This window comes from Pyrgilauda ruficollis, unplaced genomic scaffold, assembly GCF_017590135.1.
Source record: "Pyrgilauda ruficollis isolate IOZ18807 unplaced genomic scaffold, ASM1759013v1 scaffold2, whole genome shotgun sequence".
Taxonomy (NCBI): domain Eukaryota; kingdom Metazoa; phylum Chordata; class Aves; order Passeriformes; family Passeridae; genus Pyrgilauda; species Pyrgilauda ruficollis.
The window spans coordinates 20,079,322-20,151,001 of NW_024519206.1; the positions used below are offsets into that span (position 1 = coordinate 20,079,322).

General features: G+C 40.7%; 3 protein-coding genes across 4 annotated transcripts in view; all 3 read left to right on the forward strand.

Annotated features, from left to right (window-relative positions):
* GPD1L (glycerol-3-phosphate dehydrogenase 1 like) overlaps positions 1 to 4,994 on the forward strand; it is a 26,168-nt gene extending 21,174 nt beyond the window's left edge. Inside the window, exon 8 of the mRNA XM_041466373.1 lies at positions 2,035 to 4,994. Coding sequence (XP_041322307.1) covers positions 2,035 to 2,131 — 97 coding nt within the window. The 3' untranslated portion in view covers positions 2,132 to 4,994. The remainder of the gene's footprint in view (positions 1 to 2,034) is intronic.
* Positions 4,995 to 20,529: 15,535 nt separating this feature from the next.
* CMTM8 (CKLF like MARVEL transmembrane domain containing 8) lies at positions 20,530 to 55,564 on the forward strand. 2 transcript variants are annotated; one of them, XM_041466837.1, is made up of 4 exons: positions 20,530 to 20,781; positions 48,322 to 48,495; positions 52,340 to 52,456; positions 55,029 to 55,564. In XM_041466837.1, exons 1-4 carry the CDS (start codon positions 20,614 to 20,616, stop codon positions 55,110 to 55,112), a joined length of 543 nt encoding a protein of 180 aa, XP_041322771.1. In that variant the 5' UTR covers positions 20,530 to 20,613; the 3' UTR covers positions 55,113 to 55,564. The 2 variants fall into 2 exon arrangements, with proteins under 2 accessions (XP_041322771.1, XP_041322772.1); XM_041466838.1 differs by having other exon boundaries at positions 48,322 to 48,477.
* A 3,736-nt stretch (positions 55,565 to 59,300) lies between these two features.
* The window catches only part of CMTM7 (CKLF like MARVEL transmembrane domain containing 7), a 26,506-nt gene continuing 14,126 nt past the window's right edge, over positions 59,301 to 71,680 (forward strand). Inside the window, exon 1 of the mRNA XM_041466734.1 lies at positions 59,301 to 59,509. Within this exon, the coding sequence (XP_041322668.1) occupies positions 59,348 to 59,509 (162 nt within the window). The 5' untranslated portion in view covers positions 59,301 to 59,347. The remainder of the gene's footprint in view (positions 59,510 to 71,680) is intronic.

A 71,680-nucleotide genomic window follows, 5' to 3' on the forward strand; every position in this document is an offset into this window, starting at 1 on the left:
GTTATTAAGCTAACTGCAGAAAAAATTAATTAAAACGTTGGCTTCATTCTTTACTGTTTATGATTCCCTAAATGAAACAGGATGCTGTGTTTGAGTGTTGTTTTGTATCCTGTTCTATCTTACAACAAATTAAGTGCATTATAGATGATTTTGGGTTGTGTTTTTAATAAAAAACATGAAAACAGTGTTGCTAGTTTCCTTTTGGAATGCCAACATATATATGTCAGTTCTTCATAAAAGGTCTCATTCAACAAGACTTTTGAAAGTAACTTTCAAAGTATTTTTCAGAAACTACTGCTTTAAAACATATAACACAGTGGAGCAGCCATGGTTTCAAAGTGAAGAGGAAAGAGTCTCATAAGGGTAGAATTTCATACTCTGGTCCTACAAAACTATTCCCAAGGCTATGTAGAAGTGTGCAAAGTCAAAGTTCAGAAGAGCCTTGGTAGCAGTGTTGATGCCTGTTGATACTCGTGGTGCCATTACTTTTTTCAATAGTTGTAGTCCTTGCTCTCTTGATGTGCTCAGGCCTAAGATGCATTTGGTGTTTGCTGGCCCTGAGCCTGCAATCAGCCTTGGTACAGGTTTCTCCACGTCAAGTGTGGCAGAGCGCTGCACAGTGATGTTCTCTGGGATAAGCAGCAGGACTTAGGTTGTGATTTGTAGCAGTGGTGCTTCTTCACTGAGAGGTCACTGCCAGTACTGTACCTAATGCTGTGGGAAACCTGCTTTCTCTTCCTAAGGTTCACCTGTTTTGTGGCCACCTCTCATAGTCATAGGAAATTTTGTTAGTGCCTACACATGAGCTTTTATGGCAACAGCAAATGTAACCCCCCTTCAGCCCAGTACATCGTACAGAGTGATAAGTGAGGTTTCTAAGAAATGCAGATGTCATTGTGTTAATTTTTTTCTGCAGATTTCCTAGTAAGGGTTTTGCAATCTGTTTAGCATTGGATTTGAGAGAGCAGCTGTGTGTCTGTGTGATAATTTTTTTCGCACCAATCAAGTACAAACAAAACTCAAGTCGGTCTAGTTCAGGGCGATGTGCTGATAGCAGCATTACTGCAACGTAATACCTGACAGCAGAATGTATAGGCCATCATACATCGTGCTCAGTACTGCTCAACACTGAAATGGGCATTACAGATAAAGCTTTAGAGTGACTGCTGGGACACATTTCCTAAGGAGAAAGTCCTAATCCAGATGTGTTCTGATTCACTCAGAAATTAACTATTTCACCGTCTCCAATGACCCGTGTTTTTTATTTCCATTGGTCAGTATAAATATTTCCATTCATCAGTATAAAGCCATGCTGAAATGTTAAATGTACTTGATAAACAGATCAACCCCTAAAATTTACCAGGCTTTGTATGAAAATTGAACTTGTCTGGCTGTTACTGTCTGGGATGGACAGAAAGCAAATACAAATTTCTGTAAAGCATCTTGGCTGTAACAAACCTTCAGATTATCAGAGAAGCCTGAATAATTTGGAGGTTGTTGGAGATGTGGCCAATCTGGAAAAAAAAAAAAAGAAAAGTAGGTGTGGAATTTTGTATTTCAGAATCCAGGTTTAATTCTCAGTTCTTATTGAAAACTTTACCTTCAGTGGCTTCCTGGTTCTTTTTTTGTCATATTCTGTATTATCAGGTTATTGCTGAGAACTACTGCATAACATGTGTCAGTCAACCTTTTTAACCACAGATGGGTACTGCTGTAAGAACAGCCAGGAAAAATGTTTTAAATTTATTTTTTAGATCACTTTATGGTTGTGCCATACATAATGAATGTCTCAGGCTTCATTATAGCTAGCGAGGCTTCTGAGAGTCACTCTGTTTCAGAGATGTGTGCAGGTTCTGTAGTTACACCCTGCTTTTCAGCCCAGCATTTGCACCTGACAAATAGAAAAAAGAAATAATTTGTTCCACCTCTCCCTTTTCCCCCTCTCTCTCCTCACTCCTTTATGTTTTTTCATTTAAGAAAATATTACAGAATAAAATTTACACTGTGTTCACTTTCCCCACCCTCTTTCCTCAGGTTTCCACTCTTCACAGCTGTGTATCAAATCTGCTATGAAGGGAGACCTGTTCAAGAGATAATATCCTGCCTTCAAAATCATCCAGAGCACATGTAACATCCATCAGGCTGTTGTACTAATGCAGCTTTCTGCCTTTCGAATTCATGTCTGGGTTCATGTGGATGTAGCTGTCATTAAGCTTTGTTCAAAGCTGCTCTTGGGCAACAGGAACAACAAGAATGTCTGTGAGCGGGTGTCGGTGTTGGTCCCCCAGCCTGGTTTGACACAGCACGCGGTGTTGGCTTGGTGATTGTCCTTTTGCTGGCTAACATGCAGCTCTTCTGAGATACGCAATACAAAAGTTGCACTACATGCCTGGTATACATACACACAAAGTGTACTCTGAGTTTGCTCCTACACCATAAAACACAGTGCTTTTTTGTCTCCTATTAAAGCCTGGTCCAAAATCCGCTGGCACTCTGGGAAGAATCCCAGTGGTTTTGATCAGAGGCTGAATCAAGCGTGTAACCTTGAAATATTCGGAATCTGTTAGAACTTTGTTTTATTCTGTATACACAATTAAATGTTAACATTTTGCATGCTTATGACTATATTAATTTAAGCGATGTTAATGCAAAACAAGTTGTAGCAGTTATTCAGGGGGCTACAGGGATATTTCAATGAAGAATATTTTGATTTTTGAAAGTTGTTGAAATTGTCAAGCTACTTTGAAACCAATTTCTAAGTGAATTTAAAGTTTTTAATTACACTGTTTTAAAGGGAATATTCTAGAGGGGGATCATTGCCTCCCCTTCTGTTTTTTAATCCTTGCATTTTTGTATTTCTCCATTTCTCCCTTACTATTCCTTTGTGTTAGGCTCTTCTAGAATCCCATTCCCCAAAGCAAGCCAGAGGTGTTGGTTGACCTGGGGGTTCTGAACCCTAGAGCCTACAGTTCATTTTATTGTTTTACCAGTGGTTGTTCTTCACTGCTACTGTTGGTTGGGTGATGAAGAATAGCCTTGGGTATCCACTGCTCCAAGTTGTTCTGCTGTGTTTTTAGCTTAGCTGCAAAGGGTTGGGCTCCACACAGCACTCCAGGGACTGTCAGGGAATTCCCTGGTACAGCACGCGCTTGTGTCGTCAGGGTTGTGTGCCGGTACGATGACTGCATTTATTTCAGTGCCTGCCAGTCACTGGCACGTCCACTGGGCTGTACTCCTGATCCAGCCTTCCCAGTTCTGGAGTTACTCTTTCACTGGACAAAACTTTTACGGGTGCTGAATCAAATCCTTTACAACTAATCTCCCAGAAAGCTTCTCAAAGGCATCCATCTCTTTTATTCCCCAGGGATCTCAACTAGGTTTTTTTCAGGAACCTTTGTTTTATCAGGGAGGTTAATTTTATTTGTTATTGGAAAATTTGTGATTTTATGAGTTTTAGGGGTGGGGGGGTTGGTTTGGTTGGTCTTTTTAGATTTTTTTTAAGATTGATGCAAGAGAAGATAGATAAGTAAAATCTGTTTTGCTTTTCTTGTATACTTAAGTGTGGGGTTTTTTTTTGTGAAATATATGCACATTAAGAATGGACTCCTTTTTCCAACTAGGAGACAAGGGTTAGCATTAGAATTTCTAGAACAAGACTGCCCAGCTGCTCTGAATATCCATGCCTAACATCTGAGCAGTATCAGAAGTGGTGTTCACTGTTCTCAGTGGTGGTTTTAGACCAGGAATCATGAGCACACACCCATCCTGAAACTTCAGGTTGTAATTCAACATTTGCTAAAACAAAGAGGATGCCTGGGAATAATTGTCATACTTACATAACCTGGATTACTATGAAATAGGGAAGCTTAGGGGCAACTTTGTATAGACAGGAAGACCATTCCCCTTAGGGGTACCATTTTTTTGTGCTCCTGTATTGTTTTGAATTAATATTTGGAGGATCTCATGAATGTCCTCAGATATTCAGGGATATGAAGAGTTATTTTGCCTTACTTCTGATTTAGTGCTAAACGTAAGAGATGGCCGGAAGTTAAGTGACATCAGACATTTGTGGCAGTTGGGAACATCACTGGTAGAGCTGACTTGGAGCAAGCACTCTGCTTAGACGTTTAAGAGGATGTTTTAAGGTTGGAAGCACTGTTATGCTAACGCACACATGGAGCATACACTCCTCATTACTGCATAACTTTCAGTGGATTTGCTTATGCTTTGTTTTGTTTTGTTTTTCTTTAATACCAAATTGGTGGCTTTTGCTTTGTATATGTACATATACATTCATTATATATATAAACTTTTTTTTTTACATGCAGTATGTAGGACAGTAGCATTTTGTAACATACATAAAGGGCTATATGAGCTAAATGTGGTAAATTAATATATATTTTTAAATTATTTCTTTATTATTCCAATACTACTTCTACCACTGAAAGTCTCAAATCTTAATTGTTCTTGTTTTGTAGAAAAGCTTGTATTCTAAGGCAAATCCAGAGAAAAGGTTTTTATGGAATTCTTTCCTCCAGTCTGTTACAATATTCTTTTTTTCAGACAAAAATTGAGGTTTCAGTAACTAAAATAACTAAAAGAGTTTATTTAAATTTCTGTTGATAGTTCACTATTTGCATTTGCTTTTTAGTGCTGGAGAACATTCAGCTTGGCACTCTGTATTTTTTCCCCCACTAATATTTACTGGTCATTCAAAGACTGTGACATGGTACTGGAATTGAATGAGACTGCTCTGCAAACACTCTGTTTTGCCTAGTACTGGGATAGTCTTACTGAAATCATTAACCCTTGTGTAAGGGGGTCATAAATTTGTAACTAATTCTTGGGTTATGAACTTCAATTGCTAAGGAAGGCATTACATTCTAATGATACTTACTCAACTTGCCCTCATCATATGTACTGATTTTGTTTAGAGATGTTGAATGTATACCTGTTTGAAGAGTTAGTACAAATAAACATTTTTGTCTTGGGAATCAGTTCGGTTTCTGTTGTCTCATTTTACAAGGCTTGCAATTAATATTTTATTCTCTTGATGGAATGTAGGTTTTTGTGGTTGTGGCATGTAATGATAGCAGATCATTACATTACATTACATACATCATGGCAGGCTGCCATGCAATAACATAAATTTTAAAAAGAGCTATTCAGTGTCCAGATGTCAGCATTTGCTTTCTTTCCATTAGTGATACAATTGTGTTGTCTGTGACCTGTCTGAAAACAGGTTCTTGTCTTCAGTTCCTTCATTTGCTCTGGGAGCCACTGGAGGGCACTGGTCGGTAAGTGGCTGATTCCACCCGTTCTGGAGTTACTCTGCTGACCACTTCTGAGTTTCCCGAGGCTCCTGTATGACTGCACCTGTGTTCCTTGTGTGTTCCTTGTATTTAGGAGATGGTTATAGTTAGCACCAGATGCATGTGTTGTAGATCCACTGGAATTGAGGGAAGGAGCTTGATATAAAATGCCCAACATATTATAACCTCCACCCAAGGCACTGCCTTACCTGTCATCGGAGACCCTCCCGAGTACAGGGCGACAGCCACTACCTCAGCTGCTGGACACCATGGTCAGTGAGATCTTTCAGTGTCACTGGGATTTCTGAGCTGTGTACCCAACAATGTTTGTTTCTGTTGGGTGTTGAAGTTGAAAGACTTTAGGAAGTAACAAGAGCCCATTGTGCTCAGTTTTGTCAGTTTGTCCGTCAGCCAAAGGGGTGGGAGGTGTCACAAGTGTTTTTCCAGAAAAAGGAAGGTTTGCCTCTTAGTGTGGGACATCACACTGTAAAACAAGTATGGTTTTCTTGGTGACCAGAATAATGCATTGTCTACTGAAAGCCTCAGAGCAGTTAATGAAATGAGAGCAATGTCTTAATCCATCATTCATACATAGGGATACTGAGAGGAGTAAAGACTGTTGCCCAGTAAATCTGTGCCTGGTTTCATTTTATTCCTAATTTTAAGACGGAATTTTAGCCATTAGGTCATTTCTTGTTGTACGTTTACCTCAAAATTGTATTTATTTTAAGAACGCATGAAATCAGTCAATAGAATAAATATGTAAGTATCTCACACATACCATCCAAAAGGGCTTAAATTCTAATTAGCTTGAGTCAACAGCAAAGTAAAAAGCCATCACAAGAGAATTAGGATGGACACCCTTGTTTTATGTATCTTCTTAAGGGGGTGGTGCTTTCTCACTAAGTCAAAGTGCAAGCAGGCTGGGTGTCTCTCATTGTCTGACTGCAAATAGCAGCCAGGCTGTACAAGAAACACGGCAGACAAGTCAGTGTCCAATGGCCTCTGCTGATAGTTCTTCATAATGCTCCCAGCCTGGACTTGCAAGCCTGGAGTCATATGAATGAATTACATAGATTTCACAGCAGTGAAATTGGATAGTGCTGAAATAAAATGTCCTGGAACACATGGCACATCATATTATTAGAAAGCATAAAACTTTAGTTTCTGCCTGGCTCCTGGCTGCATGGATTTTTCTCCTGTGATTTGGCATGAGCTGATAGAAATCTGAGCACTAAAAGGTAACACTTCCATTTTGAATAATGGATGTGAAGAGCATCTGCCTTCAATCCCAGCATGTGCAAAGGAGAGGTGTTTGGCATTCAGGTTAAATGAAATATGGTTCTCTCTCAGTCTGTTCTGACTTGATTTTAGGTCTCTGCTTTGAGTAAGGACTTTTAGATACTCTTGATCTGTCAGTCTAATCCTGCTCTTACTGAAAACAATTGCAGAACTTGATTTTAAGAGGAGAACAATAATGTGACACCCAGCATAATGTTTTCTTTGTCAAGAGCTCCCCATGTCGAAATTGAATCTACCTATTTGTTACATTTACCTGTTACTTACAGTATCTCTTTTAGGTTTAGTGAAGGGTAATTGTAGGAACATTGGGAACCATTTGTTGATTTTTTCTGTAAATTACTATGTGAATTTCTGATTTTCTGTGTGAATTACTGATTTTAAAAGTATGCTCTTCCTGTAAGTTATGCTGAAGGAATCAGTGAATGATAAATAAAGTACTGCTCTGACCTGAGCAGTCCTGATTGTTTGGGTGGATGTAGCTGCCGCAGTCTGCTCAGTCTAATCCACACTGCCCTCTGATGTTAGCATTGCTGTTTGTTGCTACAGTGCACCTTTCCTTTTCTCACCTGGATGAGAGTCATGTAGTGTCCTTCACCCTACAGCTTTTCTTCATGCCTGTTCCAGCTTCCTTCTCATCTTTGTGTAGCTGTGCCTGTGTGTGCTGTTTTGTAGTGACCCTTAAGAAGAGTTCTTCATATCAGAAGGTGGTGGATGTGTGTACATGCTCACACATGCTCATTTACACAGGTAAACCCCTACTTACCTCGCTTTTGAATGTTTGTGTGCACAAATAAGCCTTGCAAGGTGCTGGGAATTTTGCACAGGATTTTAGCAAGGCTACCAAGAGGATTAATGTTCAGCTGCCTTTGTACTAGCTAATGTCTGTCTATCCATTTAAAGCTGTATGGCTGTGAAGCTAGACACAGATTTCTTACAGCCTGTCCTCAGTGCCTGTGATGGCAATAAGTCAGGTTGGGGTAATTGAAAACATTGCTACTGTTTCAGGGGAGCAGTATCACATCCATACTGCCAGTCCCTGAAGCTCTGAAATGCCATGTTTGTAAAGAATAGTACATATTTCACATTCAGGTGAAAGTAATAGTGACATTAATTGAAACTAGTTTGCCCTTTCTTTCTCCAAATCTGGGTTTACTATAAACCGAATTCTTGTCATAGGACCATACTTCAGCTCTCAGCGTGATAGATTTTTTCTGTATGATTTGTGTTTTTGAGGACTTGGTGAGTATGTTTCAGTTTGATGATTACTGAGCACAGGTATGTGGTAGGCTCAGAAAGTACAGCCTTGGGGATTTTCAGTTTGCTCTTTTGCTATTTAAAGGCTGGAGAGAGCTGGAAATCAAGCCAAATCTGTTAGCAAGCACTGGCTGAGTTCCTGATTTACATCATTTTAAATACTAGTATTTGAAATGCAAAGTCAAACACAAGCACTTGCATCACAGCTGCTCAGGACTGTGAGGCTTTTTTTTTTTTTTTTTAACATGCTGTTCTTTTTTTATGGTACCCACTTCCTGTATTGTTGCATCAAGAAATAAACCTCCATGTATTGTGATCTATGCTTTAGGAAGCTCTAAATACTTGAAAGCAAAGTGAGCACAAAGCAAGCTGCTCTGTACTGTGATTACTGAGCAGAGCCAGCCTTGGCTGTGCTTGTGCTTTGGATTAAAGCCCAGGTTTTATAGAAGTAGTTTTAGTGGTATTTTTAAACCAAATTTATATTTTTTTTCTAATTCCCACTTACTGTGCAGATTTGCAGTGGAATGTGACAGAGATGCTTTGGGTATTTTGTTGTTTCTGGGCTTTTATAAAATTTAATGTAGATGTCATCAACATCATTTTCTTCAAGCTAGGTGGTAATTGCAGCAGCACTGGGTCGTGCCACTGTTCCCTTGTCTTTGTTTAGTCTTACTCTCCTGTTTTCTTTATCTGCATTTTTTCAGTCTGTAGGCTACTACAGATAAGGAATACCTTTCATTACTCCAGAGCTTTAGCCAACATGGAAGAAAAGGATCAGCATGCTGCCATGTGCATTTAGCCTTGTCTTACATTTGATGCCCAGCAGGGAGGTTAAATAGAATAAGGTCTTCCAAGCTTTCATACTCTTGGGTTTAATCCTTATGCCACTCCCATCTTTATTCATATGTTGACTGTTTTAAAATAGCAGAAGCTGAAGCTGTTTCTTAGTGGTATTTACTGGTGCAGTTGCTCAGTCTGCTTTAAGTCTCTAGAGTAGGTGATCACACCAAGATCTTGGTAGCTAGCAGTGATCTTTAACCCATCACTGCTTAAGCTTTGTGACAAAAGCTGCTTATGTTGATTCTAATGTATTCCTGCTCTGGAGCCAAAGTATCCTACACTTAGGTGTAGTCTACCTAGTTAAAATACTCACATAATTTTTCCCCCTCAGAAATTTTATCTCCATTATGAATGACTATACATTATTCACAGATGCATTAAAAAACTGGTAATTCAGCTCCTTGAAACCAGAGGAATGTGCAGTTTCCAGGTATGACAATTTCCAGGTGTGGCTCTTCTTCCAAAATACAATGTGGTTGCCTTGACAAGGCTGGACAAGGCTAGAGCAGCAGAGGTGTTTGCTAGCAGGCACAATTAGCTTTCTGAAAACAATCAGATTAGAGTGAAATGGGATTGCACTGCAAACCCTACAGGTAAGTTGTTTTAAGTGTTAACTTGTATGTACTACGTGTGGAGAAGAGAGGGGACAGAATGCAAAGCATTGCATTTGTTGGAACATAAGGAATGAGCCTAAGTCAGTTTTAACCAGTGCAAGAGATGGTAATACTGGAACATGCCCTGCAATACAGAAAGAGTGAAGACAAAGGTGTTGAGAGTTGACTGAAGCCCCTTTTGGCCTGTCAGTCTGTACTTCATGGTAACAGTGCAGCAGCATTCCTTTCAAAGCTAAAACCTGGAAAATGTCTCCTCAGAGAACTTTACCAGTTGCTGAAGCAGAAGAGAGATTTCACAAGCACACTTGGTATTATCAAAATGCATAGAGATAAAACCATTGCTATTGAAGTTCACTTTCCATTCCTTGTATTGTTTCTACAAGCAAGAAATGGAAAACTAAGATGAGAGAAATATGCTGTTCATGCGCTATAGACAACTTATACAGAGGAAATATGCACTTCACTCACTTTGCTGTGGGATCATGAGAGTTCATGAAAATGTGATGATGGTCCTGAGAAAGGCTGGCAGAGAAAAAGCTGCAATTTCCTTGGGGTTGCACATGCTGTATTTAACAAGTGAGAAGTAATCAGAAGTGTTGGTTACCTCCTCATCAGTTTGTGATTTTTCTCAGAGCTAAGCTAAGCAGGATTAGGTCTGACTAAGTAGTTAAAGATAAGCCCTCAAAGCAAAGCTCCTCAAAATGCTCTTCCTGAATTTCTGAGGGAATTATCTTCCTTGTCTTTTGCAATTGCAAATTCAGAGCTAGAAGTGGGAGCCCTAGGTAATAGGCAAGTTAGCCATAACCCTGGCTATTAACATTCTTCTGTAATCTTAAAACCAAATAAGTATAGTGCTGCCAGCAGCTCTGCCCTGTCATCACCAGAGGCTGAGGTTAAATGAAAATAATTGAGCAAGAACACCCCAGGTACCCTCCTGACTCCAGATGTAATTTTATTCATCTAATATAGGTGGGCTGGAAATCTTCCTGCTTGCTTCCATCTGAGAACGTGCATGTGGTACCCAAGCTCTCTTCCCTAGCACAAAGCCAGCATCACTGTTTTGGGCTATTTTTTTATATTGCTACTGTAATCAATCCTAAAGTGAAGAGTAGTGGATGTGGTTACATGACTTTTGAAGAGACATTAGTGTGAAATGACCACATTTAGCTGGAACCTGTCTCGTCAGCATGTGGGCTGGATCAGGGGATCAGGAGAGCATCCAAGGAGCAGTGAGCAAATATTGGGAGGTATGAACATCTCTGTTCTTGTAATGTTGGGACAATAATTAGGCCCGGAGTGCATGGACAGACAGATTTTGGGAAACAGGATGGAAACACTTGAGAAGCTCAGTTCAAGGTACCTTGTGTTAATTACTGAATTAGACTAGGCTGATTTAAAACTCATTGTGTTGTAATGACTAGGAACTCTGCACCAGGTAACCAGGATTCACAGGAGTCCTCCTTGAATGCCTCACTAAAAATGAGAATGTGGTTTATTGTTACAGAAGTTACATGGTGAATATAACTAGTTAGGGAACCTAAACTATTCAAGGCAGCCTGCTTGAGTCAGGATAAAAGCATTTCAAGTGGACTGTTAGAAGGCAGTTCCTCGGACTGCTGACCTTGCTGGACATACCTTAAGGAACCAGTGACATCATTCCCTGGGACTGCTTGCTGTCTACCTGCTTTTGTGTGTTAAATTCACATTTTCAAAAAGGAAATGGATGCACAGACAAAACTTGAACAGAAGAAAATGTTTAATATTCAAGTCTGCTTTCAGTTCTGAAGTATTAGTCTTATCATATGATTTATCTCTATTCAATGCAGTTTTCTTGGGCATACCTATTTCCAAGTATTTGTGTAGCTACACAGAGCTTTGGAAAGATTATTTTGCTTTCAAAAGAATTATCTGTTTTGAGATAATTAGTAAAATGTCTTGAAATCCAGTAGGCAAATCTCAAGAAATAGCTGATCTTCAATTTAATACGGATTCAGAGTGTTTGGGGTTGGTGGTGATTTGGGTTGGGAGTTTTTTTATGTTCTGTGCTGCCTTTGAATGAACACAACTTACTGCATCTGCTTTAGTCCAGTATTCTTGACTGATTATAATGAATTGGTGGCTTTTTTTTGGAACATCTTAAGTCAGGGGATTCACTACCACACACACAGGGTAAAGGTAGTTTCTCTGTGTAGTGATCATGGAGAGTCTATGCCTCCCTTTGTCATTCATCTTAAAAAAATTATTTTTAATTGCATTAATGAAGAACTGAAAATTAATGGTTTCTTTAATTAATGGCAGGAATCCACAGAGAGCAAGTACGGAGGGTGTAGTCCTTCAAGTCCTGCCTCTTCCTCACTTCCCCAAATTTGGAGGTGGACTTGAGCTGTATCACTCACACTCAGATGAGGGAGACTGAGGAGCTGCAATCTCTCCCTTCCCCTCTCCTAGAGAGGCCCCCCTTTCGTAGCTCCCTTTCTGTGCTCTTATAAAAACACTGTGGAATACTTGTCCTTTTAGTAGAGGTGTCTTTACCAGCATTTTTTTTTCCTTTTCTATGTGTATTTTTTTCTTATCACTGGTTGCCTTACACTGGGTTGCTTTATATATTGGAGTATTTTTACAGGCTGGAGGATGTCACCTATAAATCAGCAGCTGGTTAGATAGATACCTTGAAATACCCATTGAGGTATCCCAGTGTTGTTCATTGTTCATTGATGAAAATAATTTGTTAAATCCTGCATTTCAGCACTGATGAACTGATGTAATCCACTTACTCATATTTCTCTTACTTGTGAATTACAGGAAGAAAACCTTCACTAGTAATGTCAGACAGCCCATAAAAGAAGTATTCTAGCACCAGAAGGATACTTGCACGCAAGAAATCATAGAGTCATAGTTTTGACAAGACCTCTAAGATCATTGAGACCACCTGTTAACCCACCACTGCCATCTTCACGATGAAACTGTGCCCCAAGTGCCACACCCATATGTTTTTTGGAACATTTCCAAGGATGGTGATTCCACCATTTCTGTGGGCAGCTTGTTCCAATGCCTGACCACTCTTTCAGTGAAGAAGTGTTTTCTAATATCAAATCTAAACTTCCCTTGGAGCAAATGAGATTTCATCAAAGTAATACCTGGTTTAAATATATCATTGCTAGCTTCAATATTTTTCATTGCACTGCCTGCTGGAACAATGAATCATGAAATTATGACCTCCCTGATTATTCCTTCACTGAAATAGCAATCATAGCATCACTTAAAAAGAAAGCCCAGCAGTTTGAAGCATGATTTTGCACACACTGATACAGTTTGTTTCCTGGGCCTCTGATTGAATCCTTGTGAGGATGGCAAGTGAGTGATTATTTGATTGGTATATTCAGAGAATAACACTGCTTTTGTAACATCATAGATTTGATCTATTTAGTGACCGCTGTTGTTTTTTTTCTAATAATTTTCTGGATCTGTGAGACATGCTTTTGTATGCCTCTGTGTATATATATATATATATATTTATAAAAAAATCAGATTTTTGATGTTCTGAGGAGATGAAGCTGTCACATCCTCATCTTCATCGTCTCAACTGATTGGTCAATTCCAGGTGAACAGAGGAAGGTTACCAGAAGATATCAAGTTCTTGTAAATGCCAAGAACGTGCTAACTGAGGATATGCTCTCTGTAGAAAGATCTACATGGAACAGATTGCTCTTACAAATACCCCCACTGCAGCCAGCACAACCAATGGAGTCTGGACTTTTCTTGATCATTAAGGTGAGCCAACCTCAAAGTTTATAGGAAAAGAAGCTTTTTCATTGTAGGGACATCTGTATAATTAAAAACCTCACATCATAATTGGCTCATAGTTAGCATTAAGCCAGACATTTGCAAATATATGATGGACTTAATTCACCTCAATATCAGTAATTAGAGCCACATCCATCACAGAGCATCCTCTACTTACTCCAAATCTAGTACTGCAAACCACAGGGCTGTGCCAGTTCACATAGTTTAAATACCAGGGATGCCCTCAGCAGAAAGACTATTTTAGCTGCACTATGAGCTGTTACAAAAATCCTTCCTGGTATGTTTTTCTCATCGTTCAAAGAGCTTAGCCTAACTCCTATCGGCTCTTCTCCCAATCTCCTAAAATCCCCAAATGAAAACCTTCCTTTCTTCTAAAATTCTCTTTTCCTCACTGATCTAGGGAAGAAGCATTATCCATGCTCAGTAGCTAGTTAGCAGGGTGATAAATGACTTGACAGGATAAGCTTTCTGAAGACATGGCATAAATGGAATAAGCCTTTGTTCTGAGGAAATCCCAATCCCTCCAAAAGGCAGCCCACCATCCACCCCCTGAGTCCTACAGTCTCACACCATGCACTGTTCTCACACAGCCCAAAGCCTGCATTTTTCATAGAAAACGAAGTGAATTGAGAAATTTAACTAAATTTGTCTGATTCATTTAAAAATCCCAGCAGGTTTTACTAGGCCAGCAGCAGAAAACACACTCTGTTCCACATAAATACATGCAGTCAAAACAGAAACATATTTCTCTCTCCCCTGTTTCTTCAAACTCCCACTTCTCTTGCAAAGGATGTTTTTGGGAAGCTAGAACTGGAGGATTCATTAAGTGCCTTGCATCACTGCAGGTATTTTTTCATGCACTGACACAAGACCTACCAGGTATCAGGAGCTTTGTATGCTGGCTCTTTGCATATCTGTAACACTAATGCTCTGAAAATGTCCAATGATTTATAGTCACGAGCAGTATTCTGTATATCCTAAAACACTGGTGCCTGCACCTCTGTGTCCTGCTTTGAGTTGAACTTAACTGTGTTTGGTACTAGGGAGAATTGTTTATTTGCTTTTGTTTTGTTTCAGGGCTAAGACTGCTCTGTGAATACAAACATCAGGGTCATTTTGTTCTTTGTTGCACAGAAGTCTTTTGGCACTTGTCTAAATGCAGAGATAAAGTGCTGATTTGAAAATACCAATGCTGTATTGCTCAGCTGCTTGCAGATTTCAGGCCACTATGTGGTGTAGTGTGTCCTCTGTTAACATTTTCCTCTCCTGTTAATGGATAGATGTCAAATGCCTGTACTCCATTCTAACAGAAAGGCTGTGTCAACCAGCATGAGGAGCAGTAAAACATCTGCCTGCACTTCTCTGCCTTCTCCTTCCACTGCTGTGTTCCCCAAGATTTAGGTCAGTGCCCTGCCAGGCTCAGTTCTCTTCTCCTGCACTTCAGCCCTCTATGACACTCTGGCACCTCACCCCAGTCAGCTGGCCCCTTTCCCTGAAGGTCCTGCAGTCAGCCCACTCGCTTTTTAACTTTCTCTGGATGAGAATTTTTCCATCCTTAAACCTTGCAGTCCATCTGCATAAAATTGATTCTCCCTGTACAGCAGTTTCATCACCAGTTTTCATTGTCCAGACAGAGAAAGATTCATGAGATCCTTTATTCTGCTGCCACTCCAGGAGATGTGTCAGGCATTGGTACTGCATGTGTACTGTACAGCTGGGTGACTAGAGTGTTAACAAGACTGACATTTTATGGAAATAATTGGAATTAATTTCTGTGGTTTCTCAAATCATTTGGGTCATCTCTTATCGTGTTCTGTATAAAAAAGACCACCAAATTTGTCAATGTAAGTCTGGTAAAGAACACATTTAAAATAAACCTATAGGTTGGAATTATAGATATAAAATGTTGGAGAGTTTAATGTTTTATTTAATAAATCCTTCAAATAGCTAATCATGCTATGTGAAAAGAAATACATTCAAAAAGCAGCAACAATAAAACCAATTTCTTTTAAGTCTGAATTTGTCTAATTTCAGCTTTTAGCCATAGTATTTGGTTAAGTTTTTACCTGCCATCCCTGTCTTCTCTCAGTGTACATACACACACAGCAAGCTCAAGTGGCCTCCTCATAATTTACGATAAGGGACACTTTAAGTCTCAGGCCTCTGTCATGGTGTTGTACCAACCACAGCAGAGCTGACTGTTTATTATTTTATTTAAGCCTGCAAGCAAATTGAGTTGGCTGTGAACTCTCTCCTTAAACTTGGATGATGCTGTGATGAAACCATGGTAGAATTATACAGTCTTTCGTTAATTATCTAAAAACAAATATGGCATTGACAATTGTTGAAGGTGGTATTTTCCTCCAGCTGTTTTGCACTGGGCATGGGTGCTGTATAAACATTACCTGCTGTGATTTGCATAAACACTTAGGCAAGCACCACCCTTAGCAAGTAGAAAATGCACATGTCTTCAGTGGAAGTGTTTATATTCTCAACGATGCAATCACTAGTATGTGTTTGCTCCATAATAATATTTAAAGGTCTGTGGCGGACTGCTGACCCTAATGAAAGTATTTATGAGTGTGCCTCAGGGACAGCCTGCCTGGACGTGCTCAGGGGCAGAATCAGCTCCTTCCTCACACAACATGACACCAGACGCTCTTGAGTATTGGGGTGGCCTCTGATTTGCAGGTGTGAGAAGGCACAGCCAGCAGCTGTGCTTGGGGCTGTGCTTGCAGGCTCACTGGAGAGCGAGGCAGCTGGGAAGCAGCCTGGAAAATAAAATGCAAACATCTCTTGCAGGTGCACTACAGAGCTGAGGCCCCTAAGTATGAAAACCACAACTCCCGTTCTGAGAAGATTTGTATGGAGACTTCACATTACTCACTACAAACTCTTTTTAATTTGAGTAGATGTGCTCTCTGCCCTGAAGTTAAGCACATACATTCAGAGTGCAGGGACAGTGTGTTCTAAGTACCAGTCAGCTCTGAAAGAAGTAAGCAATTTTTCCTAGTACAGTATCTGTGACATTGTTGTGTTGCAGGGCTGGGAGAGATCTTTAGATTCCCAGAGCAGATAAAACAGCTGGTGAAAGCCTAATGCAAAGAAAATACATGGCTTATGCACCCTCTGCTTTCTTTTCTTAGCACGGTCTCTATCACCACGCAGTTTACTTAGTGTCATGGGTTTCAAAACTGAAAAATAAAATCTAAAAGTCAGTATGGTACTGTTCCCAGCATAGAGTTAATTATCTGTAGGGCAAAATATGGTGAAAGACGGCTTTCTGGCAGGTAAAATGACTGTGTGTCTACAGTCAGGACTTAGTCCATATAATTAAAGTAAACTTCATGTACAGAAAGAAGCATTTGTGATAAGAGGAGTACAGAACATATACAGCTAAATCCTGCCTTTTCCAGCATTAGGGTAGTAACAAGCACCTGCTGATAAAATCCTATGCACTGTCATTACTTTGGTTGTTGTTTCGATTGGTATTGATTTTAGGTTCATTAATTTTAGGTGCCCAAGCTGCAAAACAAAACAAGCCTCGTGTTCAGTAACCCCGTGTACAAACAAAGATTCTCTATGGATTGGCCAAATAATGGCCATTTTGAAAATATGGGCATCTCATCTATTCTCTCTCTGTTGCAGCAACATTGGAAGATCCAGGTATCTCAGTCATGAAAACCATCTTTTCTTTGTGAAATATGGATTCCTACACAGAGACGTTTGCCTTGATTGATCATGTGCCTATGGCACGTGTTACTACCAAAGCACAAATCAAGTATTTCTGGTTTGGGTTAGTATAAATCAGCTTTTCCATACGGTTGTAAGCTGCCGAAGGGTAAAATATGTTATAAATTACTTACTTGAATACTTTTGTAGCTCAAAGCCTACACTTTGCTAATTCTGAAAAGCCATTAGGAAATTTCCAATCATTTCTTGATTTAATGCTAACTAAAAATATCTCATCCTCAGATTATTAGCACAGTAGGATGTCGAGGCTGAGAATATTTGTCCTGGACATCCGACATAAATCCCTGTTCCTTATGCAAGACCTGGGTTTCACGGAAAGTTCCTTTCTTACTCTCTTCAGATTAAGTTTCCTTAGCTTTCTTAGTTCACTTAGGTGGTTTAAATACAGTAATTTTTTTGTTTGGACTGAAACCTGCTGATAACCACTGAAAAATCTCACTCATCTTTTATATGTTAATGTGTTTTACTTACCTAAAAAATAGTCTTAATGAGTTTGACGTTTGAAAATTCTAGGATTTGGGAAGGGGGAAGGGAAGCTCTATTTCAAAACCAGAAAAACAGTTCAGGAAATTCCAGTCAGTTCCACTCCTGGGCCTGTGAGTCTACTTTAATTAGCACTTCCAGCTGGCCAGATTGTTGCTAAAGAACATAGTTCTAGAGAGCTTGATCAGTAATGTTAAAAATGTTGATACCTCAGGATTTGAGAACAAAACCAGTTTAAATGGAAGACTCTGTTAATTAGATAATGAGACATTCAGGAATAATCCCTTTACTGAGAAACCTGATAATGCCTTTATCCACTATTCTGCTTTTACTAAAACATTTGCATTCACCAAATTGCATATTTTTCCCTAATCAGAGTTCACTTCCTTATAGCAGTTGACAAATAAGAGGTTACAATCTTGACTGGTGTTTAAAAGCCTTGCCGATCCTTCCCTTGAAAGGTTAATTTAAAATAAAGAAAATGGGCCACCTTATTCGCTCTTGGTAGTTCTGTAATAAAGGGTTGATTGTTCAAGCAGCAGCATTCAATTATTCTGTTTCTGATGCTATCTACATGTAAAAAAATCTAGCTAGGCTTAGCTGGTCCCTGAAGGCTTTCCAGTTCTAGCCCTCACTGCAAGGATGCAAAACAAAAAAATTAGAGCCTCACAATTAACATTCAAAATGTCAAGTATTATGTTGTCAAGTTAAAGAATGAAATTTACGTCCAGGAATATCAGATACAGAAAAGCTTCTGGAGTGTTTACCCATTTTTTAGTGAAACTCATTCTTTGAATATGTTTGCTGGAGAAAAATAAGCTAACCAGGGAAGTCAGAGTAGCAGCCAGTGTTCAGAGAAATTGCCCACAAGTGTAGCCCTCCAGTTCTTGTTGAATTAATCATGATACTAGACCTCTACAACAGACATTGATATTGTACAGTATATTAATATAGCTGAAGCAGAAAACAATTGGTTCCCTATCTGTGTTTTTATTTTATTTTTTTTTCTCCCCTACAGGAGCTGGGATGCTCAAACAACAGATGTGCAGACCAAAAGCAATGAAATGTATTACTCTGATTCTGATGGCTGAAAGGAAACCAACACTGACCCTCAAGAGTTTAGGGTATAAACAAAGAGTTTTAGAATTATGCATGAACACTGAGACCAGTGAATAACATCTTGGAAACATGGTGAGAATATACATCAGTGTAAAATAAACCAGCTCTCAAAGGGAAAGTAATGTGAATGGCTCAAACAACTTTGAAATTAGTGTTAATTTTGATAGCAGCATGAATTTTAGCCCCACATTTCCTCACTTTTACTTACTGATCTTCTAGGTGGAAAACTGAAAAGACAGGAATGTCTCAGAGGGGAAAATCGATGCTGTTACAATGGATCCTCACAAACAGCAACAGGGGCATGGCAAAGCAGCTCTGGCATTGGAAGGAACCTTGGCAGAGTTGAAGAATCAGATAAAGCACTTTTTACTTGCAAGCCAGTTGAAGCAGGCCTCCAGACAGACCAGTGCACAGGTGTGTTCTGTTCTATTTAAAATATCAACTCTTCTTTAAAAGAAAGATAAAATAGGAACACAAAAAAACCACCCCATAATCCTCTTAATATCACCAAAAAAAAAAAAAAAAAAAAAAAAAGCAGCAAGGTTTTGCCAAAAAGTATAAAATTCCTTGTTTCACGATTAAGGAGTTGTGTTCAGTGGTTTGAGTGTGTATTAATGGTCTCTTTTTTTCCTAAAAAAAAAAAAAAAAAGATGCTATCTGTATATCTTATCGTGTTAAGTGACAGGCATCATGTTCTGATGACCTGCAGTTCATGTTTGCAAAACTGTGCCACATTTCTTCTGCCATCTTAAATAAAAAAGTCACCAGTGTCTAAAACACTTACATTGAAAGGCTTCAACAAATTGCATATTTTGACCTAATCAGAGTTTAATTCTTTTCCTAGTCAGAGTGTAGAGGGCACGAAGGCTCCGCAGAGCCTGTGCCAAGATACACGTTCCAAGAAGCCCATGGAGCCTGTACTGTGACACACTTACACTGTGAGCGGAGGCACAATAATGCACAAGAACAGTTCCTTTGGGTAATTCATGTTTCCTGTATTTCTGGGAGAAACTCTCCCATACTCCTCCACCTCCCTCCCCAGCTTCTCGAATCCCTTGCTGAAAGGTAATACCACAAAATCCAGCCTTTGTTATCCAGTAGGAGAGCAGCAGTAAACAATTCAAGGACAATAGCCACCAGACATGTGGAAAACACTTCATTTTTACTGAATGGCCACAAAATCCTTTGCTAATTAGAGTTCCTGAACGTTGAAAATAACTGTAACCTGCTTGCTTATTGTTGAAACCCCATGTAGTTTGTGGAATGGAGGATCTCTTTAGAATCTCTTAAAAGATCCAGAAATGTTTGGATTTTTTTTTTTTTTTAAGATGACACTTCAGACTGGAATACTGAAAAATACAGGTTAAGGAACAGCTCAACACTGCCAGGTGGTATAGGTCAATAATGACTTTCACACTTTACATTTCCAGTGACTTTTAAAAGTCTTTTGCGTTGTTCAGTCTCAGTCATTTGGCAGACCCCAGCAAAACCCCCATTTCCAGCTCTGGGAGGGCTGTGTTAGCTCCGAGACTCTTGTCCCTGCCCGCGGCACTTGGCGGCGGCTCCTGTGCGAGGCGACGGCAGCCAGTGGGGACAGCCACCTGCGGCACCAGCACGGCTCCTGCCAGCCTTTGCTGCCCGCGGAGCCAGGGGTGACAGCCTGGAGCGACGAGGACGGCCGGAGCATGAGGCTGGAGCCTCCACGCCGCGCTCGCCCACGGGGCTGCGGCACAGACACCAGTGGTCCAGCTTGGCTCCTCGGCCGCACTGGAAGCAGACGGGATCCCAAGGGTATGAAAGTCCGCGAGGTCAGGAGATGGTTTTGAGGGGGGACGCGCCTTGACCCTCATTCCCGACCGCTGGGTCGCCAGTGTCCTTGGGAATGCTGTCGATCTCTAGTACATAGGCGATTGCCCCCTCAGCGCTGTCCCGCCCCGGGGGCAGCGCGGGAGGGCTGGGCGGTCTCCGGGGCGGGCGGGCCCGCCTCTCTACCCGGGGCCGGGCGCCGAGCACCCTCCTCCTCCCCCGCGGCCAGGCGGGGGCTGCCCGCGGCGCCGGGGCCACACAAAGCGGCGAGCGGCGGTGCCTCCGCGCCGCCCGTCCGGGGACAGCCGCGCCACGCCGCGCCGGCCATGGAGCCGCCCGTGCCCCCTCAGGAGCAGCCGCCGCGCCCGCGCTCGCACACCGTCACCACTACCAGCAGCTCCTTCACCGCCAACCTGTCGGCCAGCTCCAGCACCCTCGCCTACGACAGGGAGTTCCTGCGCACCGTGCCCGGGCTCCTCATGGTGACCGAGATTGTGAGTGCCCCGGCGGCGCGGAGGGGTGGGGGAGCCTCGGGCGGCGCTGGGGTGAGGGGTGGGGGTGTCCCTCAGCATCACCCCGGCGGCTGCCCAGGGCCCGTGCCCGCAGGTGGAGCGCGGGGGAAGGACGAGCCCACGGAGCAAGAGCGGCTCTACGGCGGGGGCACAAATGTTTCCCGCCTGGAAACTGGAAAAGCAGCGCAGGGCACACGCGGTCTGTTCAGCCTCCCGTGGTGTCTGCGGTATCATCACGGCCCGTAGCGGAAAGACGAGTTTTGGCAGACGGGGAACTGAGTTTTGGAGACTTTTCTGTAACCACGTTGGTTGTGTATGCTTTGCACTTGATAGCACACGAATAGTCATGATGTGAGAGTTAATTAAACAATTTATCTCTGTTCCCTAGATCAAAAAAACCCCCCATTTCCTTACGCTCTTAGTGCTTAGATACGCCTGTGCGGAGTGGGAGATGAACTGATGCCTTTTGGCATCAGTTTGGTAGTGAATTTGGTAGTGAATTTGGTTTTTGCAGGTAGTCCATAAGGTGTAAATGAACATGCAGAGGGCCAGGCAGTGCTAAATTCAGTCACTTGCCTTAGTGGTAGGCGGTGAACAGCACGACGCCAGGAACCTTCTGCAGGCCCGTGTGCCCTCAAGAGTGTTGAGCAGCAGATGCTCAGCATCTCCTCTTAAAAATTATCTGTTTAATTCCATTCATCTACACTATTAATAATTAAGAGTCTTAAAGAGCTGGCTGCCCCAACTAACTTTTTGAGTTTCCTGTGTGAAGTTTTTGTTGTGCTGAAGCTTCAAGGATTAATTTATCAGACCGCATTCGTTTTCAAGGCTTGAAAACATTGCGCTTCACCAGAGCAGTGGAATGGCTGTTGGTTTTGCTGACTTCAAAGTTAAAATAACCAGGCGAAGCTTCAGGCTGATGTGTGATGTAGGACCTCTGGCAGGAACAGTGCCACTGTAGAGAGGATGCACACTGACATGCCAGATTGCTGTGCAGGCCAGTACTGATGAAGCTGTGAGGTCAGAGCTGCTCCCAGCTGGTACCCTGTGTGCCAGTGTCCTTGGGAATTCTGTCGATCTCTAGTACATAGGTGATTGTAGGCTTGCTTTGGCTGTTAAGTACAGGAGATGCTTCACTGTCAAAGGTGTGTTAGATCTGTGAATAAACAAGTTTTTGAAATAATAGCTGCTTTCTTTTCCACTCCTTTTCAGTTAGTAATTACAACTGAGTTATGTACCTTTCTTGTGCTTTATCTGCAGAGTGATCCCACTGTAGATTGTTACAGAGGTGCCCAAGGCTTTTCCCGAGCCCTGCTGGAATGTCATATATTCATCCTGGCTGTGAATACTGGATCAGCTGCACTCACATTGAGCTACATGGCCACAGGGCATGGACAGGCTCTTGCTTACTCTTTGTTGGAAGTGTGCCCTCTGCTTTGTGTTGACAGGTGGTATTGTGCAGCTTACCTTTCTAAACAGTGATGGTGCTTTCTAGGGGGATTTTGTTTCCTCTCAGCCATTCCTTATTCCTGGGATAATTGTAAAATGTAAAATGAGCATTTCCTGGCCAACTCAAAGGAGCTAATAGAAGTCTCTAATGTAGATTAACTTTTACTGGTTTGCAATGGTGTATTTGAGAGAACAGAGTACAGTTCTGATATTAAGTTGAAAGGTGTAGGGCAGGTCCTACAGAAGTAGAGTACGGATAGATAGTGTCTTTAATGAAATACTTCTAATTCTTAACTCCACTTATTTTAAAGCAGCTAGAGTAGCTGTTCTTCCCTGAAATTAAAGAAAAATATATTACTGAAGACCTTTATATGGAATTAGCTGAAAGAACCCCAGTTACTAAAATCAAATAGTGAGTTTATATGTGTGTGTATATATATGTGTGTATGTATATATATATATATATTTGGCATTGCGTTTTGGTTAAACATTTTCCACCAGTTCATTATGTTGGTTGGTTTTGTTTTTGGTTGGTTTTTTTTTCTGAGAGAAAATGTGCTTTAACAGAGCATGACTAGAGATCCCAAGATCTCTACTTCAAAACTTGCTGTGCATATTCAGCAGTATTGCAGCTGTGTACCCTAAATCAGCCTGTTCTGATTGTTGTGCCTTGCCTGCACTGATTGACCCTTCAGGATATTTCTGACCCCCAGTACTGGTGCCCCAGCTTATAGCGTGATCCTTCTGCTAAGGATTTGCAAACCTGTAAATAAGACCAGCATGTAATTCAGTCTCAGGAGTTTGCAGCCTGGTAGATCTTTTCCAGTCTGAGCTCTAAAGGACAGCTGCTGTGGTAGGAGCACCCCTTTGCTTCTGGTGCCCCTTCTCTGGGACACCTGTGACATGGACAGGGAAGAAGACTGTTTTTAGTAATATCTGCTGTCAGTGCAGCTACTCATCTGCCAGATCCCATGTCCATGTTAAAGCTGAGCTAGGGGCATTAAACAATGGTGCTAAATGCTCTGAGAGTTTGCACTGTGGGGCTGCATAAATATTTGATTATTGCTGCTGTCAGTCAGCAATGTGCATGCAGCAAGAGGGGTGCAGTCTGTGTCTCCTGGCTCTGAAACTCTACTCTCCCCTCTGTGTTGGCAAAGGGCAAATCTGTGTTATTCTTTGACCAAAGAAAGGGAAAAGCAGAAAGTTACCACATAAATGAAATATTCCAGCCCCTTAAATGAAGGATCTTGATCAGGTTTTGCTCCCACGTCCCTAATTTGCATACTGTGAAGATGAATTAACTGCTGTGTGGATTTCCATGCGTGCTGGTAACCAGCCTACATCTGCACTGAGACTGTGGTTTAATGGCACAGTAAATTCAGCTTAACACTTCCTACTAAGAGATTCTTTGTAGTCGTGCAAAGCACTGGTCTGCTATTAACTCAGTCTGCTGTTTCAAATTTGTTCAAAATGCATTAGCTTTACAAAGACAGGTTTTATGATGGATCAGGTATTACCCATCCTTTATGTAGCTGCTTTAGAGCCTGTGTAAATGTGGGATGAGGCTGACTGTGCCTATTCAGCAGTAATAGAGTTATGTACCCACACCTGGTTCAGCTTAATTCTGTAATGGCTTTTGGTCTAGCACTGCATACATCTAGCATGAATGAGCTCAGAAATGCAGCCTGAAGTGTAGGCTAAATTACCTGGTGCTGACAGATTTCCATTGCCTTTGATGTCTGCCTCCATGACCAGAGCAGGTGCAAGGTTTCCTGCCACTCACTTGGAAAGAACTGGGGTCAGTTTATTTCAGTGGAAAAAGCAAAATGGAAAATGGCACTGGGTTTCTGAGAGGCCTTTGGAAACTGGCATAAAAAATAAGGCTGTCCAAAGCACTTATATACAGAAGTAGTGGTGCTTGCTGGACAGGGCAGGGACTTCTGACTCTGGAAACTTGCATTTACTGGCCTTAGTTGGCCACTGACTCTGGAAGTTAATTTATCTGCATCTCTCTAACTTCCCAGAATGTCTCATCCATTCATGGAATATATGTACTAATCTTTGTAAGGAGCACTGAGATCCATTGGTGAAAAGTAGTATAGAAGATGTAAGTGGTGTTACAGAAAGTCTTTAAATGAGAAAATGAGATGTCAATTGCCTGAGTTGACATGGAAGAAAAAATACATCATAAAAAATAATTGATACTGATTCCTACAGTGTAGCACCACCAGTCCCCCTGGAGGATTTACAGTTTCAAAATGAGCAAGTATAGCAATTTCTAGAGATATCTTTTGAGTGTTTCTTTTCTGTAAAATGATGGCCCAGAAAAGCTACGTTTATCTTCCTGGGACTTTTATGGCCAAGAAAAATGATGGCTAGTGATACCTTCTCAGAGCTTTAAATCAGCTTCTCAAGTCAAGCATTATGGATCACTTTGGGGACGTGGAGAGTTTTGTGGTTGCTATGGATGTAGTTATAAAAATATTTACTTTCTAGCAGGATGACATTGATCTCTTCAGATTGTTGCTTCATACCAGTGTGTTGCTAGATGGAGCCTCTTGTAAAACTTGCACTACTGATTTTAAGGCTTGTGATGGCTATTTGACCTTGACAAAAACAAAGACTTATATAGCTTGGAAAGGTTTAGAAGGTTGTTACTCTGCTGCTGCTGCACATGAGATCTTGTGATGGTGTAAATTTTAGTAAATTGTACTTACAGTTGCATTTCTTTATGCTGTTCTATGCACATTATTCTTTGAAATGCCCAGAATAAAATAGATACTTGAAATAGAAGCCTGATAGGAATTAATTTACTTTATTAGCACCACATAAAATTGTGGTTCAAATTTATGTTTCTGGACAATAACAATAATTTTGATCACTGGTTCATTATTATTTTTCAAATGTTAGACCTTTGAAGGTTTAACTCATAAAGGAAATATTGTTGACTTTGTTTATTCTAGTAGACTGGTGACCCTCAGAACATTAAATAGATATTGAAAGTTAGGTCAGATCTAAGATATTGAGGTTGCCACAACCAGAACAACTGGAAATGTGCACGTGTTTGTTCAACAGACTTTTCATCTTTGTATTTTTCCTGGGAGATGCATCAAACTCATCTACAAATATTAAATTGTTAAATTAACTCAGCAATAAACTCATATAAATGTTAAGAAAAACAGAAGTAATATAGAAGGGATGATCTACTGTGAGAAAGCTAAAATACAAAAATTGTATTTAAAGCTCTCCTTGCATTTAGCTTTTTCTTTTAGTCTTACGGCCTCTCTGACTGCAGTTCAAAGTTTTATGTATATATACCATCCTCCCCCTGCCCTCCCATTTCTTGGAAAAGCTCAGAAGAATAGCTCAGAAGCATGGAGGGAGTTCCAAAGAGCCTCTTTCCTCACCTGAGTGGCAGCAAGACTTTCTCTTCTTTCAGGAATAGTAGTGATTTTTTTCTTTTTTCTTATAATGTGATTTTTACTCCAATCATAGCATGTCTGCTTGCAAGTAGTTGACAACACTGAGCTACCTCCTGACATACTGAACAAGTGCTTTGCCTGGAGGAGATGTACACCATCTTAATATGATTCACTTTGAATTACTGAATGGAAAAAAACAAATCCTGTAGTGACTAGTCAGTCACTTCATCCAGCAGCTTCATGCTCCTATGCATGAATAAGAAAACACACAATATAAAGTCTCAGCTCTCTCCTTTGGTCTTGATCAGACAAAACTCTCGCTGAAGTCAGGTTTCAGTTCTTCCTTTCTTAGGTGCTGTTGTTCCACTGCTAACCCTTAGCTGTCTTTAGTGTACTGAATAGACACATCTATATGATTTCCATCTTCCCTTAGGATCATATAGTTATTTAAAGTTCTGTTTCCTGTAAGGTCTTTGGTTTCCTGGACAAGATCAGGGTGTTTCCTTGGGAAGAGAGAACTGTTTGGGGGATACAAGGAAACAGAACCTTTTGAACCTTCTCCAAGTGATGATAAAAACAGTATTAGAGCTAAAATTGTAGGAGGGTGAAAATGCCTCTTAAACTGAACGAAGATATTTTACCAAAGGTCAAAAATGCAAAATATTCTCAATACGTCAGAGTTAAGGTACAACACGTATGAAATGCCTTTATCTCTTCATGAGAAGAATGCTTTAAAGTCATACTTAAACATCTACTTCGTTGTTGGGTGGATAGTGAATATAATATAAATCCTCCCCACCCCCGCAAACTCTAGAAATTATTTTTCTTTTGTGCCTACAAAAATTCTTATGTGCACAAACTTAATTTTAAATAAATAAATAAATATTCAGTGGTCTGTGTCTGTCTGGTAGTGAAATGTGCAGTCCTCACATTATTCCTGATGGAATAGGCAGAGCTTCCCAGGTGCTTAGCTTTAGCATGATGCTGTGGCTGGGTGTGAGTCATGAGGGTAAATGCTGAGGGGACCATCATGGTCTGAGGACAAAGGTCAATGATACAGTTGTAAAGAGACTGTGACTGCATTCCTGAAAATTGCCTTTTTCCAGATATGCACAGGAGTCCCAAATCCCTGGGTAATCGTGCTATGGGAAGACAGTGGTAATGCCAGATAGCTGATGGAGATACCTGATGAAGGTGGAGACACCTGATGGTGCATTTTGTCCTAAAATGAATTGAGATCCTGGACTTGACTATGTCTCTTTTCTTTGTGGTTATTCATTTATGGTTCAGTTGGGATTGTTGGTACTTTTTTTTCTCCCAGTGTGTTATATTCTTTTTTTTTTCTCTTTCTGCACTGTCATTCCTGCTCTCTGTTTGTAATTATTTATTACACACTGTTAAGACCACAGGTTAGAGGATCTTGAAGTAATGTATGCCTATCTAAAAACCCTTGTTTTCCATGCAGTGTATGATGAAGAGGTGTATTTGTTGGCAGTGTAGTAAGAATGTGAACAGGAAAAGGACACAGAAAGAAGTTGCCTATGGGTCACACTGGATTCTTACAAAATCATTAGTGGCCCCCAGGTTTTTGAGTCCATTAACAAAATGCTGCTTCTAGAGCAAAAGCAGATGCCTTTCACTCCCTGCCCTTTGGATGGGAGTGCTCCTGTGTACCTGGGGAGCCCACTGATGTGTCTGCTCTGTTCTGTGCTCTGAACCTCCTGTGTAGCACCAACAGGCAGGGTTGGAGCAGTGGTGCCTCAAAGATTCGTCTTAAAAATTGAATTCTCAAAACCACAGAAAAATTCTCTTGGGGACTCTCAACCCTTCAGAATGGGAAGTGTGGAGGGAATGATGATGTTTTGTTCTTGTTAGTTGATTACCTTCTCATTCAGCCTACTGTTCTTTCCTGTTCTCTTCTGGGAATAACAATGCCATAGATCTAGTTTATAATGCTCATGTAGAAAAATATGCATATATATATATATATATATATAGACATTCATATGCACACATACGTTTATATATATAAATAGGTTTTAGCTTCATTTTATTTTGAATAAAGTACATATTGTATTGTGTGATATTTCCACACTTTTTCCCCTTTGAATTCCAGAAAAACAGCAGAAAGTGTGTCCTTGCAGAGAGGACCTAGCTCTTTTTTTTCTAGTGCCAAACAGCAAATAGCTTTTAGCATCCATCAGGCCTTTGGCAAGGTAGTTCTGTTCCTGTGGCCTGAGCCAGTTCCCTATGGAAGCTGCTGACACTAATTCACCTGCCTGTGAAAGGAGCAGATCAGGTATAAGGCTCTTGAAACTCCAGTGGAGGAGGGACTGAGTAAGGAAAGAATCAAGTCACTGCTTTCAGTGGCACCTGGGACTAGTCCAAGGAAAGTTTGGTGTTATGCTTATGTTGATGAACTTAAAGAGGCTGAGCTCTTGGTTCTGCACGCATTAATATGATATCCAGACTTTGCCAGACCTCTTCACTGCACAGTCTTGGATAATTCCTGGGTGTGACTGCATTTTTGCCAAGCTAGAGCACAATATTGAGTGTTTACACTGACCATTTCTGCAAGCTATGGGTGTGCAGATGACACTGATGCAACCACAGGTTTGCTGAGAGAAAAATCTTCAGAGCAAAACAAAACCAGTTTCAACAAATTGGTATTGTTAGAGGCATGCAGTCTGTGCAGTTTGTTCTGGGCAGCCACAATGTTTCTGGTCTGATTTATGATGTGCTAAAATCAGATTTTGTAGAACTGAGACAAAGTAAGTAGGTGTGATAATAATCAGTAAGGTGTCAGTCTCTGGATATATCATAATCTAGTTATGAAGAATAAATAAATTGAAAACATGCCAAACAGGACCCTGGAAAGAGGCCATGTGGGGAAAGCAGCCTCTCTGATCATACTCTGGTAATCGCTTCTTGTCTTTAACTGGTAGCCTAATGTGCACAATTTGAAAGGAAATCTGTCAAGAACTTCTGCTTTATACCGGAAAATAAGAGCAGTTTGTATCATCAGCTTTATCATGTGGCTGCTGTGTCCAGGTCTGAATTTAAATTCAAGGTGACACTGTCTTTGCACAGATCCTCGAAGTTGTGCAGCTGCTAACAGGCTCCCTTTTTTTATCTTTCTTGGCTTTTTTTTTTTCTCTTTTTTTTTCCCCCCTGTCTGTCCCATTAATATATATTTTAGCATAGGTTCTCTGCATTCAACAATAATGCTATTCCAAAGGCTTCAGCTCCTATGGTAGGTAATAGCTGAATGGGGCAGCATGGTTTTGAGACAACTGTAGGTGAAACTTAAAAACTGAGAGTGTTGCAGGCAGGAATTCAGCACTGAGGGACAGGGGAAGAGGTTAAAAAAAATCCTCTATCAAAGGGAAAACATCTACAATGTGTCTTTAAAATGACACTTCTGCTGATAACATCAGCTTTGGTTGTGCCCAGCCAGAGACAGCCACTGTAGGGCAGACTGACAAGGATCAGGCGAGGAGAAGGTGAGTCTGTGGTGATTGCCTGTTACTACTGCTGTAGGTTGGAAAGCATAAACAAATGCACAGTTGTCCTTTACAGGCTCAGGACACAACTGTGATACATGCTGGGGAGAGTGATGCTATAATTCAGTCCTTAGTGGGGAAAAAAAGACCAAAAACTGTGATGTACCTTGCTATCAGGAACCCCATGTGCTGTTCCAAAGAGTTTGCATTTGTATAGGCACTTAATAATTAACAATTTAAAAACATTATTATGTTATTAAGGTCCTGGAAATTAAGAAGTCCCAAAATTAGTTTCACCCTGACAGTGTTGGTTTCATATTGAATTGTGTGCAGGTACTGGAATCCAGTCAAAACCTGCTTGATCATGTTGTTTTTATCAAGAAACTTCTGTCATGGTCATTGCACAAAAGAGCTTTTCTAGGCGTGACTGGGATATTGTGCACACAGCATTGGAGGAAGTCATGTTGTGAGTAAGGAAAGGGATTATTCAAAGGGAGAGGATGGTCTCCTGGCTAATTGCTTCCTTGGAAAATCTGATTTTTATCTTCTGCTTGCACCACGATGTTCCTATGGGATGCTAAACAAGGCAAGTAAGCCCTAGATTTCATTGTGTCCACTCTATTCCTTGTTTTCTGAATCCCCAGCTTTGGGTCTGAGTTGCAGAAAAAAGAATTATTCTCAGATGTTTCTGAAAGTCAGTAGGAGCTCTGTGTTCTAAAGATGCAAAATGCAGTGCCATAATAGATGCTGTGGGAAAAGTTTTCCAGAAATTTGGCAAGAATTGTCTTTTGACCCTAATATTAGTGCACTGTCTAAAATTGGGATAGCATACTACTCTATCTCACAGAGATGTGTTTAATAGTTTATTGATGGACTTGTGGGGCAATACAGATAACACAGTGTTTTTCAAGAGCCCAAGCAGATGCAAAGCTCTGAGTTGCAGTTCTGCAGGCCATGCAAGTAAACAGGCAGAAAGCAAAACAGGGGGAGGCATTAGTTCTGAAGGAGATTCTCCCTTCTGTTGCTCCATGCAGGTGGTGGTGTGGAGAAGGGGAAAGCATGTGGTCAGAAAATTATAGGCTATAGCATAATGTATACTTAACTAAGGATAGAATTAACATGTGTGAAAAACTCGTTTCTGGAAGTGTTGCATACTTAGCTGCAAGTATTTCAACATGTTTGTCCCTCTCTCTCATCCACCCCTCTGCCTCCATCTCAAGTCCTAATTTTCCATCTCTCTTCTGTGGTGGGTTTGTTTTTGTTTTGTCTCCCTGCCTCATTTCTTCAAGCCCTCTTGTCCAGCAGCTCAGGGCAACATCCCAAAGTCCTGCTTTGCATGATTTTCATCTGCTCTTCTTCAGGCTTGATGGAGAAAATCAACATAGAAAATGCATCTCCTACACTAAAAATTTGGCAAAATATTGTTTTAAGAGAGGAGGTGTTGAGCAACTGAAAGTGTGACATCCATCTTTAATTATTTCATAAAGCTATGGGTGGACAAAACTATGAAAAATATCATGGTATTTTAGTACAGTATTAGAAATACTGATAGTGATACAGTGATTTAGGTTGTTGGTGAATATTGTGACATGTTTTGTTGTTGCATTCATCCAGAATACAACTTTTTCTGAAACAAAAGGCATAAAACAGGCTGGACAGAGATGGATTTTTTGAGACCAACCACAATCTTGTGGCGATCTCAGTGAAAGATGAAAAAGGCTGAAAAGCTCTTCAATAGGTTCAGGCTTCATGGAAAAGCAAGGTCCCTGCTGGAATTTCTGATTGATGCTTCAAGGCCTCTCTGTGTGCATAAGCTGTGTTCATTGGACTGTGCAATACAGTCATAACAGTTACTGTCAACAGTCATTGCCAGTTGACCTCCAAGCTGAAAATATTTCCCCTTTCCCATGCTGTTACTAAGATATAGCACAGTACAAATCAGTACATTAATTAGTGTTCTTTTTATTTCTCCTAATGCATGGGGAGAAGTTTGGATGCCAAATAAAATTCCTACTTGACAGAAAGTCGGTTGTCATTGGGAAACTACTGTATTTAGTTTTGGAAAACCACAATGCTTATTTTACTCATTTGAGTACATTATTACAGTGCTGGGACTTAACTTTAAAATGCAGTGTACAAGAGGAAAGTAATGACCTATGGCTTCTCTTGTGGTGTGTTTGCTGTTTGAAACATGGGCATCCATGTAAAGATGTATAAAACTAATCTTGAACATACAACGCAGGGCTGTGGAACTGTAATTTAATGATGAAACTTGCCGTGAGTGAAACAGTGATAAACAGCTTATATGTTACTAGGTACAATTCCATTGTTCTATTTGGTATATTGAAAAGATCTTCTGTTTAACTTCTCAGCAAAAATGGTAGGAATCTTACCCAGGAGAATGAGGTTTCCAAGAAGTTTTTCCCAAACTGGGGATTTCTTCCTAGACTTTGGCAATCATGAAACGTGACCAGACGCTTGTACAAAGACCTTGACATTCTCTTTATGCAGTAACAGACAACTGTCTAGCAAATGTTTGCCTGAAGTAAGCAAGTCAAGACAACGTGTTAAAGGTGAGATGGGGTCTCTTGTAGTGTTTTACCAGCTCAAGTTAAAATTAAACTGAGTGCACAGCAATAAATGAAAAGGAATTCTCTAAGCTTGGTTACATCTAATTTTTCACTTTCTTATTAATCTGTATAGTGTAATACTAGTCTTGGGGGGAAAAAATGAAAAAACACAAACAAAAAAAAATATCCAGCTCCCCCCCAAAAACTCCAAAAAACCCCAACCCACCTTTATACTATGCCCGAAGTAATTTTCACTCTAAAAACTGAGCTTAATTTCAAAATGCCTCTTCAATTTAGGTCTCAGTTTAAAAAAATTACAGAAAAGTGAATTTAAAAGGAACACTTAATTTTGACTTGTGTTGGTTGGTGCTTCTGTAGATTACATATTACATGGACAATGTACACAAGCAAGAAGATGACCCTGAGAACTGGTGCAAATACAGTCCGGATGAGTTGATGGGAAAAAAATCAGATTAAGATCTAATGTACACAAACAATATTGTTATGAGGAGAAGGTTATAATGAATCAGGTCTTGATACTCTTAAAACCTGTTGTGAGTTTCCCACTGACTTCTGCCATCCCGACATATCTGCGCACGAAATGAAGAGAACATGAAAGCCAACCTGCCGTGAAGTCTGTGTGCTCTGATCAGCGCTGGCATTGTTTGTCAGGCTCCTCAGGACAGCAGCTCCTTTCCGAGACTCGTTTCCTCTCCTCTTGTTGGCCTTTGGTGAAGGGCGGCTCTGCTGCTGCTTCCGTTCAGCGCTGAAGAAAAGGGTATGCCCAGAAACTTTCCCCACTGCTTTCTTCAGCCAGGGCCACGGATTAGTCTGATAAAAGAGATCACCTCCCTTAAGACCTTTCTTCTCCAATCCGCCTGCGTGGAGCACTCGCTGTCAAATTAGATGCAGATTAGGAGGAGCCTAATTAACAGCTTTTACCATTTTCTTGTTGACCTGTTGTGCTAAAATTGATTTGGGAGAATAACGGGCACAGTTAACCCACTTGGTACCAAGATTACCCCAAAAATTCCCTGTTTCTTGTTCACAGTTTCTTTGGCTTGAACGTCTAGCTAGCTGATAGTTGATGAAAGGAGAAGCTGTTCAGATCCATTGCTTGGACATGCTCTTTTATAACCCAACTGCCTAATTTATGTATTTCTTCAAAGCTTCGTATAATCATGTATCCCACAGTCACAGGCCATACCTTATTTTGTAATGAAACACTGATCATTTTTTTACATCCACATCGTGATTCCATTAAATCCTATGTGTCAAAACAGCTCAGCATCACGACTATCAATCTAAATTTGTTTATTCTGTACAACAGATGTGTTTGTCCCATAGCTGTCCTGCCTTATCACTGGCTTATGAAATGGTATATGCCTTTTCCTGTATCAAAGACAAATTGCTGTGGATGCTGTGCTCTTCCTTTTCCCTTTGTGTGAACTAGCAAAGCTCCCAGCTTGTGATATCTTTCAGTGCCCTAATTCCTTTTTGGTTTATTGGTTTTATGTGCTAAGACCTGTAATATTGTTGGCAGTAGGAGATTACACTACATGCCTCTGTGTTTGTGCACATTTCATCATAGCGGGCTGAGTTTTCAGTGTGTATGGATGTGGGCATTTTGATACAGCAATAATTCATAGTTTGAAGAAAGGGATATCTGCAAAGTACTACTTTTTTGTACTACTTTATATATATGCATAATTTTTTTAAAAATTATTTTAAGATTTTTTTACCTTTTTGATTTGAAACTAGTAATGTCAGGCTTTGCTGGGAAAATGTGCTAAGTATCTCTGACTGCACACAAGAGTTTTTGAACAAAAAGCTGCCATGTCATTGTACAGGCTTTCCCTTCCCCCCTCAGTGGGAAAACAGGAACTTCTGAGGGGGCAGTAAATAGCTGAAATACTTAACAAAGAGCACTTGAACAAAAGGCTGGTAACACCTCTTTATTGTATCTGCGCTATTGTCATTCTAGGGAAGAAAATATTGAGCAGAAGAAAGCCGTGATCCAAATCTGAGGAAATAGAAAGGGGAAAAGGTGTGGAAGTTAGCTAAGTAAATATAATTTAGTTGATTGTGTATATTGGGATGCTATAATATAAACAGCACTGCAGGAAAAGGCTTGGGTTTTTCAGAAGAGCCATTTGGGTGGGAAGGGCAAGCTGTAAGCTTGCATAATGATATGGAGGCTTTTTATTCAAAAAAGCTTGCAGTCAAAGATATTTTCAAAGTGTTTCTCCCCCAAAGCAAGCGCAGAACACCCCCTCACTCTGCCTGTAACCCCTCAGCAACTTGGCTGTTGCTACCTCAGAGCTCTCCTCCCCGTAACCTTGGCGTGAGTGCTGCATCACTTGCTGCTCAGGAATCACAGCTCACATGCAGACAGCCTTCGACAAAGCCAGTGGCTGCATTTTTGGATATTGGTACTTTCGGCTGCCTGCACCACGCCAGCAGCTGACTCAGTCACAGCTCTCCCCAGCCTGAGCCGTGACGAGCTGTGACCTGAGCACAGCAGTGGTGGCTGACTCATAAACTCTTTGGTGGTGCAGTCTGACAAGGTGACTGCCCTCCATTTATCTGCCTTTCTCATCACCAAGTGGTCGATGCTGTGGGAGCCTTGTCCTCGCCTCTCACAGCTCAGTCTGTGCATGGAACTGTGCCCTGGGACAGAGCTGGTGTCCCGGTCTGCTCACTGGGCTTCGGTAGTGCAGGGGATGGGTGGAGGCTGGCTGGGATGGAGCAAGCAGTGCTAACTCAGTCCATCAGTTTGATGTTGTGCTGAGGAGATTTCCCTGAAATTTAGAACAAAGTTCTAGCCTGGGCTAGGACTGTGGGCACACTTTGCTAAATCAGTTTGGGGCTTGTACCAGCTTTCGATCCAACAGCGTGCTTGTCTCCCAGAGAAAACTGCCCTGCTGACAGAGGAGCTGGAAGGAGAATGTGTGGGAAATACCTTACCACTAAGAGGTGTAATTGCTCTAAACACCTTCAGGCATGCGAGATTCATTAATCCATAGTAATCCCTGTAGTTTGTAGCCATCTGACATCTGAGCTGTATTGGGAAATCAGATTTAGAGGAGAAATGGAATCAAAAATTCTTGAAATCCCAAAATATATTAGCTGTATTGTGGGGACAGTGAAGCATGAGGGAATGCAGTGAGAGCAGCAGCTCTTGGCATTTCTGTGTTTATGCACTATGGGAGGCAAATACAGAATTTCTGGTTTCAGACTGATAGCTTATAAGTGCAGACAGCTGACAAGGTCTCCATGCCGTGCTCTTTGCTGCAGTTCACATTCTAATCTGTGGTGATACCACAAACCAGTGATTTGTTTACCTCAAATACACTGAGCATTGGAGTGCAGTAACTGAGGAGCAGCTTTGTCTGCAGCCACCCTTGCAGGGCACTAACCTCTGGCACAAAAGCAGAGCAAACACCTGAGGGACGTTAAATCATTTCTGCTCACATATTTAAATCTGAATAAACCAATGGATTGAGGGGAGGTTTTTTTCCTTGACTGGAGACTTTTCTTGCACTAGGAAGCTGGCATTTGTCACCAGTTGTTCTGTTCTTTGTTTACATAAGGCCCATTGAAGCAGTTGGAGAACATTATACCCTGCCCCACAAACAGGCATGTATACTTAATTTATGACTTTGGTAGTTTGAATTTCGAGTGTCAGGTATCCCACAGACCTTTTTACTTTGTTCTTTTATGCTGCATGCACTGCTTGAGTATTTATTATGGAGAGTAGACAGGCTGTGGGAAGTCCTTCAGGCTTGTGGACTTTTTTCTTCAGAACCTTGAAAATAAAGTTATGGAGCTCAAGAAAAAGGAGTTCTCTAAAAGCATGACTGATGTGTAAAGTTGTTTTACTTGTTTGGCCAATTAATTTTTTTTTAATTTGGCATTAATATTTTCACTTGCATATAATTCTTCACTCTAAAGTTGCTTTAGTACCCTAAAACTCTCTGCAAAGCATTAAATGTGGAACAGTGATAACAAGCCTTAAATAGGCCTCTGTTGAAAACTTAATTCTGGATTTGTTCTTGATTCCTTCAAAATCATCTCCTTCTACTACTACCACAAAAATAATAAAGTCAAAGATAGAGCAGAATTAAAAAACCCAATGTAGCTTGTTGCCAGAAGCAATGCTAGTATTTGTGATTATCTCTTGTTCAGTTGTGTCTTGTCAACAATTTTGAAATATGGCCCTTAGTTCAAAGTTGTCTTTGATATATTGGTGACAGATGGACATTTTGGAAAAGGACATGACTTGAAACTGACTTCAGAAAAATTCAGATGAGAAATGGGGCTTGGGTTTTTCACCAATGAAAGCAGTAGACATTATGGCATCTTTTTTTTAAAAAGAGAAGATGAATTTTATCATTGCAATGTCTGTGCCAAGGTGTCATCTCTTTCCAAAAAGCATGTTGTAAGTTGAAATCTTTATGCCATTGGCAACGTGGCCAAAATGGTCCTTTCTGACAGTGAAATCTTTGAACACAAATGCCTCCAGAACAGGATATGCAAGTGTTAAATATTTATAGGCATGCAGTTCTTCTGTGTTGTTATTGCTAAGTGTACTCAGGAAAGAAAGCAATTTTGCCAGAGAAGGAAAAGGATTTTTCATTGAGGTGCTTCTACAACATGTGGATCAGTCTTTGTAAAATCCTTAATCTTTACCTAAGAATGTGAATCATAGTCCTTAGGGTTGGATTATTATTCCTGGAACTCAATATAGAAGTAGTCAGCTTCTAAATAGGCAGGCAACAACAGATCTGAATGCAGACTTCTTTCCTTATCTCTTGATCATCTTATTTTCTCCTCTTTTCATTGGGTAAGGGGAATTGTTTCAACTTTTGATGACTAGAAGAATCTATCTCACAGCAAGAAAAAATTCTGTATTGTACAAAATCAATGTTTGTGGTTTTCAGCTGTGGAAATTAAAAGATACTTTAAGTGTAAAGGTTTTTTTGAATGAGCAGTTAAGGGTTTCCTCCTGTTTAAATGGATGAAGAATGCAGCATTAGATTTTCATAGCAGGTATTCCCTTTGAATTTTCCATTGCATCATATGTTGCTTTATGACTCTGTGTCTTAGCTATAGGGCAAAATAATATTCCCAAAGCAGTAATAAGCTTCCTATTTTAATGTAGCAGCTAAGACTTGTGAAACAATGCTGCATGCCCGCTAATTTTAGGCATCTCTATTTACATGGCCTAACAGGAAGGTGGAGACGTAAAAATAGCAACAAAGAGCCAGTGACATTATTAATAAAGCAGCTGTATACAGCATTGTTCTCTTGTAGACAGCATTTAAACAAAGTGAACTACATAAATAATCATTTATAATTCATAAGGTAGCCATTGTTAGGAATTCTTCTTTAAAAATAATTCACCTCATTAGTGTAAAAACTATGGCAAAATTACTTTTTTTTTTTGTGGATGTGTACTTCATGTGCACACATGCATCAAATGTTAAAATTAGCTTACAAAATCATTGCCATTTATTGAGAAGCTGGTATTTTTCTACCCTCAGGAAATATGTCCCTTCAGGGGAGATGGGAAGGACAATAGAGTGCTGCAAAATTTCTTTCAAAGGAAGAGTTTGTATGTCCATAGAAGAGGCAATGTCAAGGTTAAGGAAGACTTTTCATGTATGTGATTTTATTAGATCAGAAGAACAAATCCTGTCATCATGCTCCATTAAGAAACAGTAGTAGTTGTAGTAATAAAAAAAATAGTAAATAACCACATTGGGGAAGACATGTTCAGACAGACACAAATGGCCCTGTATCTTTTGAACTCAGAATCTGCTTCTGCCCTTTTCCAGTTTGAATAAAAAAAGAGAAAGTAAATGAGATTACAGACAGTTACTGCATTTTTTTTCCTAGTTTTTCTGTACAAGGACAATAATTTCTTCACAAAAGCAAGAAGCAAACATTGTGTTCAGTGAACACAGCAGGTTAAGCCTCACATTTAATTTGTATAAGTGCTTTATAAAGGAGAAATAGTATTTAGAACTCAAGGACCATACTGTGGTCTTCACCTCCAGAAATATGCCTCTACTGCTTGGCTTGAAGTAGTCCTTCACAGGAAGGACTTCTCAGGAAAATTCTCATATGTTTGTGAACCAGTCACTGCATTTGTGTAAAGGAAAAGGAATATGTTAAGCTTTTTGTCTGCCCCACCCAAGCTTCTGAGGTGGAAGGGGGCAACTTATCCCAGAGTTAAACTGCAGCTGCACTCTGGAAGTCCTTTCTGTCTTGAGAAGAGATGTGAAATTCATCATCAGCTGACATTCTCGGTGAATGTGAGGAAGCTTCTTCCTTTGTCCAAATCTTAGCTTCATTTCTCAAAACAAGAATTCAAAAAGCTTGCCAATGTGGTTTTCCTTTTTTTTTTTTAAATTTAAATTGCCTCAAAGAAGCACTGCAAGCTCTTTTGAGTCCTTCCACCAAGTAGCTGCTGTTCCTGACAAATGTGAGCTCTCAAATCTACACATAAATTTGTACTATGAAGATCTAAAATTTAAATCAATTAAATCATTTGACATTGTATGAGTGCAGTGATAGGTCTCCTCACAAATCAACTCAGTAAATTGCCCCTGGATCTCCTGTGAGTCACATAGAATTTATTTTTACTTCTCTACCACCTGAATGGGAACATGACTGTTTGGAGGACTAAACTGAGTGTTAGCTAATTCTCAAAGAAATCAGTTACAGCTTCTACTCAGAACTCCAAAATGTATTAATATTTGAACATTAAATAAAAAAATCATTCAGCCTTGTAGTTTCACCAATCTTGATTTATAAGCAGGCTTTTGAAAAGGAAAAATTATTGGAATATGGAATTTAATCGCTACTTTTATATCTGAAGGTGTTTGTACTGAATCTTCAAGTTTTTCCTCAAAAAAGCCATCACCTCTAGAGGCTGCACAAAAGAAGCCACTAGGAAACAAAAAAATACATATCCTCTGCCTTGTGTGTCCCTGTGTGACTATTCTACTTTGTAATTGTCTGCTTTAAAATTCGTACTTGAAGGCGTGTTTAAATGAAAATTTGCTCAGAAAGTAACTGAAAAGGCAGATTATTTTTTATTTGATTCTAATGTGCTATTACTTTACATTCTCCTTTCTCTGCTGCTGAAGGGCAAAATGCAGCAGCAATTTCAGTGAGTAATTCCCAGCTCCATGATACTGTGGTGTTTGCTGTAGCAGTACCACTTCACAGTTTCCTGACAGGGCTGGGAGGAGGCAGTGAATTTGGAATCAACAAACAACTCTGCACAATATCACAGTGTTTCTCTCTAGGAAATTCTAGGTGGTGGGAGAAACCCCTGCCACGGCCAGGCCTTGCTGAAGTGGAAGGAAAAGGGAGTGGCAGCAGCATTCCTTTCAGTAGCATCCCTCGGGATTGTTCGGTAAGAGGCCAGGCAGTCTCCTCTCCTTGGTGTTTAGATGCTCTTGTCGACCTTTAGAGATTGAGCACTGTGGAGGTCATTGCCTTGCACTGTCACCCTTCCAGAGAGGGGACTAAATGCTGCTAAGGTCAGGCTGCTTGTCTCCAGTAGCATTTTGTACCACCCCTCTTTATTTTTACATGACACTGTGGCCCCGATGGAGCCACTGATAGCAGTAACCAGTGTGGTCCCAGCCAGCTGCAGCAGCTCTGATCTTGCAGGTCTTTCTCCTGGCTGCCCATCTCGCTGTATTCTGCATCAAGACACTTCTTTCAGACTAGAGAATGTGAAAGGCACAGACAAGGCTGTCTTCTACTGCTTCTTTGCAGATGAAATGATGAGTAGCACAGTGATACCAAGTTAATGTATGCTTAGTGTACAGTAACCTATATAAATTACTCCATGTGTGCAGATCCCCAGGCAAAACACAAGGTTGAGTTAGAATTTACAGGCATGGATAAGCAGTACTGTGCTCCTGAATGCAGACCTCAAACTCCAGAGCATTTAATGTGGAAAGTGCCCTGGGACAAGGACCAATCTTTATGCTTTGTACACATTTTAATGGCCTGTTAATGATCAACCTCCACTCTACTGAGAAGATAAATTTCATGATGATATAATTCAAGCCAGATTCTTCACAGTTGCTAGAGATTATTTGTTGTAATTCTGCTTTAGAAACAAATTATATATTGATGTGGCATGTAACCATCTCATCCTATTCTATTAACACTTCTTCATCTTCCAGTCCTTGGTTGCCAGGGTTGCAGGAAAGGAAGGCAAGTTAAAACCAGAAGTAATGGATCTGGTCAATGGTTTGTTTATCTCAGTCTCTAATAGTCACTGACACTGAAAACTTAGGGGAGGAATGTAAGAAGGAGCACGTACTGCAAGCTTTTCTTCTCTGTTATCATTTTCTAACTTCTGGCAAATTGCACATTTAGGAATTTCCAGTGCTGAAGATTGCTGACTATCCTGACTGTCATGTATGTATATAATATATATGGACATGTATATAATATATACAGACAGGGCTGACCCAGAGTGTGTATGATGTTTCCTATGGCATTCTGTGATTTGCTTATGTACTGTGGGTTTTTTTCCTTCATTTTGATTTTGTTTTGTTTTTAAAGACCATTTAATTCTGTTGCTTTTCATCTTTTTGTGTGATAATTTTAGCAGGATGCTTCTTGTGTTGCAAGTCCTAATCTACTCCTTGCTTCACTCTTTGTGCCACCTGACATTCTGCAGACTTCTGTCATATCCTCCTTCACTCTTCAACAGAAAATTGGATCTTTTTTTCAGCTTTAACTTTCTTTTCTTGTATGAGCTGCTCTCTGTGCCTTGAATAATCCAACTGAATCATTTTGTAAGTGGAAGGGAGGAATGAGCAGAACATACTCAATGTGTGGGTACACCATTGATTTATAAAGCACTCTGGAATTTTCTCTTTGGTTGAGGTTTTTATTACTTTTATTTTTTTTTCTAAGAGTTTCTAATCTTCCATTGTAACATTTTGATGGCATGAACAAAATTTACAACCTGAACAAACTCTTATTTACCTTCTGAATATCCACTACTCCACCTCTAGTTATTAATAGAGCTTCCTGAGAAATTGTAATCTGTTGTAGTGATTTTGTAATTTTGATGTGGTATGCCTGTTTCCCAGAAAACAACTCTTGCTTTTTTAATATAGGCTACCTCCTTAAATTTACTGTGTTACTGGTGTTAGCTCTGGTCTCACACATTCCATGCATATTTCTCAGGTGAAGCAACCTGTAATGTACTGCTGGCATGGACAGCACGATTTCCTTAGTGACCCCCATCCCTGGGTTATTTTTCTGGGATGCCAGATGCAGTGAGCCAGAGCACCGTATCACAGAAGACTCCTCATGCGTGGACTGCAGTGGAGAAGGAGTGCCTTTGTGATTTACACCTTTTTAGTAGGTGGTAGATTACTAAGGTGACATGAAATTGGGTGTGCTGCTGCATTTTGCCCAGGTGCTGTTGTCTTTATGCCTGGTCAGTGCCCATTCTGATCAGAAAAAAAAAGTTTCCCACTTGCACACCTCCCTCTCTCCGCTCTTCCCAATGAGATTTCATAGTTTCTTGGGAACTCCTGAGTGCTGGCTCTGCCTCCCAGTGTGACTCCTTTTGGAAGTGCAAGCTGATGCCCTTATTTACACATGCCATGGCCAGTTCAGTGCATCTTCACTGCATGGCTGGTCTGGATAATGGGCGTCACCATCTGAACACCAGGACTGGACTTTCTTTACTGGCTCACGCATGAGGAGGTCTGGTTCCCAGTTTTTAGGCAGAGGTGCTCCTGGGCTCTTTCTGGGGGGTTTGGGGTGGGTGTGGGAGGACTTCCCTGCTTTGTGGAGCTGTGGGAAAAGCAGCCGAGGTCTGTCAGCCCTTGAAGGGCTTTGTCTGAAGTCTCATTCCGGAATAGGTGTGTTCCCTATTGAATGATGTGTCTACCAGAAGGCTTTGACCCATTTCAGTCTTGGGTCAGGAGGTTTTCTGACATGTCACAGGATTTGGACTAAACTCTGGGGTAAGAGAGTTCAGTCTTTGATGAAGACATATTTCCGGAACATATTTTGGCACGTGCTGCTTCCAGCAGTTTTCTTTCTTAGGAAATCCATCCTAAACAACAGCTCTGGGGAGGTGTTCTCTGCAGCAATGGTCACTACTGCCACTATTTCAAGCCCGTTTAGCCTGTAGTGAGGGGTGTGTGCCAGTGCTGCCACAGAGCCAAGAGCATGACAGACCTCTTGAAGACTAGTGGGAAGAGTCAGCACTGAAACCGGTCACTTGAAAGCAATTAAACAGGTATTCAGACAATTTTTAGAAATTCTGGGTGAGTAGAAGAGACTGAATTTTGGGCTTTTATTAGGCAGAAGTGTTTTCAAAGCTAGGAGAGGCTTGAGACATCTAGCTGCTGCTTAAGTTTGATGCTAAGGGTTGTACTGTGCAAATTATAAAACTGGTATGTTCACTATGACCACTGGCATGCTTCTGTGAGCACTGTGGATTTTAATTTTTTTTTTCTAGCAAGGCAAAGCTGAAAAATCTAATGAGGGGGGACACAAGTGAGTAGCTGATGTCAGCACACTGTAATGTTTGGTGTTTGAAAAAAAAAAAAAAAGTTTGAGACTAAGAAGTAGAAGCAGTAGGGTAAAGCAATGTATTGATTAGATTGTTCCAGAGTACATTCACGTGGCCCTTGAAATTTCAAAGACACTTATGCGAGGCTCTTATATCTCTAAAAACCATAGCTGAAAAACATTTTTGAATTTCGTCATATTTGCACCTTTACTCAGTGTTAATAGAAATATTTTAAGTTTGAATCTTTCCATTTAAAAACATGCTCATCACCTTTTCTCTGACTGCAGCAGAAATAAGATTTTTTTCTTCTGTATTTTAGTCTGGATTGATGTTTGATTTTTCCAGCAATTACAGGCTTTCACCTTATTTTTTCTTATGCTTTTTCTTTTTTTTTTTAAGTTGAACATATCAGGTGTTCTTTTTTTGACTAGTTCGTGAATAAACCTACAGTTGATGTTGCTGTTGTATCTGGTATGGAAGTGAACCTGCTAAAGTTGCTTTGGGAAGACACTAAAATTTGTAATTACCCTAGTGAGAGATTTATATATATATGTCTATGTCTTGCTTATTTTGAGTGTTCCTTTTCGATTTGCACGGGTTGCATTGAATGGAAATTGCCCTGATGTTGCTGCTGGGTAAAGTGCCCCTTCCCTGAAGAAAAAAGCAATGATTGTGCTCGCTCTAGTGGCAGAACGCAGAATTGTTGTGTCACTTCATGGATGATATGTGAGAGCACAAAAATTCTGATTTAAAGACACTTTTAAAGTGCAGTGCAAGCACTTACTCCGTTTAGCCTGAACTGGAAAAAAATATTAAAAAAAAAAAAAAAGAAAAAATAATAATTCTGAATCTGTAAATAATCTGCAAATAAATCAATAAATCTGTAAAATAAAACCAGCTGGAAATGAGACCATTAAATCTGCCTGTTCCTATGACTGACTGTCCTGGGCATGTTTTACAGGAAAGGAAGAGGAAGAATTCTCTTTTTCTCACTCTTTTTTTTCTCCTTAAAAACCACACCAGCACCACCATCGTGGTATGTAGCCAAGGGAGAAAAGGATGGAGGTTGAGACACTAACAGGCTGCTTGTGCTGCTGCTAAGGTAGCTCCTAACTTGTGATTTAGTAATGAAATAATGATGTGCAATAATTTAGAATGGTCTCTCTGTTTTCTAGTCATAAATCTCCTTTGCTAGGAAGAAGAGGCACCATGTCTTGCTTTCTCCTTGCTGGATGCTGTCCATGTTTAGGTGGCTTTGCATGCAGGAGACAATTCATGCTGCAAATGCACAACTCTTCCAGTATCCATCTGCCATCCTTTTCATCTGTGCCAGTAGCAACTCCATATAAATCCTGCAGTGCTTATAGTCGCAGGAAGCATCTCATGGATAAAGGATAGAAAAAGCTTCTGGCAAACATGCCAAATTGTTTTTTTAATTTAATAGGTGAGCCTCAGGTTTTTCTTCCTGTAATGTTCTGCTACAAGGAGACTTCTTTTATTGTGGAAAGGATGTATACACATTTTTAACTGTGTTGCTGAGTTAACCACTCAGGAGAAATGCTGGAGAATTCCTGGACTCTCCTGGTACCACTGGAGAGGAGTTGTTACATCGTAGCCTTTTTAAAAGCAGGTGGCAAGTACAAATTTTCTTTTGCAATTTTTAAGCTGCTTTAAAAAGCAAAACTGGATGCACAGATTCAAGCTCGCACCAGGTATAAAAGCAGCTTTTATACCTGCTGAATTGTGACACAAGTGTCTCATGTACTAACAACAAAGCCCTCTTTTTTTTTTAAAGTGACTAAATAATCCAATACTTTTGAAGTTCTGAACACTGCAGAAGAATTATGGCACTTATTTAAGGGTTTGAATATGTAATTAAGCATCTAATTTTAAACCTGCACGCTCAATAATGTTGGATTTTGCTACCAAGTTACTTCCTTTTTATGGTGTCTGCCAACTGCTGAAGTGTGCATTAGTGCATTGACATATTAATGCATTTTAGTAATGGAGGTACCTGATCAAGCAGCAGCCAAATGAACACAAAATAAATGTCTGAGTTCACATCAGAACCTGCCATAAACAACAGAAAACTGCTTGCCTTTATCTTGCACTGACATTCCTATTCCCATCTGACCTGAAAAACTGGACCCAGTTGGTGGAACCCTTAGAGACTGAGGATCCAGCATCCCCCCTCATCCATTACCACATGCATTATTTTGTTGGGCCTTCTTGATGCCTTTCCCTCCCTCTTTCTTGGGCTCATTTTTTCCAGAATAGTAGTATGTTCCTGTAATTCTAATTAAGCATATTTCATTTATGACTTGCTCATAAATTAAAACCAAATACTTAGCTATTACTAATACACTGTAGCCTACCTGGTCATAATGAGATCCAGGCCTTCCCCAGTGCCTGGGTGGAGCTTTCTCCCTTGTCTGAGAGCTGACCTGGAGCAGTCGAGGTGGCTGTGGACTGTCTGTGCTTGCTGAATTACTGCAGGCACTCCCCAGCTGTTGCTGATGTTGGCTTTCCAGTGTTGCTTGCCTATCACTCACTTGCCAGGTTCTGCACGCTGGATGCTCATTGAGATGACATTTGAATACAGTCCACTTTTTCCCAGTGGGGAGGTGTGATACCAAGCGGTAGGAGAAGTGGCATTCTCAGCTCCAGCAGATACAGCAGTGTCACCCAGTTTGTACTGATCTGTTGAGCAGCAAACCTGTCATGTAAGGGACAGTCAGAAAATTACGAGGCAGGCATTTAACACCGCAGAAGCAGTCTCAGTATTTAGCATGCTGAGAATACCAGCTAATCACGGAAGGCTTGTCTAGATGTCTGGATTCCTTTGGCTCCTAAGGTATTTTGTAGATGCCGACGGCCAGTGTGAACTTTAAATCAATTTATTGCATATGTTTACATATGCAGTGAAACCATTTGCCATATCATTTAACTACACAGAGTGAATTGTTGACCATGAGCTGATCTGACCTTTTCAGGTCTAATCAAGAAGTCTGAAATATTATTTTAGCCTGTCAGCTCCAGTAATATGCTGTAAGAGTATCTGGATCTAACTGAAAATGTCAAATGTGCTCTAATGTGCAACCCATCAAAGTTACGATGCAGGAACCAGTTAAGAATATAAATCTGTAACATCTGTGGTGCATCTCAATTGCCTGGGTGAGTTGTTCTGCCATTGATACAAGCTAGCTAAAAACGTGGATTAAAAGCAATTCTTCAGAATACACGTGAGGTGTACAGCCACCTAAATATTAAAATGATCTTGAAAGAGGGGTGATAACTCCAGGTTAGAATACTACTGGAAAAAACAGGGCCCAGCATGAATACTCGTACTCTAGGGGATGTCTTGCTAGCTTTAGTGTGTGGTTACATAAGATTAGTGGTCTCGTGTAACCTCACAATTTTCCTTTTTAATTTTAATAATTTGCCACTTGTGAAGATTTTGCTCTTTTGAATAATAATCCGTTATATAAGCTGAGGTATCCTTATCAATCTTATTGCATTTAGTAGTAAAAATTTTTCACAGTCCTGTGCATTTCATGAAAAATCTACTTCTACATTTAAAAGTGTCCTAAAAATCAACACTTATAAGCAGAATATTTAATTACTAATCTTTAAAATTTTTTTCCCTCACATCAAAATTTCTGTTCTTGGTATTTTATAAGATACTCAGATCTAGGGTAAATCTGCCTTCAATAATTATTTATCAAGCACAAGATCAATTGTTTATTGGTATAATTTCTGGATGATGAATTTAAATTTGGATTAAGGGTATGGGTGTAATGAAAAACAACTTTGTATCCTATGAAAATGGTATTTTTTTTAGCTAAACAGTCTATCAAAATTGTTTAGACTTAAAACACTTGTTACAGTAAAATTGAGTTGCTTTTTATCTGATTGTGGGTAGTTCTTGCAATATGAGGTGCTATTAACTGAATTGCTACTATAAGTAAAACATTGTTGGAAGTAGAATTAAAATGAACTATGGGAAGCATTGCTGAACTGATAACTTTGCATTGAAAATAGTGTGTTTTAAAGGCTCTGCTTAACGCTGTTTGAACTGTTCTTACTAGGCAATGCTGCCCTCCCCTGGTATGCTGCGAAAAGCAGGAATTTTTATTCCAGTTCTAGAGCTTCCTGTTGAAGAGAAATTCGTGTGTTGGTGAAAACGATGGGGTGAAAATGCTCTTAAACAGACCATTATATGCTTTCTCTCTTGAGAGAGAATGCAAACTCCAAACAAACCATGAAACAGACATTTGTGCAGTGCTTTTATGTATGCATGATGCAGATGTAGATTAATGTACAAATAATATACATCTAATCTACTGTTAATACATGGTAGGGGGCTGAATTAAGTTTGTGTGGCAATTTGGAGGATGAATTGAAGACAAATTAACAGATACAAGGTGGTCAGAGGACCAATTACAAGAAACTTTTCTATAACAGTATAGAATACAAACATTCATGTTTGTAAACATTAATGATAAATCTCTAAACATTATATATGTTATATATATATATAAACATTTTATATTATATTATATATTCAGTTCTGCAACAGAGGAGTTAATGTGACCATGGCCAGCAGCTTGCATGGGAATAGGATTGGCTCTTGTGCAAATGAAGCTGTAGCAAAACCATCATCTGCTGTCAGGGTCTGTTGATTACAAAGATATCAGCACCAGCTCAGGAAGTCCCTTCACTGCACAGTCCTGGGAGCTGAGGAAGGTAGTCCAAGAAAATATTACTGCTGCATGGTCTGTTCTTTAAAGTGTTTCCTCAGGTGTCTGGTACTAACTGCTGCTGGAGATAGCATATTGGGCTACAAGGTTCTTTAGGCTGTCCAGCTGTGGCTCTTATGTGTTAAATGTGTTGCTGTTTGCTTTAATTTGGTAATCCTTCCATTTCTCACTGCTAGGCAATTTCACCATAGCCCAGATAGCAGAAAGAGCTAAGCCTTGTTGCAAATACAGGAATTTTAGTTCCCACATCTGAGTCTAATAAAGTGTGTGGTGTGAGCTTTGCTTTTTGTTTGTTTTTAAGGTATAAAATGTCACTTTCTTTTTATGGTTAAGATTTTTGTAATTGCTGGGCAACTTGCAAAACACACAACTTTTTTTTTCCTGTGGCATATGACTTATGTTTTGCTTGCTCCTCACTCCTTTTAATGCATTGGAGATCTCCTAGCATTGGAGAAAACTGGAGAGTATGTGAAAACCTCTAGTTCACGTATTTCTTTGTGTCTTAGATCTGAACAGATTGCCACATCAGGAGGGAGGTTTTTCTCCCAGACTGGTTTGCTTGAGGACTTTGCTTGGTGTGAGTCCTTGTCTACTACTTAGGGTCAAGTCACTTGGGAAATGTTTTAAGAGCTGTGGAATATAATGACATTCCCAATCTGACTGGATCTTCTCCAAGTACAGTTTTATGTTGTTGTGGTGTTGATATTTTATTACAACCTTTTACAACCTTTTACCTTTAGTAAGGTCTAGGAGTTGTTCTGAGTCTGTGGTTCCTGCTGATCCACAGAGCAGGTGTGGGCCATTCTGAGCTGGACTCCAACTAGTAAATGACCTGTGACTGTGGCAGATAGAACCTGAAGATCCCAGTGGTCTTTCACAGGCTGTTGTTTCTAAAGTGGCAGGAAAACAGCAGTATTTGCCTTCATGCACATCAGCAAGAAAGCTAAAATAACCAATCCTTTTGGGAGCTAGCTGTAAAACCACTGCAAGTATGGCTCCAAAGTAGTTAAAGGTTGGGCTAAATCAACAGATAAGATGCCTTTCCCTTTATGGCACCCTGCCACAGTAATACCAATTTTTTATGTTCTTTTTTGTCAGATCAGTATTTTGCCAGTGCAGCATCCCCATTCAGCTCATCAAATTGTTCATGTGAACAGCAGTGGTGTCGCCCCTCGACCTCAAAGGAATGTATGAGGTCTAGAACTGTGTAACAGTTTTCTTTCTTCTCCATAACTTTTGCAGGTGTTGGGGCTGCTGGTGTGGACCCTGATCGCTGGAACAGAATACTTTCTCTATCCAGCCTTCGGCTGGGTGATGTTTGTAGCTGTGTTTTACTGGGTTCTCACCGTCTTCTTTCTGATCATCTACATGACAATGACCTACACCAGGATCCCGCAGGTGCCATGGACCATGGTGGTAAATATACCCATTCTTTGTTGTTCCAGGTTTGCTGGGTTTCGTAGAGAATAAAATATTGGTGCATTCTACATGTATATTTTACCAACTCTGCTTGTACTCTTTGCAGATTTTTCCCTGATTACTGTGTGGCTGCATACCTGCAGTGTTTAACTTTTATACTACCCAGACACTTTCAAAGCACTTTTTCTACTCTCTTTCACCATTTTGTTCAGCCATTGATGTAGTGACTTGATTTTTAATGTGTATGTGACTGATACTTATGCACAGTGACCTCTTTTTCTCTCTGTAGTGGTTATGTCCCATGAAGAATGAGTCTGTTGCTGCCTCTGAGGTAACAGACTTGGCCATATGGCTTAAACAGCAGAAATCCCTACTGGAATCAACACCATGTTTTAGAAGCAGGACTTGGGCTCTTAAAACATGAGTCTTCCTCTGCTAAAGTTAAAGCAAGGATAGTTCAGAGGTAGCAGCACTCTGGCAATACATATGTAGTCTGCTGTGAAAATGGTGCTGAAAAATTATATATATGTAAAATATGCACCATGTAGTCCTTTGCTTTGAGCTCAAGAGTTAAAGCAAATCAGATCAACAGCTACTGTAATTACAGAAAAATTTCACAGGCACTTAAAATGCAGATCCAGTTTTTATGGTTTGAGCAAACCTGGCCAGCTCTAACTCTCAACAGTGTATTTTTACCTCATTTGCATAACAGCCTGGTCTTCAGGATAGTAGATCCTAAAAGTCATTGTCATTTCAGCCAACTGGCTATTTGTGACCCATCTAAGAATCACTATAAATTTTATCTTTGCATTTGTTGGATACAGTAAGATACTGTTCTTTTTTTTTTTTTTTTTTTTTTAGCAGCTAAATATTATTGACTAGAATTCTGTTATTTCTGTGATGAAATGTATTTGACTTCTGGGTTGCTAACAGCCTGTTATCAGCTATATTGTGTATGTGACTAAAATTGAATACTAGAATACTCTTCTCTTTTAGTGTTCCCATTTGCTGCTGCAATAAATAGCCAGCTACAGCAATTACTAATAAGAACAACCAGGATTATGTTGAGATAGCTTCTCTATTTTCGAATTTCATAACCAGCAATTACCATTAAGGTTGTAACACTGCTATAGAAATGTTGGATTATTTCAATTACAGCAGTAATGTGTCTGGGTATGTTTAAAGGTGTGGGGTTTTTTTTTTCCCCATTGCATTACATGTAAGTAAAGTACATTCAAAGGGAAAGCATCTTTATATCCATTTGAATAAACCTTTGGTCATTACCCTTCTTTCATCAGTTGAATGCTATTATGAGGCAACTGTACATAAATGAGTTGCCCCTGATCTATGTGGTAGACAAAGTGGAATATTTGATTTGTTTCTGTTTCATATCGAGTATATTTCTTGCTCTGAATTCCAAATATATTGTAGATGTGCATAGATGTAAGTGCAAAAGGTAGTCTCCTTTTATATAAAAGGGTCATACAAAGAGAAAATAAATACAAAACAAATAAAAGATGCTTGTGTCCCAGCTTGTTTTGCCCTAAGGTATTAAAAGAGCTTTTGGGAACAGCCCTTTGGGAACAAGTCGTCTGCTGCTCCTGTATGGCCAAGAGGAATGCTGAGTCTCTTTTCAGATAGGTGCTTTTAAAGTTTTGTTGGAAAGAGCATGACACACATCTTTTTGAGTGAGTTTACACCCACCTTTACCCCATTCTCTGAAGAATCCTGAATTTCAGTATCTGCCAGTTATTGCTCTGCTTCCTTAGGCGACAGTTAGCTCAAACTGTTCCTATAGTATGCAGTATCCAAAATTACTTCTGGACATCTCTGTCATAAATTCACTTTTTGCAGGTTAAGCACATTACCAAATTGCTTAAAATGCAGTTACTTTTACTGCAAATTAACCCAAAAGACGTGCTTCAAAACTGACTCTCCTTCATAGTGCAAGATTTTTGCTAAAACAATCAATGGAAGCTTTTAAAATCTGGTGAATTTGAATTTAAGAAGCAGATGGTAATTTAGCATGAACCATTTGGTTTGAGTAATATATTGGCAGCAAAGGCCCAATCAGCTTGCACTGCATTCCGTCTTCCCCAACAGTGTTATTTCCCAGAGCAGCACTTTGCAGAAATTATGTGCTTTTCTCTTTTTTCTACATGACAAGATATTGCAGGAATTTGTAGCTTTCCAGGGTAATTGAGTCTTTTTGGAATGGGAAATCTGAAAATAACAACAAATACTCTAGGTAATCAAATTGGGGTTTCTAAATCGGTGCTTTACAGAAGTTCACCAGGACCTGCCAATTGTTGGCATCTCATCCTAAAACTGACAGTTTGATGTTTTATTGCTGTACTGCCCAGATAAAACAAGGAGAGAGATCTGTGGATAGACATAGTACCTTTTATTAGACAAACTGATATAGGTGAGGTGAACCCCCACTCATTTGTAAGTGTGTGAATCAAATCTCAAGTGCCAGTCTTTGGACTCTATCTAAGTGCTGAGGCACTGCCCAGCCCAGTTCCCTGTGGAAGGATAAGTGGATATTTTCCACTGTTCCTTCTTAACTTCTCTTCTTGAGCTTTTTTTTAGATTTTGCCAAATCTGGTGAAAAGTTAATTAAATTGTGTGTAATTGGCATAAGTTCCTAGCATCCACTGGGTCACACGCTGAGAATTAATAAGTTGGAGTTGCACGAGCTTGGCAACAGTTAGGCAACTAGAACAACAGAGTTAGAGGTTATATTTGTGTGACAGTCTGGAGTGCAAAACTGGGGTCAGAAGCTGAAGGGAGCTGATTCTGTACATGAGGACCAGGTCTATATAGAGTTACCCATTCCTGCAATTGTAACCAGATGCAAAGCATATCAGAGGCATTCCACCTAAACATGGCACCAAATTTGTATGCCTTAGACAAGTAGCAGAGTGGAGTTTAAAAGGATTTAACTTTTCTTTTAATACGAAGAAACTTTCACGACCAAGTAGTGAAAAAGTAAAGGACAAAGTTTCATACATACATTTTTCTCTTTCATCTTCTTGGACATCTGTTCACTCTTTCTTTCCTGTTCTCTCTCACATGCAGAAACCAAACAAACTTTTTGTTTGCTCTCTGTAGGGTTATGTGAGGTCATTGTTATCTTCTTTGCTTCTTTCTTAGTCATAAACCCAAGTACCCTGAGACATTAACTTTGCCTCTTGAAAGAGAAAATGCAGCATCTGTCATGGGTCTTGATGACCCATGTAGTCCAGTCAGACTGTTTTCCTCCTTGGATTTGCCTGTTTCTTTCTCCTCTTAAAAACAGACAGAAGGGAAAGGTACTGAGAGATGGAAGCATACAACTGAGAAAAAAAGTCACCCTCTTTATCTCCTTCAGTAGTGTAGAAAACAAAGTTTTGGAAGCTTTATAAATACTCTCCATATGCCAGGAGTTATTGATTTCTATCCTTGTGTAGATTAGAAATGTAATCAAAGTGCAGTTTGGTCTTGTTTCTTTGTTTTGTTTTTTTATCATGTAGAGTCATATTCCTACTGCCTAACCCATATATTGTGGTAACCAAACTGAGTCCTTATTTTCACTTCTGGAAAATCGCAGGGCGCCGACTTTAAGATTTTTCTGCATTTAGTGTGATGGAGAGAACAATTTGTCCAAAATATGGTTCAATGTTTATGGATCCTCAAAGCAGTTAATCTTACAGACAGAAACATGGAAGAAGGCAAAAATAGTTAAGAATGACAATTCTGGTGTACACTTGTATGTGTTCAGTGTATTTCAGAAGAGAGTTTTATAATGTTGGAAAATGAATATCTGTGCATATTAATGACGTGTTTGTCTTTTCAACAGGGTCTGTGTTTTAATGGAAGTGCCTTTGTTTTGTATCTCATTGCTGCCATTGTAGATGCATCTTCAGTTACCAAAAATCCAGACAACCACAATTACAACAGCTGGGCAGCTTCTTCAGTGAGTTCATTTTTTTTTAAGTCAGTTCTACATCCAGTAAAGTTATAGCAAATGAAGACTCATTGGAAGTATGGATTGAAGTTGCAGGTGTTCTGCATTTTGAAAAGCTGCAGAAATGATCACATGCAAAACGTATAAGTAGCTGCAATTTAGTTCATAGTTTTTAGAGGTGACTGGAAATTCCACCAGGAGATGACAGTCACATCAGAAAAGGCAGTAATGTTTTTAAGATCACACTGATTTCCTCCTCTCTTGCCCTTATTTATTACCAGCCCTCTGGCTGAGGTCAGAGCCTGCACATCAGAACAGACAAAAAAGATTGTGTGAGCATTGAGTCACCCCAACGCACCTGGACATCTTCAAAAGCAGTTTAAACTAACTCAGCTGACTTTCCATACTTGTGCATAAGATGCATTCAGCTTTCTGTGGGCTGAGCTATTATCCACACAGCACCTTGGTGAAAGCCCTGGAATGGTATTGCTATTCCACAGTGATCTTCCTGTTACAGCTTCAACTCTTGATAATCTTTCCTTTGAGTTGCAAGGGCAACATGTGAAAAATCATGTAACATGATGAAATCACTAATTAGTCTGACACTACTGTCTTAGTGCTTAGATTTAGAAATCTAAAACAGTCAAAATGGATAAAAAATAACTTTAAAACAAAGCAAAAAAGGAACAGAGAAGAGCCTTGTCACTTTTTTAGTTACGTGAACACATTCCCTAGCAAAGTTAAGGGAGTTGTAAAAGAACTTATTTCATGTTGTGGCAACAGGAGTCAAATTCAATTGTATACCATAATTCCAAATTACTGAGTGTTCATGCTTCTGCAGTTGTCCTCCTGACTATTCACAAATCCTGTCTGAAGCTTATTTTGTATGGTCATGAACACAGGAACTTGAACACCTGCTCTGTTTTTGTCCTGGGAATTGGATCATTAAATCCCTGTCATTTCAGTGGTGTTCAGGGTCTTCTCCTCTTGGCAGTTTGTAACTACAGATCTGTTACTCAGCCACTGCAGCTGACAGGAACTTGCTTGCTGCTAGATAAGCTTCCATGCTGATTCAGGTTTTATGCAAAATGCATGACTGTTCAGTGTCTCAGGGGAGGTTTGGATTCCCTTCTAATACTTCCTAATAATGTTTATCTAACACAGTGTCTAAATAAACTATTAAATGTGGATTCTCGCTTTCAAAATCCATTAAGGGTTTTATGGACAGAGGATTTAGCAAATAATCTATCCCCAATAGTCATTCTGTTAGAAAGATTTTAGATGGAGCTTTTATTTAATAAGAAACAAAATAATTGGAAAAAGAAGAATGCTACAGTATTTTATTGTAATAAGATTTTACATCATCATATACAGTTTTTTGGAGTAAGAGATTAAATTTGCATTAGTCAATGCTCACCAAGAGCCCTCTGTTGAAAGGCTTAGATTGCCTGGATGAATGCTCAGCAGTGCCTACCCATGCCAATGATGGCATATAAGCCAGGAACAACGTTAGAATCATAAAATATTTTTAGGCTGGAAGGGACTTCTTGGCAGTCATCTGGTCCAACTCTCTCCACTCCTACAGTAGGGCTAACTCATATCAGGCTACCAGGGCCTTGTCCACTTGAATGTGAGTATTTCCAAATATGGCCATTCCCCAATGCCTGTGTTCGATTACTCACACTGTGGGTTGGGGTTTTTTTTCCTAATATCTAATTGAAATTTCCTGTCCTGTAACTTGTGTTTAGTCCTTCTTGTCCTATTATTGCTCAACTCTTAGAAAAGTAGTGTTAATCTTATTAATAGTGACAGCTTTACTTGATTCAGTTACTAGCACAAAACATTCTGGTATTTTTGTTAAGACCATGTTGAATACTGTCTGCTTTGAACAACATGCAGTGATTAACAGGAACTTAAGCACTAGGGCTGAACTGGATTTTATCAGTACAAGTGAAATAAATCTAGCCTGCTACAGAAGGCTTATAATGTTATCAATTTCTGACAGCATAGTAATATGACAGCGTGGTTGCTGTCACTGAGGAATATCTTTATCCATCAGTAGAGGACCTATGGAATTGGTAACCTGATCAGCAGTGCTGTTTGAGAGCACGTCTGGGCCTGCATTTGAATCCAAGCTTTCTCTGTAAGCAAACAGATGCACTGTGAGCCATGCTGAGGTACAGGTGGGCTCTAGGCAATATCTGGATCACAGCAGCGGGGCAGGAGTCTTAGCTTCAGCTCACATTGTCCCACAGACAATTCCTCAGCCTCTAAAAGTGGCAAGTGTTTAGGCTGGTGGCAGTCCAATCTGTAAGATCCGTACTGAGGCTGAACTTATTAAAAAAGTTGAAATATGTCATGTTTTGTCTGTTCCAAGCCCATATTTCTATGCATAGTGTAAGCTTACTTTTACCCGGTGTTGGCGGTGATGGCCACAAGCACCAGGTGAGAGTGTGCCATTTTTGTCAGCTTGCTATTTACCTTTTTCCCAAGTCCCATAACTGGTTTTTTCCTCCCTTAGAAATTACAGTGCTCTCAAATATATTTATTTCCTAATCTATTTTTTCCTCTTTCTCAACAGTTCTTTGCCTTCGTGGTTACCTCCTGCTATGCTGGAAATACATATTTTAGCTTTATATCCTGGCGATCACGAACTTTGCAGTAAATACTTTGTTAAAGTGAATTCTGTTGTGTAAAGTACCTTGAGGATTATTCACTTTTGATAAAAGCTTGGAAGAGGTATTTTTGAACATTTCTCCTAGAAGTGACACAATATAAACTGAGATCAATTGATTATTTATAATAATGCCATCTTTAGAGACATTTTTAACCTGACTTTGTACTATATAATAAAATTTCATACTGCTTCTTTTAAAATTAACACAGTATTTTTCTAGACATTGTATAGTTGTTACTACTAGACCTTTAAAAAATCTTACTCAATGTGCCACGTATGTAAATGTAACTTTTTAAATGTTACAGTTATACTTTTGATACTGAAGGCTACCAAAACTAAGATTGATATTGTATCATTATTATGTATGAAAAAGCGACATTGTGCAAAAAAAAAACCCACCTGAAAGTTTAAAAAATAAATAAATAAATGATCCAATTGTACATGTTTTGTAAACTGCGAGTAGAAGCTTGCTTTTTTAAATGTCTTTTTCAGAGTACAGTATATACTACCAAGAATTCTGATGATCCTGTCAGTGTGCATAATATAACAGTTTCTCACATCAGGAGGTTGCTTTTGGAACCTGTTACTGTAGGTCTGAAGCTCAGGTCTGAAGCTGAAGAAATGTGGTGCCTGGAACACATTACCTGAACAGGTTTCTCAGATCCAACAGGCTCCAAAGCAGGAGCCCGGACAACACCCCCTTAGTGCTCAGCCTACTGAGGGCATCACAAATCTCTGGCTAAAGGTAACAAACACTTCTTGTTTCTCAGCAGACTGTGGCTGTTTGGGCTTTCTTCTCCTCAGATTAGGCCATTACTCTCTCTTATTAAAATCTGGGCTTCTAAATCCTATTAAATGATACAAAGATTAAATCCACAGAAGAATTGTCAAGACAGCAGTGCAAGAAGCAAGGAATTTCCTCCCTCCTTTCCTGTCTACTGGCATCATCTGCAACGTTTTAGTTTAACAAATGAAGTTGGTACTCCTATTTAAATAACTTTGAATCAAGCAGAAGTATGACAGAATATGACTTTCAAAACAGATACCTTTGAAAATTACTTTCAAATACAAATTACCTAAGGATTTTTTTTCCAGAAATTACATGGTGAGTGAAAGGTTGTGATTATTTTATTATGTTATTTAAAGCTTTCCTCATTAAAACTACTGGTGAACCTTTTATTCTTGGATTAAGAAGAGTTGGATTCCCTTCTAGTCTTCAAAAGCTTATTTGGTTGATAATATATGGTAGCAGAAAAATCTTACTGCTTAAAAAAAACTTCTTTATTTCTCCTTGTAAATAAATGGTGTGTGGTTACTTACATATGTGCCTTGCAGAAGATTTATCAGCAGACAGCTAATTGCCTTCTCAATCACATGCTTTTCTTCTTGATTATCTGTCAGTCATAAGATTTCAGTATAAGGGAAGCCAAGATATTATTTAAAAACCTATACTTGTCTGCAAATTGCACTTGGCCTACACAACATAGGTCAGGCTGTCTGCTGCTCGCTAAATTTATCCACTTGTGAGAAGGAAGAATGGCTACCAACTCTGCATTTTATCTACACAGATAAAATGTGTCATTAAAGTCTCGTATGCTCTCTTCCATCGCTGGGAATAAAAAGAATCAAAGGCATTGAAATGATCCAAGTGCCAACTGATAAAGTGTGACTAGAAATATAGCCAGAATTAAAATTTCATCAGTGATTTCTCATCAGTCAAAAAGCTTCAGTAGTAATAGAAATTCCTTCTTAATTGATATTTAATGTATCTATTTCAACTCCAAATGATGTGACTATGTTTGCGCAAACATTTCAAGATTTTGTAGTAACTGCAATGGTTTGGTCTAAACTCATAACCCAGACCTCATTTGTGGATAGAGGCAGTAAGAGGGAGTAGAGCTAAGAGGAATTCTGTTTTGTCCAGTTTACCTAAAACTGTCATGGCAACTGTGTGTTACATGTCAGAGTCAGCCCTTTAATGTAAGATAAAACCAGATAAGGAGTGATTCTGGCAAAATACCTACATGTTCTGAGACTTCAATGCTGATCTTCCAGGGAAGATCTGCAGAATGACTTCCAAAGACAAATCTATGAGTTGAATCCTTAATCCTAAATTTTAAAAAATACATACTAGTCAAAAATTTGCTTTCTATTTGGCCTTGCTTTTTTTTTTTGTTTTGTTTTGTTTTTCTTCACAAACCATAACTTACCTGCCTTGCTCTGTCCTTTCACAAAGGTAATTACCTTACTTCCCACGTATTTCATTTCTTGCCCAGGTACCAACTGTCTTGTTTTTCAAATGCTCTGAATATCTAGTTAAAATTGGAGGAGTCAGCACAAGATGAGCATTCCTTTTGGAATTTGCTCCACCAATTTCAGGCCTGAAGAAAGGCATAAGTACCCGAAAGATTATCTTCCAATTCACTAGTCTTAAATACTGATTTGGAAACCATGAGTTAATGCATTTGTAGATTCTAATATTAATAAAGAAGATAAGCTAGCTCATATAACAATTAAAACATGGTTTGTATCTGCTGTAGGTTAGTACTCATAAGATTGAAAGAAGCCTTAAAGGAGCAACTGTCAAGTGATGAAGTCATTAGTGAAATTCTTAATACAGATATTTAGAAGAATAAACAAACTGCTAATCAACTTGCAAAATGAAGGTGTTTGACTTATAACTAACTTGTTTCAGACAAACAGTCTCTGAAAAATCTAAGTCACATACATAAGGGTACTTGATGTCAACTTATGGCCATTAATTTTCATTTATTAAGGAGTTGTCAGTACCTTTTTTCATCTTCATACACAATGCACCTAACAAGACAAAGTAAATAGCAGGAGAAGTGTAATAAAAACTTCAAATGCAGTAGAGTTAGGTTGACTGTGTCGCAGTGCTTCACAGAAAGCCCTCTATTGCTGGGTAGAAAATATGTCTGTTATTTTACTTGTATTAATTTAAAGTTATTTCTGTTTCACGGGCCTGAACTCAGATCAGCAGGGCCCCAGTCACACACACACTTTCAAAAGAAATAAAGAACTAAAGAAGCTGAACCAGCAGGTAAAAACCCTGTAAATAGGAAGTGAAGAAGTTACTGGAACCTTCCTCCACAGGACTTACAAAAACCTGTAGCCATGCATGCTTCCGAATGGGAACTGTAAGGAGAAGAGGGGCAAAAACCCCAAAAAAAACAAAGGCAGCTGTTTAAAAATTGAACAATTTTTTCTTTTTTTTCCTCAGCAGCCAGCATTTTACTCTTGTGGCAGTAGCCAGTGTTGTAGCTTTGATATCTAATGACACGAGATGAAATGTGGTGGGACAGGTAATACCTTTTACTGCAACCACAAGATGGTGTAGCAGAAGTCCAGAACTATGTACTGCTTCATCTAGTGAGGACCACTGCCCACACTGGCAAACCCATTTTGCTCCAAGTAAATTGCTTATGCTGGGGCCTTAGGTGTGTTGGGGGTCGTCTGGGCTTGCATGTCTTCCCTCTTAGGACAATTTTAGTTGCTGAAGGAACTTATTAAATACTAAATATGAACAGAATCTCTGTCGCAACTGCAGAACGAAGCAGCAGGAGATGGGGTCACTACTGCAGTAATACAAAAGTGGCATACGCCCAGATCAGAGGGCTGCTGCTACCTCGCTTGTCAGAAAGCAGAACAAGTTATTTTTAAACATGAGGAAATATGAAGCTTCCTTTGCTGCGTTTCATTAGTATTGCTGTGTGATTTAATTCAAACACTGGGCCTGAGACATCTGGACAGTCCTCACCGTTTCACCTGTTGCTGCCCATTTAATGCAAATGGCTTTTATCTTTTATGAGATGGAGAATCAGAGGATTGGCGGGGGCGGCTTGGCAAGAGCGGGTGCCGTGTGGGAAGACGCTGTTTGCAGCTGTGCCTCCACGCCAAAGCACCGCAGCACTCTGACGCTCGGCGGGGTTTGTCACCGTCCCCGCCGAGCTGCTCCGGGCGGGCGTCCCGCTCCCAGCCTGGCAAGCTTCCCTTCGGCCTGTATCCATGCAGGACGGCACGGCGCGGGGCAGCCTCCCTGCGCGGCTGCCGCTCCCGGCCGTGCCGGACCCCGCCGTCCCGGCCGGGTGCGGCGGCGTCTCCCCCGCGGCAGCGAAACCCCCGCGGCTCCCGCGGCCTCCCCGCCATCCCGTCCCGTTCCCCGTGCCGGGCCGGGCAGCGGCGAGGGCAGCGCGGTCGCAGCCATGTCGCACGGGGCGCGAGTGATCCGCACCGGGGTCAGCAGCGGGGGGCCCGCGGCCCCGCCGCCCGTCACCGTCGCCTCCTCCTCGGCGGGCTCGGACGCGGAGCTCATGGACGGCGGCTATTTCCGCTCCTGCGCCGGCATGCTGAAGGTGGCCCAGATGGTAAGGGGCGAGCGGGGCGGGGGCCGCTGCCGGGGCTCCTGTGGGCCCTCGCAGCCCGCGGGAATGGCGCTCATCCCTGCCGGGCGGCTCCGTGGCCGCGCGGCCGGGCAGCGCCGTCGGGCAGCGTTGGCCCCTCAGGCAGCTCCCAGCAGGACGAAAAACCCACGTTCCTCTGGCAGTGCGAAGCTTTGCCGTCTGTCGGAAGCTGCCTTTGCCTCTTCCTAAGGCAGCAGTGAGCTCTTCTGGCCGGACGGACGTGTACGAGCCCAAAGTAGCAGTGTTAACTTTTTGCCGTGAACAGCGATAGCACCGTGATGCACATGGTGCGGTGCAGCGCCTCGTTCCGTAGTGTGGGTAAGCGCTTAGGAGACAGCGGGGCCAGCTGGCAGTGCCCACAGCGGTCTGCTACAGCTGGGCACCACTGCTGAGGCTGCAGCGCCTGCTGGCTCCGTGCCCTGTCTGCCAGAGACCTCCAGCAGTGACCCAGTGACACGGGGAGGGATGTGAGGGATGTATGGCTGAAATTCAAAAGCAGTCGATGGTGGGACGCTGCCAGGATTTGAGCTGATGCCTTAAGTCAGTGCATGAAATTCAGCTCCGTGCAGATGTGGAAAAGATTAACAGATGGATAAGCTCTTTCTCATTTTTATGGCCCATAGTTATCTGTGGGGTGATTTGTCAGCTTAATTACAGTAGTGGCAGTGATAATACCCAGGAAAGAGCATGAAAGACATCATGTACAGATACCTCCGCACGTACGTTTTCATCCTGCAAGAACTTGTGCCTTGACAGTTTTATTCTGGAGTTGTTGCCTTCATCTTTTGTATTATTTATTCATCTTTTGTAAGCTCCCAATGCCTTCTTTCCCCATGCCTGTATTTGTCCAGTAATTTTTTTAAAGTTGTGTAGATTATTAGCACCCAGATTTCTAAACTGACATTAGGAGTTAAGATGCATTATGTTCTAAGTTATTGAGTACTAATACCAAATCCTCAGGTTTCTCTTTAAAAGCTGCCCAGTTTCTTCCAGTTTGTAATTGGTTGTCAGAAATGACCCTCAGTAGCAGGAGATGAAGTTGGCCATGACTGGCCATGGCTGCCTCTACCTGCTGAGCATCTGCCCTGCACTCGTGAGACCTTGGAGCTGTCCCTCCCTCTGATTCCGTGCAGCAGGAACACAAAGAGTTGTCTGCTGCCTTCTGGCTTGGGTTCTTCCCAAACCACTGAGTGGATCTGGGGAATCTTTGCAGGAGACAAGTGAGCATGTGTCTACATTGCAAGTGAACCTGTAGCCCTAAAACAGTAGACTTGTGCTCTGCTGATAAGCTGGAAGTCCATCTGCTTTCACCACTGTGGAAAGAACAGTTCCTTTTATGGACTAGAAATAACTCATCCTCTCTGCCCTCCGTCCTGCCCTGGTGTCTCTCCAGCTCTGAGGAGTGACTCCTAAAGCTGCCACAGCGTGGTTATTGGTGCTGTAATGTCAGTTTCTGGTGTGCGTATTAAGTGCCTGCATTCTTTACATGCTTTACATATTTTCATGTGCTGGATGTAAATCTATCTAATTTTATGTAATGCTTCACATACTTTGCATAAAGTCATATTTTATTAATGCCGTTCAATCTAAATTTCATCCAAATTTAAGCAAGTGGCTTTCTGTAGTGACTTTAACAGAAGTTAAAATAATCTAAATTATTTTTCCTTTGCACTCTTTCAGTTTCACCTTCTTATGCTTTTCATTTTGCGTGTAAACATTAGTAGGAGTTACCTCAGGTATTCAAGGAACTTTGGGCAAATGAACTTCTTGCAGCATCACATATCACAATAGCACCTTCTCAAATAATTCCGTAAGAAAACCAAGTGTTTGTGCTGTAGCATGTAGAAATAACCATGATACATTACTTCTAGATATTCTCCTGCACCCAATAAAATAGGGAGAGCTAAATATTTTTGCAATTCTCTTTTATCTCTTCTCAGACAGTATTTATACCCACAGCTCAATTTGTTTGAGCATCCAGTTCTCCTAGTACGAAATGTTGGCAGTAACTTTTTCTGGTAAAGATTTCTTCATGCTTAATCTGTAAACATTCCTGCGCTAGTCTAGGTGTGGCTGGTGGCTGTAGTCTTACTGAGAAGCAGAACCCTTATGCTGGCAAAGGGAAAAGGTAAGATCATTTGGGTTAGATATATATCACATTAAATTGTGTGCCGGGCCTCTGAGTGGTTGTGGTTGTGAAGAGGAAACGTTACAAGTTTTGTTTTCTCTTTCTTCTTCAGTCCCCTTTACCAAGAAGTAGAGGATGTGATAGACGGCAGGAAAGAAACATTTCATCATTTACTGTAGTGTTAAGGGCTGTTTTCTGTGCTTGCCAGCTAAAAAACCCCAACAATTGTATGTATATGTGAGCGACATGAGTCTAATAGGTGACGACAACATGCTATGGAAATCATAGAAAGAAGATAATGTTACAACTGTTCTGCTGTAAGACAGGACTAAAACTCAGGATTATTGAAGAGATTGTACAGCCTGAATTGTTGTTAATTTTGGGTGTTACCAGTGCTTTCTTTTGAAACTCTGGGTGCTGTAGTGTTTAGCATAGAATGAAATTAAGAATAAAAAAGTGCTTATTGCCTGTAAGCCTACACAAGTTCCTTTACTTTTTTTGCTAGAGTATTTCTTTAACCTTGCAGAATGAATATAGCTTTGAAAAGACAGTGTATTTTATGCATTGACTTCATGGCCTGGGGAATAGTCTATAAATAAGTTGAAAATAAAATGGAGTTTTTATAGTTAATATAAAAATTATATAGTTATATATAATATAGTTATACAGACTTGTGTATTTTGTGTGGCAGTAAGACAATTTGAAAGCTGCTTTTCCATATGTGACTGTTACTAACCTTAGCTGGGGCTCCTTTCAAAATCCAGTCTGAACTGACATTCTGATTTTAACAGGAAATTGCAAAGTATTTCAACATCTAACTTACTGCAGCTTGTTTAACTTGATGTTGTTAATGCCGCTTTTGCTTTTTCTTTCCTTTCCTTCTCTTTTCTTTTTTTTTGGTGTTTGCTGTTTTGCCAAGATCTCTTAGGGCTATGTGCAGGATCCTGCTGTGGCCACCTTGGTTCTGTAGCAGTAGTGAGTAGTGAGTGCGTGAGTGGGTGTGTATCGGTGTGCACAATACACTTAGACCAGAGAAACTGACTTGAATGACTTGAATTTTTGCCAGCTTGCCAAAATTGACACAGGTGGCACTCTCCAGCATTCTGCATGAGCTGTGCTGGTTTGGTTGAGGCACATTTGCTTTGTGTCCATGCTACTGCTGGCTTGTTTTATTGTAAGCCTTTGTAGGAGCCTGTGTTGCTTAGCTTGGCAAGTTCTCAGTAGATGGGTTCTTGGGAGTTTTTTGAGGCATCCCATTCGGGTCAGTGATATGAATGTGCATTTGTATTGTCACCAGGGTAGCTCGAGTCCAGCACTGATAGATCGAAACAAGTCTGGTTCCACCCAATTTGTCCTGGAGCCCTCATGTGCTTTTTATCTTGTTACAGCTAAAGTCTGGAGGATGCCACTGACGCTGTACTGGACAAGGTCCTGCTTCCAGCAGAGCCCATGTTAGACGTGGGAGTCCCCCTCTCGTAGGCACTGGTGGGAGTGATTGTGTCACCTGTGTGAAATGTCTGGTGCAGAGCTTCGCAGGGGTGTGACCATACAGGCTGAAGAGAGAAAAGAGCTGGGAGCTCACATGTGGGAGAGCCATGAAGGCACAGCACATGCTTGTGTAGGTCTTTCAGGCTTCTCAGACTGTTGTCAGACCACTCCTTCTTCCTTGCACCATGAGAGGTGCAGAGTGACCCATGGCTGCCTTGGTTCTCTTTTCACATCCCCCAGGTTGGGCCAAGCTAACTTTGGTCACGGTTCAGACTGAAGGCCATTGTTCCCACAGTGACACCACTGTTACTGTTACAGCTCTGTCAGAGTAAGCACAGCCTCAGAACACAGGGTGTTTTAAGCTGAAACCAGTGCTGATTCTGTCAGCTCACTATGAGCTATCAGTTTCACAAGACAGAAAACAAGAAAATCAAAATTACCTTCTCAAGGCTGAAGAAAATATTTACAAGCAATTGTAATGTGAAAAAAGGATAAGCTCAATAAAAGTTGACTTAACAATGTCATTTTAACTTGCTAAAAATGCTAAAGCAATAGCTGAATCTTTTCTGCAGAGTATCTATTTAATTTCCTAGGTATGCCTTGACAAAAGCAATGACATACTTGACAAGTGAATGGCCAACAAGACAGTCTGTAATTCTGAGCAACTTTGAAGTGTGCTGAAACCTCTCTGGGTTATTTGTATACTAACATATAGTTGCATAATAGCGTTCAAGGGACTATTAATTCATCTAACACTGAAGGCTAGAGAATGCTGGTAGTTAGGTTGCTGTAGCCAAGTTCCATTTCTGAATGTGTTTCCAAATTTACTGGGGAGCTATATTCAGAAGAATTTAAAGTATAAAAAGGAAGCAAAATCTGTTAGTGCAAGAAAACAATTCCTGATCAAAATCATTGATGCAAGAAAAAGAAATTCACAAAAGCAAGTGCTGCTTGGAATTGAGAGCTACTCAGTCTTTTAGCTTGATTTTGAGACTGAACCATCTTTCTGTCCAAGGAGATGATTGAAGTAAAACATCTAATTCTGTGCAGCAGTGTGTCAGTGACATGATTTTGCCTTTATTCTAATAAAGCTGTTCAGTCAGAAGAGAGGCATTCTGGTGATATGCAGAGGTGCTGACATTGTAAACCTGTCTGTGAGTTCTGTATAGACTGTGCTTTCTGGGGGATTGTGGAAAATCACCCCAAAAATGTGCAAGATAAACTACTGGCTAAGCAATGAGACACATTTTCAGAGGCCAAGGTCAGAGCTGTTGTAGCTGCTCATTATTTTTGTTGTTCTGCTGGAAACTGCAGTAAAAGGACCTTGCTGGGCATGCTGAACAAAGGGAAAGAAAAAAATTATCTGAGTCTTAGATGGCTCCAGAGTAAGCTGGAGCACTCGAGTAAGGAATGTCCAAGCTTAGTAATTAAGCCCAGTAGGACTGGGAGGTCCTGTTATTTTCCCTCTGAGAGCACCAAAGCTGGCTGCCTCAGCCAGGGGTGTTTTTAACATGCTGCTGCTCTGGGTGGCCAATTTTTCTCCCCAGGTGTTTGCGTAAGAGCTGGAAGCAAACACTGTGTTCTCTGCATGTTAACCAAGGAGTGCTTGCTGGTAGGCTGACACACTTTTATTTGGTGATGTGAAATTCCACAAGCAACACCATTCTGAGGAATTTGCCCCTTCTGTCTTGTCTCCATGCAGCTGTTCTCAGCTGCAGTGATGTAGGTGTCCACCAGGTTACACAGTACCAGGGAACTAATGGAGCTTTACTTCAGCTCTCTGGTTTTCTTTTTCCATAAGTGTTTTTAAGGAACAGTGCAGCCATAGAGGCTACTGTAGACAAGAGCAAGTGTCTGGCATGGAAGGGCAGGAAATACATAAGTTTGAAGTGGTTCCATGTGTTTCAAACCACAAGCTGAGAATGTAGTCCTTTTGCTTTTTCTCTTGGGCAGGGGAAGGTTTTGTACCATCTGTTTTAATTTCTATCTGCCTCTTTCAGGGAAAAAAATAAACTTGTAATTTTTCTGATGTCAAAACTGCTCTAGAAGGCTAAAAAAAACAATTCCAAGGCAATTATAGACATTATTAAACACTAGGATATTTCTTCTCTGAATGTGTCAGTGAATGGTTTTATTTTTTACTTACTAAAAGAGGCTTTCTAAAAGCTCAAAGTTGGAGCCATCTTTCATCACTTATTTGGTGCATCCATTAGGATTTGTTGCAATACATTCATTAGCACTCTCTGTGCCTGTAGAGGTGATTCTTTCTGTTGAGGTGATTGAACAGGGATCAGCAAATAACATTTTCTGAAATAACCAAAAAAAGGGAAATGAAGCATAGAAATTTACCACATCACCTGAGACGTGTTTAGTATGCCTGAAAGAGCAGAGTGAAGTATTGACAGTGGTTTCTTAGCACATTTGTTTTATGGGAAGTTAAATTTTAAGGTGGTGTTTAAAAATCTTAGGTCACATGGTGTCTGTGGATAATAACATGTGGTGAAAAACGTGGATTCTTACTGCTCTGCAACTTCCTTTCAAGAAGTGCAAGAGCAGTGTGTGTTCCCTGTCCTCACTCTGTTTGGAGATGGTGTCCCTTTGAACATCCTCCTCTCCTGGCACAGAGTGACAGACACCAGTGGATCCCTTGTTTACAATTTCGGTCTCCATCTGCTCAGAGCCTCTACATGACAGAGAGCGTCCTGCCAAGCATCCTTAACTGGGCTCCAGGAGTGCAGGGGCTGGGACAATTTGTTGTGTCTCACTGAGATCCAGTAGAAGCCATCAGTGAGAGAAGCACACCCGACCCTGAGGCTCTGGTACCTGCTCTGCATTACTGGGGTATTGTTCCCCAAAGCCAGACAGTGTTTCCTTCTATGAGTAAGTGTTTCCTCCACTGCCCTCCCTGGGGAGTCCCTGTGAGGTGTTCACTCAGTCCTGTGGCTGAGCTGTCCCCTTTGTGCTGTTGTCATATCATATGTGCTGTGGCTTTGTCCTCCTATTTTGTGGTCATATGTAAAGTATACAGCAGCCAGAAATTGCTATTTTCTGTACACAGGGCTCAGCCTCTGAAGCTGCTGTGATTTCCCTTCACCCACCTGTAAGCTTCCTCTCCTTTGTGTAACTGAGATTCTTAAAGGGGTCATTGTGGCCGAAACAACTCCCTGGCCTGCGATGATGGTCATTTGATGAATGTAATGGCAAGGACAGATGTGCCTGACTGGTCAAGGCTAGGTGTCTGCAGCTTTCAAAGCCAAAACAAACCTGGCTGCTGTTCCTGCAACAATAGCAGCAGCTGCAGTGCTTAGGGCTTCCTCTTCTGCTCACAGCTTCCCTTAAGGAAAATGGAAGGATCATGATGACAAAATTGAGAAGCTGCTTCAGGGGGAATTTTCTGATAATATTTTTGGCAGTTTGTTGTTTTGTTTCTGTTTTTTAGGAGTACCATTAATGAGTTCAAGAGACAAGTGCTGACAGCTGGGCAAAACGTATGCTGTAAACATGAGATGACCATCAGCAGCTGCAGAACTGCAGACTGACTTGGCCTATTTTCCTTGAGTCTGTAATCATGCTCTGCAAGAGCTCTTTTCTTTGTTTGGGAAAAGCACAGTCCCCACTTGCTGCTTGTCACCTGCTGGTTTGTTGAGCCTTTTGGCAATTGCTTGAGTATCCAACTTCCTAGCAGACACAGGAGTGCTGTCCCAGCCTGTTGGAGAGGCCTGTCAGTCTCCAGGCACTCACCGAAAGCTGTCAGCTGCAGCAGTGCCACGGGGGAAACTCATCTATTCTCATTTTTCCCCCTCTTTCATTGTCCTTCACTTCTCTGGCACCTTGCTAAGCATCAAGTATTCACACTTAAAAAAAAGTTGTTCTCTGGTGTGAAAAACCCACCCTGATCCAGCAGCCAGGCTGTGATGATGCCAGTTCATCTGGGCATCATCTTGATGTTTTCTGGAACTCTTCACCTTTGCTTTCCTGATGAAAATCATGATATGCCAGCACAGCTAACAACATGGACTTGGTGATGTAAATGAGTCCTCCTCTTATTCAAGGAGACCTCGCTCAAGGCTCCTGGTTTCCATGGCCTAGCAAAGCCCTTGCTGGAGATGATAGATAACAACTTTTTAGCTGCTGTCTGTGACTGCCAGATGTCAGCGTGGTGATCTCTGAGGCAGGGAGAGATATGGCAGGTGTCAACTGAAGATCTGAATCAGTCAAGCACTAAATGCCTCAGACAGTGAGAAGGGGCTGTGTTGTGAGCAGCGTCTCTAAGGGGGAGTGATGAGCAGATTGCTCGCTGAGGGCTGGCATGAGACACCGCTGAGCTGTTCACATGGTATCCCTTGATCTCAGCAACAACTTCCAGGAAGATGAGATTGCTGTTTGTTTTTTCATGCGTCTAATTTGATAGCTTAACTAGAGTGATCATTGCCCTGGGGTACTGGTTTTTGTGTTGTATGTTCCTATCTTAGTTTTAACTGGCTCTGTGCTGCTAGATACGTATTGGATATCCAGAACACGGTGGAAACTTTGCTGCCTGTAAATATACACAATGTACCCTGGGCTTCCAGCAGCCAGCCAGTCTGAACCAGGCTTGGTTGGCCAGCCAGCATGGGCTCCTTCTCTGTAGGTGGTATTGCCATGCACAGTTGGTGGATCCATTTTTAGACAGCCATGAAATTTATCTACAAGAGCTCTATAGCTCACGGGTATGGATTAAGCTCTTTCTGTATTGTGTATCACTGTCAATATGGGCCTTCACTTTGGGGCTTTTTAATGGGCAATACAAACAAGCCAAGCAATATACCTGAGAATGGTTCAGAGTGGTGGTTTCAGAGGTGCCTGGTTCCTGCAAGCAGTTTGTCTTCCCGGCCAGCTAGAAAGAAGTCTGGCAGGTGAGGTGGGCAGTCTCCTGCAGTCCTTCTCCACTTACACAAACCTACTCACACTGTGGACTCTTCTCCTGTCCTTCTGTCTGACTTTCAGGATGACCAGATGGAGAGAACAGCTGACGTGGCTCTCCAGGAGGATCTAGATGTTGGAAGTGCTTGCCTTGCAGAAGACAGAAGTATCAATCACAGCTTGCTGTGAAATTTTTGAATCTGGAGAGATTTGGTTATACAAATTCCCCTCATTTTTGGCTGCTATCACCAGATACTCCAGTTTCTCCTAGAGGAGTCTGGAGATTCAAGTCTCTTACAATGTTTTGTACTTCCTGTAGTCTTTTGAGATGATTCTCCCTACTGTGCAAGATAGATGCTCATCAACAGTGGGGTGAGCTACAGCAGCAGCCATGTGCATATGTGGTTTTTTGCAGCAATAAGGTAGTATTCTGTTGCCTGCATAGAGACTTAATTCCTTATTAATAAATAAGCTGCAAAGTGCAGGGTTCTCCTGGCTTTGTCCACAGTAGTATTTTCAGTTGTTGCAGGTGGCACTTCTTTGAAAGTTAGAGGGAAAGCAGCTGTGTTTCCCAGAGCTGGAACCTTGCTGGGGCATTTGGTGTATTAAAATTTCTGTTCCTATCCTTTGCAGACATGCTAGCAGTCAGCTGTGCCATTAATAGTGTTTTGCAGTGGATTCTGTGTGTTTGGGGAATTGTTTGTAACTTGCAATATGTCACTTGTGCAATGTTACTCAGTTGCTGCAATACTTTGAGGGTCATGTATGCAGCTTTTACATAGATTGGAAAAACTTACTGATAGTGCTTTCACAGTTGGAATGTTTTAAATTTAAGTTGATTTTTAAACAAATTGGAGAGAAGAAGAAATAAAATTATGAGGTTGTTGTGGGTAACAAGCTTTTCTTTTTTTCACTAATTCACTGCCTGATGGGGATAGAGCATATTGTTTGCCATGTGACTATGGAGTCCTCAGCTTTCAGTAAATAGCATGCAGGATTGTGTGGTGCCTTTCAGTGTGTGCAGGCAGCTGTGGGATTGAGGCAGGGAGCTAGTTCAGCTGGCAGTGGTGGGATTGAAGTCCTGCATGCCCTGTGATCAGTGGCAGGCAGGACTTAATTGCAGTTAGTCATTACCAAGAATTGCCTTTTAAATGATTATGGCTCACACCCTGCATCAAGGGCTCTTTAATCATGTCCTTCATATGCTGGTTCTGGGATTACCCCACACCCTTTTCTACCACTGAGGCCTGGGCCTGAGCAGATAGATAACTTCTTATTAATAGATATAGAACACCACTTGCTTGTACTTAGGATTGTCCTCTTATCTGTGTTCTAGAGGGTCTGAATAAGATTATTTTGCCTTTTCTCACCCTCCCACCATTTTTATCTTCAATAAATAGCCTGTGGATGGTGGTGCACAAGAGAAGTGACTTATCAGAGGCCAGGCAGCCTCCTTATTTTAGCAAAGCAGCCAGACAAGAAGGAAATCTGCCCAGACGCAGGGGCTGAGAGATGATTGTGCAACCAAAGACTCACTGCTTCACAGAGCCATGCACTTGCAAGCAGCTGATTTCATCTGCCATTGATGAAGTTTCAAATGGACTGTGCCTTTTATCTTCTTTTTCTAGAAGGGCTTTACAACTCACATTTCCAACACTGCCCTGTAAGAGGAAAATCTCATTTACAGCAGCAGTCAACGTTGCTGCTTAAATTAGCTGAACCAGTCTTGTCTGAGCTGCAGTTGTAACCTTGGTCTGTGCTTTGCTCATCTTTCTGATTTGGGAAGCTGTTAAAAAATTATTTTACTCCATCCAGAAGTATGTACTTAATAATATGTGGGTGTTGCTTCACTGTGTTGAGGTGTAACATTTGGAAATGTACAGCTGTAATCAGTGACATTTCTCCAGGGCACAGTTATCCTGATTGGCTCTCGTAGGGATGGAAAATTCCATTTACTATCTTGGCTGGTGTCACAAGCTGGAAACTTTGACTTTTTTCGTTCAAATACAAAAAGCATTTAGCTCTTATATTTAAAAAAAAAAGGGCTGTGATGAAACTGCATGAGAGTCAGTGCTGACAAATTTGCAGACACAGTTTCTGTACAATTGCTTGCATTAAAATTAAAACTTGGGTAAGTTTTAAGATAGTGGAAATCAAGCAGGTTTTATCAATTTTATGAATAGTTCTCAGGGCCCTCCTCTTTTCAGATTCAGGAGGAGGGACATTAAAGCAGTGCAAAGGTTCATCAGTCCTTCAGCAAGTACAGTGGATGAAATAGAACAGCACTTTCAGGTATTACCAACAGGAAACTGGTGAGCCAGAGCTGCTACCTACAGTGTTTGTGCAGGGGTAGCACTGTGCTGAATCCTGCCTCCTCACATTTTTCCCCTGAATGGTGCTAATTTTTGGTTAGCTAATTTCAATATGTGCCCTGATGCAAGAGAGCAGGAGAGATAGTTAGGAAACATTAAAAGAGGGAGTTGGGGTGCATTGTCGTGTATAGAGGGAAATCTGGATGGGAAAGAATGAGAGATACAAAAGGAGAAGTATGGAGTGTAATGGAGGGAAAGAAGAGGAAAGGGGAATACGGAGCAGAAAAAAAAAGGAAAGGAAACACCAGAAACAAAAAGTTGTCTCTTCTTATGGGAGGATATAGTAGAGGGGAAAAGTCAAGGAAAAAAATACTCTGAGAAACATGAGGATGTGGTTATACATTGCATGGCAAAGTAATTAAATGAAAAGATAACACAGAGCTGGATTATACATGAGGATGTGTATGTCCTGGTATTATGGTAAAACTTTGAGATAAGAGTTATAATGTTCCTCTGTAACTGGGCACCTTGAGGCAATTTTGCTTCTTGTTAATGTTATCTTTCTTCCTGCAGTTAGGTTGGCATTTCACATCTTATTTCTATACAGAGAAAGAAAATTATTATCCAGAGCTTAAAGTTACATGGTCAGATAGCAGTTTCAGCCTGGCAATTCAGTACATCATATTGGGATTTGTAAAAAAATCATAGTGTGTGTCTTTCTGCAATTAAGTTTTTTAATATTGTTCTTTGTACTACCACAGCTAGAAATGCAGATAAGGGGTAGGCCACATGCAGTGAGTTAACCCCAGCCAGCAGCCAAACACCCAGCCAGCCTCTCACTCACTGCCCTCCCCTGCAGGATGGGGAGAAAATAGAAGGAAGGCAAAAAGACCCGTGCATCAAGATAATGGCAGTTTTATAAGGAAAATGAAAGCTGCACACACAGGCAAAGCTGTAAATTCTTCCATTACTCTGTTCAAGGCCAGGCTGGATAGGTGGTCTAGCTGAAGGTGCCTCTGCCCATGGCAGGAGGCTGGGAATAGATGGTCTTTAAGGTCTCTTCCAGCCCAAAACATCCTGTGAGTCTACGATTGTATACATAATGATTGCTTGGGAAGAGAAATGCCATAACCTAAAATATTCCCCCTGAAACCTCCTTGTCTTGAGCTTTTATCACTGAACACAACATCATATGGGCTGGAAAATCCCATTGCTCAGCTGGAGCCAGCTGGCACTGCCAATGTCTTGCCCACTGGTGAGCGTGCTTTGGGATGAGGGGAGGGAGAAGAGAGGCAGGAAGCCTTG

What these genes read in the sequence shown, in the direction of transcription:
- CMTM8 (XM_041466837.1), top strand. Translation starts at nt 20,614, where the DNA reads ATGGAGCCGCCCGTGCCCCCTCAGGAGCAGCCGCCGCGCCCGCGCTCG. An exon ending in AGGTGCCATGGACCATGGTG is followed by an intron (nt 48,496 to 52,339) that starts GTAAATATACCC and finishes TCTTTTCAACAG; the next exon opens with GGTCTGTGTTTTAATGGAAG. An exon ending in ACAGCTGGGCAGCTTCTTCA is followed by an intron (nt 52,457 to 55,028) that starts GTGAGTTCATTT and finishes CTTTCTCAACAG; the next exon opens with TTCTTTGCCTTCGTGGTTAC.